This window comes from Rana temporaria, chromosome 2 (assembly GCF_905171775.1).
Source record: "Rana temporaria chromosome 2, aRanTem1.1, whole genome shotgun sequence".
NCBI classification, from domain to species: Eukaryota; Metazoa; Chordata; class Amphibia; order Anura; family Ranidae; genus Rana; species Rana temporaria.
The window spans coordinates 494632831-494704919 of NC_053490.1; positions in this window are offsets into that span (position 1 = coordinate 494632831).

Sequence of the window (72089 nt, forward strand, 5' to 3'; positions counted from 1 at the left end):
GACCTAAGGATCTAAGAAGTATGGTTGCCCCAAGCAGGGTGAAGAAAAACATCAACAAAAACAAAGGATTGGAAAGTCCCTGGACCACAATCTTTGATCAAAAAGGAAGCTACAAATGTGGCGTAAACACCTGTGGCAATTGCACACATATGCAACACAGGAAAAAAGATGTCATCGGGGTGGATGGAAGACGCCACATGATTAAACAGTTCATCAATTGCGGAATTGCCTTTGTGATATACGGCATTATATGCCCATGTGGCCTACTATATGTGGGACGTACATCACGTCAATTAAGAACTAGGATGAACGAGCACAGGAGTAGTATTCTAACTAAAAAAGACAAAGGCTCTATACCAAAACACTTTAAAGAAGCCCATGGTAGTGAAGTGGAGGGCCTAAAAGTGTTTGGCATAGAAGCCATCCAAAACGGTTTGGACAGTGGGAAGAAATACCAGATCCTCTGTAAAAGAGAGGCCTACTGGATCTTCACCCTGGGCAGCATGGTCCCGAATGGGTTAAATGAAGAGATCGAACTGCACACTGTGACATGAGTATCTGTACACCAGTGGGACAATAATGAAAGAGGTCGACCTGATTCAAGTCCACCTATTATCACACTACATCCTTCCTGCCTTTTTTGTCCCCCACCACTAGGGCTTCTTCCCCCTCTCGTTTCTGATGCATATGATTATACATCATAAACTTAATTAAACATTAATATATTAGTATGAGTAGATAGATACATTAAGTTTTCTAACACCATATTATATTAAATAATTTCAATTATAGTAGCTATAGATACAAAACAGTAAATACCATGTTGGGCACTAATGTAACATCATTGAGGGATTTTTTGTCACTATTTATTTGTATGTTGCATCTTGTTAATATGTAGATGTCTTGATGGTCTGCAGTCCCCCCTATGTTAGCCATTTTGTGAGATGTGGGTGTCTATGCATGGGCACAGATATGCACATCACTATCGATACAGTGCTTCAATTGTATTTCCCTTTGTACGCAGCCCCATCTTAGCTTCTGTGGAGTTCGGCTAAAAGCACCTATCTGGAAAATGTATGGGTTTCTAATGTTACCTTTCCACCCTCCAACCACTAGAGGGTGGACATCAAGGTAATTTCCCCTCAGGATCTCACTATTATGGAGTACAAGTGTCCTCTGCACCCTCCACCACTAGAGGGCAGACATCGAGGTCCACCACCCATAGTACTATGCCACCATAGAGTCGCAGTGACGTCACAGGCCCTATGCTGCAGAGCCTGGAGCAGTATGTCTCCCCTCTGCGCATAGGGAGACGATTCACCGACATAGTGCGCGGCGCGCGGTACGTCGCGAATGCGTCGCGCGCGGCGCGGCACGCGTAGTACGGCGCGCGCGCGCCGCGAACAGTACGGCGCGCGCACGCGCACCAATCGCTGGAACGCACTGCTGTCCTATATGGCTGGCGTGCGTTCCAACGGACTCACATGGAGCTTTAACATCGATCCAGTGGAGATAAGCGCAAAGGGGCAGTCAGGTAAGCCCCTATTGTTTCTCCACACGGGGATAAAGCATATGAGCACTCCTCCACACACTCGGCCTATAATTATTCAACTAACCAAACAAATAAATATGCATTGTTAGCCAAAGATGGGAGCCAGTGTACATTTGCAATGACAGTTCCAAAAAACACAACATATACTGCATTACTGCTTTGAGACCACCCTCATGTAAGGGATTGGAGCTCTGAGGATGTAGAGGTGTGGTCCCTGAAAAAACGCCCCCCTCCTACCTGGGAGGAGTACACCCTGACATTGACCTATCAACATAGGTCTGCCTGCCCACTTGTGTGGGCGTGTGGTTATGTGCATGTGTGTGTGTGTGTATGTATATATAGTCCCATAATCACCACGGCGAGGGAGCACTGCAGACCACGTTAGCTCTGAGGAAAGGGGTACGCCCCCGAAACGCGTCAGCTTTTACATCTACTGATTGGTTCAAACGATTATTCGTGTTCCACTGACGATGCTGGACATCTGCTGTACTCATTTTTAAAGCCTGTTTTTAACTCCAATTTTGTGAGTATAACCATTGATTTTACTATTGGAATAAATATTTTTTATCAGTATCACACGAGGTCGGTGCGCCCTCCGCTCTCTTTCTTCTCTTTTAGAGGACGGAAGAAGACATGGAGGACGTGCAGGAGACCGCCGCTGACCCGCTGCGAGACAGGTCTGGCAGCATCTGATGGGGCACAGTAGCGGCAATTGATCGGCACACTGGCAGCATCTGATGGGGCACAGTAGCGGCAATTGATCGGCACACTGGCAGCGTCTGACGGGGCACAGTAGCGGCAATTGATCAGCACACTGGCAGCATCTGATGGGGCACAGTAGCGGCAATTGATCGGCACACTGGCAGTATATGATGGGGCACAGTAGTGGCAATTGTTCGGCACACTGGCAGCGTCTGATAGGGCACAGTAGCGGCAATTGATCGTCACACTGGCAGTATCTGATGGGGCACAGTAGCGGCAATTGATCGGCACACTGGCAGCATCTGATGGGGCACAGTAGCGGATATTGATCAGCACACTGGCAGCGTCTGATGGGGCACAGTAACGGCAATTGATCGGCACACTGACACCGTCTAATGGGGCACAGTAGCAGCAATTGATTGGCACACTGGCAGTATCTGATCTGGCACAGTAGCGGCAATTGATTGGCACACTGGCAGTGTCTGATGGGGCACAGTAGCAGCAATTGATCGGCACACTGGCAGCATCTGATGGGGCACAGTAGCGGCAATTGATTGGCACACTGGCAGCGTCTGATGGGGCACAGTAGCAGAAATTGATCGGCACACTGGCAGCATCTGATGGGGCACAGTAGCGACAATCGATCGGCACACTGGCAGCATCTGATGGGGCACAGTAGTGGCAATTGTTCGGCACACTGGCTACTTCTGATGGGGCACAGTAGCGGCAATTGATGGTCACGCTGGCAGCATCTGATGGGGCACAGTAGCGGAAATTGATGGGCTCACTGGCAGCATCTGATGGGGCACAGTAGCGGCGATTGATGGGCACACTGCCAGCATTTGATGGGTCACAGTAGTGGCAATTGATGGGCACACTGGCAGTATTTGATGGGTACAGTGGCTGCATTTGATGGCACAGTGGCGGCAATTTATGGGTACAGTGCCTGCGTTTGATGGCACAGTGGGGGCAATTTATGGGTACAGTAGCTGCGTTTGATGGCACAGTGGCGGCAATTTATGGGTACAGTGGCTGCGTTTGATGACACAGTGGCGGCAATTTATGGGTACAGTGACTGCGTTTGGTGGCACAGTAGCTGCGTTTGGTACAGTAGCTGCGTTTGATGGGAACAGTGGCTGCAACTGATGTTTTTTTTATTTCAGTTTGGTTGCGCCCCCCCAAAAATTTTGAGCACCAGCCGCCACTGGAAGGGGACATGACGGTGCAGGAGACAGCTGGTCCGTCTTAAGACGGAGGGACATACGATTTCAGTGTTTTGGCTTTCTGTAGAATGGTGCACTGAAGCACCTGGGAAATGTGAGTACTCTGGAGAAGGGCTATTGTTCAATAAACATACTTTTTTATAAAACGGTATCACACCATCTAGTCCTTTATATATTTTATATGTATGCGGAGACAGCGTCACTGGGCAGTCCAGGATCCCATCACTTTCACAGAACCCAGGGGTGGTTCATAAGCGTGCATTGACTGAACATAATTGTGAGATCACACGCTCTAAGGTGAGTGTATTCACATGGGGGGGGGGGGGGGGTGGAGCAGAAGTGTGAACATGTGAACACGTTTGAATCACCGTTACAAGATTTTACTATGTTTTGGAATGGACTTTATCATTTAATTATGTTGTTTTAATTCACAAGAACAGTTGTAATTGTATCTGGTAAACTAACACCGTACACCGTCCCCCCAGTTTATCGAGACAACGCATCTTTAGTTAGGCGTAGCGCATCTCATATGCGCTACGCCGACGTAACATTGAGAGGCAAGTACAGTATTCACAAAGCACTTGCTCCCATATGTACGCCGGCGTAACGTAAATGGGCCGGCGTAAGCCCGCGTAATTCAAAGTAGGCTGGTAGTTGGCGTGTTGTATAATTTATAATGAATCGTGACCCCATGTGAATGCATGGCCGAACGAACGGCGCATGCACACGCATGCTCAGAATCACGTCGCAAATACTCCCTACGATACAACGGCTCAATGCGTACGACGTGAACCTAACTTACGCCCAGCCCCATTCACGTATGACTTACGTAAACGACGTAAAATCCGACGGCACTTCCGACGTCCATACCCTAAACGACTTAGACCAGCTTTTTGGTGGTTTAACTTTACGCCGGAAAAACACCTTATGTAAACGACGTAGATTACAGCGATGCGCGCAAGTACGTTTGTGAATCGGCGTATCTAGCTCAGTTACATATTCGATGCGAAAATCAACGGAAGCGCCCCTTGCGGCCAGCGTTAATATGTACCCAAGATACGACGGCGTAGGAGACTTACGTCGGTCGTATCTTGGCAAAATTCAGGCGTATCTCATTTTAAGAATGAGCGCATAGATACGACGGCGCACATTCGGACTTACGACGGTGTATCTACTGATACGTCGGCGTAAGTCTCTCTGAATCTGGCTAATATTGTCTATGCACAGGCTTATGGGACGTGATCAATTCTAGCAGCTATCCAGATAGGAGTTCAAATATATTAGTGGTAGTTCACAAGCTTTTTTAATTTTAGACTGTGTTTAATGAATATCCTGCTGTAGGCAGAACAGTAAATCTATATGAAACTGAACAAGAAAATTGTATAACGTATGGCCAGCTTAAGGCCTTATGCAAACCGGAAATCTTTTTGCTCCCCTGAGAGCTGTGGTATTGGGGGGATTATACTCATTTGGCCGATGCAACATTACTGTATCAAATTATTTCACATTCCTTTTGTCCCTAGTGGTCTGTCCAGTGTCCTGCATGCAGTTTTATATTATAAATACTGTTCTTTCTGCGTGGAAACTTGAGATTGTCCATAGCAACCAAAAAGTGTCCCTTTACGTTAAAAGTGGTTTTAGAGCAGTTAGAAAAAAAACGATAGTAAATTGGAATCACTTGCAGAATTGGGTGATAGTGATTTGTGGGGAAATTCGGCATCAAACATTGAAAGTAATGACAGCAACAATTCTGCAACTGAGTACATTTCAGTGTTTTTTCACGTATACGCCGTAGGGAACCGGGCAGTGAAGCCGCAATGCTTCACTTCCTGGTTTCCTCACCGTGGATTGCTTGCCTTCTGCTGCCGACGTCGCTGGACTCCAGGACAGGTAAGTGTCCTAATATTAAAAGTCGGCAGCTGCAGTATTTGTAGCTGCTGGCTTTTAATATATTTTTTTAAGTCTGAGCTGTAGTTTAGCTCAGAATGATTATGCCAAATTATTGGTTTCTGTTCCAGTTCAGCTGCATTGCATATTTTACACTTGACTGTGTGTGTCGCTGTCACCACAGGTAAAGGTTGGAAACGCAGCGGGTTGGGTGCGTTGAGTATTCTTTCCCAGAAGCAGCTCAGCAGACATGTTCGGTCGTGTGTATGGCCGACCGGACAATTGTCCGGCGGATCGGACAGGTTTCCAGCGGACAAATGTTTCTTAGCATGCTCACCGGACATGTCCGCTTGGCCGAAAGCCCTCGCATGCGTCGTAGTGATTCGACGCATGCGTGGAAGCATTGACCTTCCAGGGTCGCGCACGTCGCCGCGTCATCGTCGCGGCGACGGCGCGGCCATGTCACCGCGTATCCTGTCCGCACAAATTTCTGTTTGATGGTGTGTACAACCATCAGACAGAAATCTCCGAGCGGACATGTCCGATTAAAAACCGGTCCGCGGACCGTTTTCATCAGACAGATCCGCTCGTGTGTCCAAGGCCTTAAGTAAAAGTTTGGTGAGAGACGATTCGCGCTTTTCAGTCTGTTACAGCGTGACGAATGTGCTATCTCCATTACAAACCCTACTTTTACCGAAGGCACGCTCCCATCTCATACTTTATTCTGAGCATGCGCGGGTTTCTAAGCATACACACAAACGTGTTTCTCATCGTAAACCAGCTCGACGAGAAAATTGATATAAGGAAAGACGGGATGGACAGCCGCACTCCGAAAAAAACATAAGGTTGTCTTTATTGTAAAAAATGGATGAACAATGCACTACAAAACAAGCAGAAGACAGGGAAAACAGCCTACACGTTCCACACTCCAATTAGTGCTTAGCTCGACGAAAAACACGACAAGGAAATTGAGACTCCCGATGAGGAAAAAGAGAACTTGTTCTCTTTTTTTCTCGTCGAGTTCCACGACAGTTTTCTAGACTTAAAACATACACATGACCGTTTTCCTCGGCAAAAAAGCTCTGCCACCAAGTTTCTTGATGGATTCTGTCGAGAAAAACGGTTGTGTGTACGAGGCCTGAGTTTGTTTAATAAAACCTTGAAGAAAAAGAGACTTATGCCGCGTACACACGATCATTTTTCGGGTTGTAAAAAACAAAGTTTTTCAGCCTCTAGAAAAAACAACGTTTTTTTCAACTTCATCATTAAAACGACATTGCCTACACACAATAGTGAAAAAAAAATGCTCTAGCAAAGCGCGGTGACGTACAACACGTACAACGGCACTTTAAAGGGGAAGTTCCATGCGGATGACGCCACTCTTGGGAATGCTTTTGCTGATTTCGTGTTTGTAAAAGACGATTCGCTCTTTTCTGTCTGTTACAGCGTGATGAATGTGCTTACTCCACTACGAACGAGTGCTCCCGTCTCATAACTTGCTTCTGAGCATGCGCGGGTTTTTCACGTTGTTAAAGCCCACACACGATCATTTTTTACAACCCGAAAAATGACATTGTTTAAAACGTTGTTAAAAAATAGAGCATGTTCGAATTTTTTTCTTGTCGTTTTTCAGAACCCGAAAAATGCTCTGAAGCCCACAAACGATCGTTTTAAATTACATTTTTAAAAAACTTTGTTTTTTACAAGCCGAAAAATGATCGTGTGTACGTGGCATAAGTGTTGGTGTGAACATTTGTGAATAACTCTTAAAGGAGGTCCTCTAAGGCCGCGTACACACGGTCGAACATGTCCGCTGAAACTGGTCCGCGGACCAGTTTCCACGGACATGTCCGACCGTGTGTACAGGCTAGCGGACAGGTTTGCAGCGGACAAAAGTTTCTTAGCAAGCTAAGAAACTTGTCCGCTGGAAACATTTCCGTCGGACATATCCGATGGTTAGTACACCTAATCAGACATATCCGCTGGTTATGACGTGTAACCAGCGTCCCGAAATCCCGCGCATGCGTCGAATTGATTGGACGCATGTGTGGAAGCATTGCACTTCCGTGTTTGAGAACGTCGGTGTCTTCTACGTCACCGCGTTCTCTGTCCGCGGGGATTTTGGTCTGATGGTGTTTACACACATCAGACCAAAAGCTCCCAGGAGACATGTCACCTCGTGTGTACGGGGCCTAAGACGAACGAGGTGAAGTAACGGCAGGCCCAAATTTAAACATCAGGTCCTTCAGGGGTAGTGCTACATATATAACCAGCTTTGGGATACATTCAAATCCATGATGCACATCATCAATGCACATCATCATCATGCTCATCTTCAATGCATACTGTGATACACTTTGTATTGAATTTCAACACACATCATAACATGCATCTGCGTGCGTTGATGCCCATCGTGACGTTCTTTGATGCACATCATAATGCATGCATTGAGATGCATTTTAACACAATTCCATTGATTTCACTGTAAAATACATCAAGGAAAAACACCAAGGTATGAATCCATTCATAATGCCACATTTTTATGCTGTACCAGATTGTACCTTTCACACAACGCCTACGGAAACTAGTACTTCACTGACAAAAGGAAGTAAAACAGACACAATAACACTTTTCAGATGATTTTAATATCAAGTAGCACAGCTGTGTAGGTTTTAAGTAATAATCTCCCATTTTCCTACAGAACACCAAGAGCTGAACATATACAGAATGTCCCTTAGGATTAGCTGATGTGAAAAACTGCTGTCACAAGTCAGACTAAAGAATCTATTTATATGATGGGAAGTGTGATACTCGCTAATTAAATGTTATCTGCATTTTTGGGTAAAGAGTATGATAGGAAACGCGGCGTGGCACACCTACACAATACACAGCATTTAGGAACATTGAAAAGATCCCTGGCACTCAGCCCTATTGGTATTAGAAAAATAAACCTCCTGTTTCTATCATAGATGGCTAACTCACTCTACAATATCTATCCAGATCCTTCTTTGGGGTTCCCCCATACAAATGTCTTTATTATACCTTTATCATGAATTAATATGAGTCATGTAAAAACAAGAGGTACTCCCGCGCTGTCAGAAGATCCAAATAAGTGAAATAAATATAAAGTGAAACTCAGACAGTGTTTAAATAAAGGGGACACTGCTGCAGACACCTGGTGATCTATCCTAAATAGAAAAATGTGTCAAATGAAAAAGGTAATGGTGTCTGCGCTGTGTAACAAAAAAGGGGGGGGGGGGAAGATAGATAATGGGCCGGATTCAAATACAATGGCGTGCGCATGCTCGAAAAGCCGCCGCAAAACGTCATTGCTTTCGACGTAAAAGTAAATTACGTCCAGCCCTATTCGCGAACGACTTACGCAAACGACGTAAAATTTCAAAACTCGGCGCGGGAACGACGGCCATACTTAACATTAGCTACGCCTCATATAGCAGGGGTAACTATACGCCGGAAAAAGCCGAACGCAAACAACGTAAAAAAAAAGCGCCGGGCGGTCGTTCGTTTCTGAATCGACGTAAATAGTAATTTGCATATTCCTTGCGTAAACAAACGGAAGTGCCTTTAGACCCCTTTCACACTGAGGCACTTTGCAGGCGCTATAACACCAAAAATAGCACCTGCAAAGTGCCCTGAAAAAAACGCTTTTTTGACTCCAGTGTGAAAGCCCGAGGGCAGGGCGTTAAAAAATGTCCTGCAAGCAGCATCTTTAGAGCAGTAAAGGAGTGGTGTGTATACCGTTCCTCCACCGCTCTTGCCCATTGAAATTAATGGGCACCGCAGCAAGACCGTGGCAAAGCGCTGCAGTGGCGCTTTGCGGGTGGTTTTATCCCTCTTTCGGCCACTAGCGGGAGTTAAAAGTGCCCCGCTTGCAGCTGAATACCTCCGCAAACATGCCAGTAAACATGCAGCGTTGGCTTTACCGCCAACGCTGCCCATGCCCCCAACACCCCAGTGTGAAAGACCTTAGTTATACTTTAAGGCTAGTAAGTTTAGTCCTAGCTAGAACCTCCCCACTTCTTCCATTTTCTCATTCAGTGCTAGTACTTTACAGAGACAGGACTTACTGTGTTTCCCCGAAAATAAGCCCTACGCCGAATATAAGACCTATCGTGATTATTGGGGAAGGCTGCAATATAAGCCCTACCCCGAAAATAAGCCCTAGTAAAGTACATGAAAAAACGGTGGTCTGTTTTGTAGGACGATCGTACTGGTATGGAGTGCAGTGTGTCTCCCCTTTTGACTGTATTATAAAATACTTTATTAGCAGCCGCCGCTGTCCCGCCTGAGGTTTTCTTCTCTCCTCCTCGCTGACATCTGCGGCTCCTCCCTCTTCAGTGCATGGAGCGGGCTGACGTCAGTGGGGATCTCGGGTCTTCCCCCTTCTCTTCTCCTCCCAGCTGATGTCTGTGGCCCCTCCCTCTTCAGTGCACGGAGCGGGCTGACATCAGCAGGGATCTCAGCACGGAGAAGAGCAGATCAAGTAAACAACCAGGGGAGCTGTAAAAAGGTATTCTCTATGAGACATTTGCAATGGGAGACACACTGCACCTTATACCAGTGTGATCCTTTTTATAAAACGGATTACATCAATTTTAAAAGGACTTTAACCAAGATGTTTTTAAAACGATGTTGAAAATTTACTCCTGACCTGACAGGGGGAGGTGGGGAGAGAGAGAACACATGAACTTTTAAAAAAATGTTTTATTGTTTTATTCCAGGATTTTTAGAACATACTGTAGAGAGGGGTAAATAACAGCACAAGCACTGTGCTTTAAAGGAACAGGATTTTTTTTTTTTTATGGTTACATCTAAGATTGTCATTGTACATACCGTATATAATTAAGCCCTACCCCGAAAATAAGCCCTAGTGTGTTTTTTGTAGACAAAATCAATATAAGACCCGGTCTTATTTTTGGGGAAACACGGTAGGAAATTCATTGTCTTCTTCTATTTTAAAAGTCTGGAAAACATCCTCTGTACTGCAATTAGCTGAAGTAAAATTGTTTTGGATTCAACTTATGTGTCTTATTGAAGAGTTAAGCTGCTGGTGGATGGTGTAAAGTCAGCAGGTGAACATACTGTCTGGACAAACTAGTTCTCATGCCCCGTACACACGCTTGGGATTTCCGTCAGGAAAAAAGAGAGCTGGTTCTTATGCCACGTACACACGATCATTTTTCGGCATGAAAAAAACTATGTTTTTCGGCATGTAGAAAAAACATAGATTTTTCCAACTTCATCATTAAAACGACGTTGCCCACACACCATTGTTTTAAAAAAAATGCTCTAGCGAAGCGTGGTGACGTACAACACGTACGACAGCACTATAAAGGGGAAGTTCCATGCGGATGACGCCACCCTTGGGGCTGCTTTAGATGATTCCGTGTTAGTAAAAGACGATTCGCGCTTTTCAGTCTGTTACAGCGTGATGAATGTGCTTACTCCATTATGAACGGTAGTTTTACCAGAACGAGCGCTCCCATCTCATAACTTGCTTCTGAGCATGCGCAGGTTTTTAACGTCGTTTTAGCCCACACACGATCATTTTTTACTACCCGAAAAACGACATTGTTTAAAACGTCGTTAAAAAATGCAGCATGTTCGAAAAATTTTGGGTCGTTTTTCAGAACCCGAAAAATTATATGAAGCCCACACACGATCGTTTTAAATGACATTTTTTTAAAACGTTGTTTTTTACATGCCAAAAAATGATCGTGTGTACGCAGCATTAGAGCTTAGTCCCGTCGGAAAAACTGCGAGGGAGCACACACACGGCTGGGTTTCCCGGCCAAAAGCTCTCCTCTCAGTTTTCCCGTCGGAAAACCTGGTCGTGTGTACGGGGCATAAAGGAGGCATTTGAAACAGAACATTTACAGCATCACAGAAAAAAACATCACAGGAAGCTGCATTAGGACTTCACTGCCAGCATCAACAGGTATTTATTATATTTATGTATCACATTAAAAAAAAAACCTTAGAAGAAGAAAGATACCATGTTTTTTGCTAGGAATTTTCTTTAGTGCATTTACTAGTTGGCACTTTTCTATTTGTGAAAACAATCATCATAAATCTTAAAAATGTGACCGCAGCGCAGCAGTGCAGTGAAGACTTTTTTTCAATGCATGAAGTGTCAGATTGAAAAATTATGACTTTAAGAGTCAGTGGGATTTCAAATTACACCCTGTGGGTCTTTAAATTACACTTGCATACCTAGTGAACAGAGGATGGATCCATCATATTGAAAATGCCCAGTGATGATTACTGGGGTAAGGCAAAGAACAAAAGAAACATGTTCAGACACTACAAGATACTTGCTATTGCCTTTGCTGGCCAGGACCCTTTTTTATTTTGTGCCTCCCCGATGCTAGACTCACTTTATTGCCAAGAGATCGTCCTGCCGGACTATGATTAAATATTGGCAAATGCCATTCATTGATAGCGCTCTTATGGATCGCTGATTCCCAGAGTAGTGTTAGGGCTAGTTTACACTGGCTTCAAAACATGGCTTCGGACACTCTTTGTTAAAGCTCTCTGAACGCCAGTCAAAAGCCCCTGTCACTAAACAAAATGGTTAGCTTACAGTCCTGTTTATAACTTGCTTTTGCTTGGTGCTTTGGTGAGGCTTCGATGGGGCTTTGGTGGAGCTTCGATGAGCCTTTGGTGGGGCTTCGGTGGAGCTTCGATGAGCCTTCGGTGGGGCTTCGGTGGAGCTTCGCTGGGGCTTTGATGAGCCATTAGTGTGGCTTCGATGAGGCTTCAGTGGGGCTTTAATGAGCCTTTGGCGGGGCTACAATGAGGCTTTAGTGAGGCTTCAGTGGGGCTTGAAGCAGGGCTGTCTTAATGAGAGGGCACACCTGGGCACTGCCCAGGGGCCCCAGCTGCATGGGGGGCCCTGCACTTTCCCCAAAGAAGATGGTCCTTGAACCCACGCTGCCTTGAAATTGGGGGCCCAATGATGGCACTGAGAGTGAAAGGGGAGGAAGTCTGCCCCCTACCTTCTTAACCCCCCTGGCGGTATTCCAGAGTCTGACTCGGGGTTACATTTTTGTGCTGCGATCGGTAACCCCGAGTCAGACTCTGGCTCGCCTTGCTGAATCCACAGGCAGTGTTTACTTACCTTGTCCCTGGATCCAGCGATGCCACTGCGCTGTGTGAGCGAGCGGGACCTCGCTCGATTCACACAGTGCCTCTGTGTGCCGCCGATCTCCGTTCCCTGCGACGTTACGACACACGGGGGCGGAGAACGGCACCAAATTCAAAAAGGTAAACAAACACAATACATACAGTATACTGTAATCTTATAGATTACAGTACTGTATGTAAAAAAATACACACCCCCCTTGTCCCTAGTGGTCTGCCCAGTGCCCTACATGTACTTTTATATAATAAAAACTGTTCTTTCTGCCTGCAAACTGTAGATTGTCCATAGCAACCAAAAGTGTCCCTTTATGTCAAAAATGGTTTTAGAGCAGCTAGAAAACAGTGATAATAAATTATAATCACTTGCAGAATTGTGCGATAGCGATTTGTGGGGAAATTCGTCATAAAAAAATAAAAGTAATGACAGCGACAATTCTGCAACTGAGCACATTTTAGTGATTTTGAGTTGATTACATTATTGAATAATTTTTATTATAATTATATTATTATTTGTTATAATTATTTATTATATTATAATTTATCATTTTGTTTTTTTTTAAAAATCATACCCGGGATGCCTACTAGACTCTTGTTTGGTCAGATTTAAGTGAGTTATTCCTAAGAATTACAGGCCTACAGTATAAAACGCCAAATTTCCTTGCAAATAATGGTACCGCTTTCAGCACCTTTTTTCTGACATAATCATACCGCTAGGGAGGTTAATGTCTGTTTACCTGCACTGTCATTATTGTAGGAGTCCCAGAGCATTACTTTGCCCAGGGGCCCATGATGCTGAGGGGTAGATCAGAAATGAGGGGAAGCTCTGCTGATTTTATTATCCAATCATGTGCAAGCTAAAATGCTGTTTTTTATTTTCCTTGCATGTCACCCTCAGATCTACAGCGACTGCACTTCTAAGTGCACTTTAAGTGCAATTTCAAGTGCACTTTGCACTTGTAGTTTGCACTTGTAGTGCAAAGTGGATTTGCCTTTAGTAAATAACCCCCACTGATTGGTTACCTGGAAGTAGGTGCCTCTCTTTAATGCTAATAAATAAGTTATACCAGGACATAGAGTCACAGACAATGAACAGAATTTTCCCCGCCATAGTAGGACGCATCTATTATTTAAGGTTGACCGGGTGCCTGGTGATGTCATCGCTCACAGATGAACAGCGAGGACTGTTAGTCAATCTGTGCTTTTGATAATGAAAAATTGAAGCACACCTTGTACATAAGAAAAAGAGAGAGGTGGAAAAAGATGATATTCTTGCAGAATCCTAGCAACAGGGTCCCCGCAGGGAGAGGACGGGGATGATGTCAGCCTCGGAGAGATCTCTGACCCCAGCTTGTTGGTGCTGTTTTCAGACTCCTTAGACTTGGCAGAAAAATTCCCCATGGATTGTGGAAGGCAAGGACAATACAGCTGGTGACATGTTTGTTTTCCATCGCTTCTTCTTCCTAGACTGCTTTGTAATAAATAAATGATATAAGGTTTTTTTTGTTTTTTTTTGTCCTTTTGTTATTTGTTTTTGTTGAATTTTTGTAATTACTTAGGTTTTAGAGATCTGTGTGTATTGGAGAATGGGCATGTACAGTATATAATATATCAGATATTATTAGTATTAGTGTGATTAATGTTTTTGCTACTGTTGTTTAATTGGTGTCAGGTCTTGACTATAAAATATGCTTTGTTCTCCTACTGCTGGACCACCACTCCACCACTAATCCTTTCCTAAGAAAAAACTCACGAAACCCAAGATGAAGTTTAATGGACAAAGCAGCTTTTTATTAACAAAATAAAAAATAATATATCAACATATGAACCTATAAACATATGCAGCTAACGAACATCCAGAACAGTTAGACAAATAGGAGTCACAAGGTCCTTGTGGGCATCTACTTCTAGTACCTGCGTAACCATTACAAACTCAGAGACAAATAACTACTCGCAGATACAACCAACCATAATATTGGGAGCTGTACCAAGGACGGTCCCAACCATAATAATGGGAGCCGTACCGAAGACGGTCCCAACCATAATAATGGGAGCCGTACCGAAGACGGGTCCCAACCATAATAATTGGAGCCGTCCCGAAGACGGGTCCCAACCATATAAGGGGGAGCCGTACCGAAGATGGGTCCCAACCATAATAATGGGAGCCATACTGAAGACGGGACCCAACCATAATAATGGGAGCCGTACCGAGGACGGGCCCCAACCATAATAGTGGGAGCTGTACCGAAGACGGGTCCCAACCATAATAGTGGGAGCTGTACCGAAGGCGGATCCCAACCATAATAATGGGAGCCATACCGAAGACGGGACCCAACCATAATAATGGGAGCCGTACCGAGGATGGGCCCCAACCATAATAGTGGGAGCTTTACCGAAGACGGGTCCCAACCATAATAGTGGGAGCTGTACCGAAGACGGTCCCAACCATAATAATGGGAGCCGTACCAAATATGGTCCCAACCATAATAATGGGAGCCGTACCGAAGACGGTCCCAACCATAATAATGGGAGCCGTACTGAAGATGGGTCCCAACCATAATAATGGGAGCCATACCGAAGACGGGTCCCAACCATAATAATGGGGGCCGTAACGAAGACAGGTCCCAACTATAATAATAGGAGCTGTAACGAAGACGGCTCCCAACCATAATAATAGGAGCCGTACAAAAGACAGGTCCCAACCATAATAATGGGAGCTGTAACGAAGACGGGTCCCAACCATAATAATGGGAGCCGTACCGAAGACAGTCCCAACCATAATAATGGGAGCCGTAACGAAGACGGGTCCCAACCATAATAATGGGAGCCGTACCGAAGACGGGTCCCAACCATAATAATGGGAGCCATACCGAAGACGGGTCCCAACCATAATAATGGGAGCCGTACCGAAGACGGGTCCCAACCGTATAAATGGGAGCCGTACCAAAGACGGGTCCCAACCATAATAATGGGAGCCATACTGAAGACGGGTCCCAACCATAATAATGGGAGCCGTACCGAGGACGGGCCCCAACCATAATAGTGGGAGCTGTACCGAAGGTGGATCCCAACCATAATTATGAGCGTTGTACCGAAGACGGGTCCCAACCATAATAATGGGAGCTGTAACGAAGACGGCTCCCAACCATAATAATAGGAGCGGTACCAAAGACGGGTGCCAACCATAATAATGGGAGCTGTAACGAAGACGGGTCCCAACCATAGTAATGGGAGCCGTACCAAAGACGGTCCCAACCATAATAATGGGAGCCTTTCTGAAGACGGGTCCCAACCATAATAATGGGGGGCCGTACCGAAGACGTGTCCCAACTATAATAATGGGAGCTGTAACGAAGACGGCTCCCAACCATAATAATAGGAGCGGTACCAAAGACGGGTACCGACCATAATAATGGGAGCCATACCAAAGACGGGTCCCAACCATAATAATGGGAGTCGGCCGAGGTTGGATCCCTAGAAATGTACATATTTTTCCATAATTAAACCCATAGGGCCAGATTCAGATAGGTCAGCGGATCTTTAGATCCGCGTAACCTATCTGATTTACGTTACGCCGCCGCAAGTTTTTGAGGCAAGTGCTTCATTCAAAAAAAAATAAATACGTGGCAAAACTACTAAAACACAGATTCCCCAACAAAAAAAAATTGCCAAAATTTTATTCCACAAGAATAGCTAACCTGTTTTTTTTTTCACATGAAAATAAGAATACATTTTGTACATTTTTAAACTCTGTCCTTAAAATACAAATATAAAATAATGAGGTCTATTTATAAAAAAATCAGTTGTCCCAACGATTTGCATGTATATGCGTTCTGTGTGAGTTTGGAAAAAATGAATGTTCTTTAGGTTATTTTCTCTTCTAAACGAATGTTCTTTTGCTATAAGCGGTAGTAAAAGTACCATAATTTGGTTTACACTTTTTAAGTGAATTACCTGGCCGCTTAAAATGGGATTCCAAGAAAAAACAGCTTTGTACTAAATAATTGGATAAACCATGAATATAATAGAACATAATAGAAAAGAGCACTTGCTTCCAGCATCTGTCAATTTATACTACCGTAATATCCAGTGTTTCTATTTCAGATTTTACCTCTGGTGACACCTGCTGGTGATATTTAGTATTACAGCCTTTTTATTCAGGTACAATGGTCAATACAATGGTTGATGAGACTTCACCCATTGAGCTATATCGATCATTGTAAGGGCTTGTTTACACTTTCTGACAGCCAAATACCACACCACAACCACAAAGCGATCATTTGGTTGCTGTGTGGCCCCATTCATCTGAATAGGTCACATTTTGCCTGCCAAACATGACTGCAACATACTGTATGCATAACTATAGGACTGCCTTTGCTGCTCAAGAGCAGCAGTTGTGGAGGTCAAAATTCTGCTCAACTAACTATTTTACTGTCCCCCCCCCAACACAAGTGTAAACTAAGCCTAAATTGATAATGCTGCAAACAGTTCCAATTGTGTGACCTTTATGATATATAACCATAAAGAGTGGTGTAGCGCTACCCCGGAGGAGCTGCTGATTAGATTTGGGATTGGCGTGTTTAAGTTACCTCTATACTGTGTCTAGGGGTGAGTGATGGTAGTGCTGAGATCAATAACAGAATGTCCAGGACCGTTGGTTGACGTTTTTCAAATGCTTTATTTTCCTGGTCAAACACGACCAACATGTAAACTTGAGGTAGACAGGATAGGTTGGTGAAGGAAGAGCAACTTCACAGTATCAGGCTATGGATAGTAAAGGCAGTCCTGCCCCTTTTTGTAGTTGTAGTCGGTGGCAGAGACTTGCTACTCCCAGAAATTCTAAGTGGCGCCCTGGCTGCCAGGCCTGTGAGAGGGGTCTGTCCAGGGGCACTTTTACCCACTCCGGCTGGAGTGGCGACGCAGACGAGTCTGCGTCGCCACTCCAGCCGGAGTGGGTAAAAGTGCCCCTGGACAGACCCCTCTCACAGGCCTGGCAGCCAGGGCGCCACTTAGAATTTCTGGGAGTAGCAAGTCTCTGCCACCGACTTGGCTCTAATTAAATTGAGATGTTAGATGAGGCCTCTGCCACAGGCCTAGTGCTGAAATTGTGAACGGTAGAGCGAATCCTCCCAGTATGTCTCTTGGGGTCACCGACTGACAGTTTAAATGTAACCTGTCAGTGTCCGGTCACCCAGATCCCCGATGGTTCGTTACAGCCCTGTTGGATCACATGCCTCCGGGTTCTCCTCAGACCGATCCCCCACCGAACAGCACCCAGCTTGGGATCTTCTCAATAGAAGTGGGGACCCAGTAAGTCACAGGGGCCCCGCTGTAGTATTAGTTGCTCCGGACTATGAGAGCCCAGAGTCAGGAACTCTGCGTAGCACGCGACCACGGCCAGGTAGGCCATATCGCCGGGGCCCGTGATGTGCGCACACCCTAAAGGTGGGTGCCGCACCTGGAACCAGGAACCCGCGAAGAACCCCGAACAACGGCCTCCGCCACAGAAATACCCCTCCCCAGCATGCTCCACAAGGGAAAACTCCTCTAATTGGCTGCTGGGAAGAAGCGGCTCCGCCTGGACCCCTCTGGTGCCACCTGCCGCTAAGAGATGAGACTGCATCCCTGGAGTACAGACTGACCCACAGGATAATCCAGATTTGGCAATGTGGTTGATTTACTAAAGTCAAAAGGCTGTTCACAGTGCAAGGAAATTTCCCCAGAGCTCAGTGAAAGTGGCTATTTTACACTTTGCAAAGAATACCCAATCAGGTGCAAGGAAAGTAAAAAAAAAACTAGTTCTGATTGAACATGATTTAATGGTGGAAGTGAGCAGGACTTCGCCTAATATACAGTGTATAAGCCAGCCCTCAAAATTTAATTTGCCTGCTCGCATTTTGCGAGTAAATTTTGAGGGCTGGCGAGTGTGGGCTGCTTGGGAGTCGCGGTGTTCAAACCGCAGGGAACATTACAGCTTTCAATTCAATAGCTGTGTTCCCGCAGCCCCTCCCCTCTTGTCCGGGAAACTTTGATAGACAGAACACTTATCCCAGGATTGGATGGGTGATCTGTCTATCAAAGTTTCCCGGACAAGAGGGGAGGGGCTGTATAAGATGTGCGCTGCGGGGAACACAGCTATTGAATTGAAAGCTGTAATGTTCCCCGCAGTTTGAACCATTCGGCGGCAGCTCCTCCTCTCCTACCCAGCACAGGTAGGAAGCAGGGGGGGGAGAAACTCTGGCTGCAATGTGTGTGGGGGGGGAGGAACTCTGGCTGCAATGTGTGTGGGGGGGGAGGAACTCTGGCTGCAATGTGTGGGGGGGGAGGAACTCTGGCTGCAATGTGTGTGTGTGTGTGGGGGGGGAATTCTGGCTGCAATGTGTGGGTGGGGGGGAGGAACTCTGGCTGCAATGTGTGGGTGGGGGGAGGAACTCTGGCTGCAATGTGTGGGGGGAGGAACTATGGCTGCAATGTGTGGGGGGAGACTCTGGCTGCAATGTGTGGGGACGACGACTCTGGCTGCAATGTTGGTGAAGGGACTCTGGCTGCAATGTGGGTGAGGGGACTCTGGCTGCAATTTGGGTGAGGGGACTCTGGCTGCAATGTGGGTAAGGGGACTCTGGCTGCAGTGTGGGTGAGGGGACTCTGGCTGCAATGTGGGTGAGGGGACTCTGGCTGCAATGTGGGTGAGGGGACTCTGGCTGCAATGTGGGTGAGGGGACTCTGGCTGCAATGTGGGTGAGGGGACTCTGGCTGCAATGTGGGTGAGGGGACTCTGGCTGCAATGTGGGTGAGGGGACTCTGGCTGCAATGTGGGTGAGGGGACTCTGGCTGCAATGTGGGTGAGGGGGCTCTGGTTGCAATGTGGGTGAGGGGACTCTGGCTGCAATGTGGGTGAGGGGACTCTGGCTGCAATGTGGGTGAGGGTACTCTGGCTGCAATTGTGAGGGGACTCTGGCTATAATTGTGAGGGGACTCTGGCTATAATTGTGAGGGGACTCTGGCTACAATTGTGAGGGGACTCTGGCTGGAAAATGGGGACATTTTGCTGTATTGGTAGACATGGGCAGGCTGCATTTTTGGGCATGGATAAAGTTGTTGTTAATATTTATTTTTATAACTTAATTCTACATAAAACATTTAAGTGTAATTTCATGAGATTTATGAGGGCGTGTCTAGGGGCGGGATTAGGGGCGGGACATGGTAGGGGTTGGGCGGGGCAACTGGTGGTGAGTATGCCTTGAGGCCTGGCTAGTAGCTCAGGACTTGAAATTTTGAGCCCTGGTATAAGCTATAGGGAAAATTCCCTTGCAAAGTGCAACTACCATTGCAAAGTGAAACGTCTATTTATCTTTAGTAAATTACCCCTACTGGAGAAGGAAGGGGCAATCATTTGGCTAACAATCAACACATCTGGTTGGAACTGTTGAGGATCGCTCTCTTCCAGACTCACCAAGAAATAAAAAAGTCCGAAATGAGATTGAACTTGCTAGTAAAAGCAAAAATATCAGTTTTGGGTGTTGATGGCCTTTTTTTTAGAGAAAGAAAACAATAAAGCGTTCTTTTCTTTACAGAATATTCCATATAATTGCTTTATGTTAGACTTTGATTTAACTGAAGGAACCCCCAAGCTGAGCTTAGCTTGCAGCAGCACAGTCATGGAGAAGCTCTAATTATAATTATGTTGAGCTTAGGTTTTGTTGATATTGTTCTTAGCTGGAAGATCAGTAGATGAAAGTGCTTTTTCAGCACACATGATGTCAGCACGATGCACCCAGCTGAGCATTATATTCCTGTAATAACGGACTGGAAGACAGAACCTCATTAAGAAGCAGTGGTGTGTTTTTCTGCTTTGGGACCCTACAACATGGAAATTCTTCTATTTTATCCACACTATATCCCCAGGCAGGAGAAAAACATGCTAGTAAGCTTATATTGCATAGATTCATTTGCACTTTGTATTTCTCTTTTTGGGCCTTCAGGTTGACAATTTGGCATTTCCAGCTTTCTGTGTGAATATTGGGAAGAAATACAGTTATAATGCATTGCATCTTGTGTAGTGGCTGGCTTCTTGTCCTAGTGACAAAAAAACGGTTCCTAATAAAAGTCTAAAACTTCATGGAGCAATTTATTTTCTACTTTTCTCTTTACTTATTTTACTAATTTGTTTAAGAAGGTTTCCACTTTCACAGAAAAAAAATCACTGAGTGGTAGAACTTACAACACCCTATCTCTGAACCTAGATAAAGCTTTGGGTTCCTGCTCAGGCCTCTGTAGTTCTGTCTGGTAGATTCCGCTGTGCGTGAAGGACGGGTGAGAGTCGACTCCCCATCAAGAGAATGCCTTGATTGCCTCGCACCATACAAAGCTGTTATATAAGTGATTGTAGTATCACACAGCTCTGTCTAAACCACATCCCCAACATGTTTTGCTCTGCCCCAGGGGCTTATTCATGGAGGTTCATGAGTAAGCCCCGGGGGTGGGACGAAACCTGTCAGGGGAATGGCTTAGGCAGAGCTTGCTGGGGCTGCTATCAATTGATGGTTGTGTATGGTGTGTGGCGATCAGGGCATTCTTTTGATCTCAACACCCCATCTCTGTTTCGCTGGCATAACCAATCAGCTCCGAGGATACAAGCACTCAGCTAGGCTTACTAAAACCAAGAAATCTTGTGAGCTACCCAAAATCTGTAAATATTTAACACCTCCTATCAGGGCAGCTGCTAGCACTGATGACATTCCATACGACCGTGCAAATGCAATATTTATAGGAGAAATGCTGCGCTATCTGGATGTTAGCATAAGTGCCTTGATGTAATGACACTAAATAAAAAATGTGTTGACGTGCAAAGTTTTTTTTTACCATAGAGTGTGTGATCACACCATCACAAACCTTATAATCCACATATGTGTTGAAATGTATAAAGTGCCTCCATGCTGGTAAAATAAATCTATAAAGTGCTTTTGTGCAAACTCCAAAAAGTTCATACATGTCGATACAGGGATAAATCGTATCTTCCTCAGGGGGATAAATCATATCTTCCCAATCCCCCTGAGGAAGATACGATTTATCCCCGTATCGACACATGTTGTGGAGGGGACAGGACAAAGCAGGAGACAGCTGATCTGTTTCAGAACTGAGAGACAGACTATTTGGGCTTTTTGGCATTTTGTTTTCTATAGAGTGGTCCACTGAAGCAGGGCTGGACTGGGACAAAAATTTGGCCCTGGACTTCATCCAGACTGGCCCACTTTGACAGGTCTCTCCCACAGCGGCCGGTCAACTCCCGCCCCCCCCCCCCCGGCCACCCAAGCCCCCTCTCCCCCTTCACTAGCCACTAGCCGTTTTACTTTATTACAGTAGAACGGCTGGTACTGGTACTCTTATAGGCAGTACCAGTGGGGAAGCTAGACATTATTTCTCCCGGGGCAAAGAATCAGTTTGGTGCCACCCCCTTATGGGACAAGATTAGTCAGAAGTGAGAAACTCCCAGGCTGCTGTCAATGAAGCCGGCCCACTGAGCCATCGGCCCACCGGGAAACTCCCTGTAGTCCCAATGGCCAGTCCATCGCTGCACTGAAGCACCCAGCAAATGTGAGGTTGTGGTTATGGTTTATTAATATATATATTTTTTTTAAATGGTATCACACTATCAAGTCCTTTTATGTTTTGCACGAGTGTGGAATCAGCAGGACTGAGCAACTCAGGACTCCATTACTGACACTGAACTCAGAGGTGGTTCACAAGCGTGTTCTGACTGAAATTAATTGTAAGGTCACACGCTCTAGAGTGAGCGTACACTAGTGGGAGCACCTGAGTGAACACAAGTTTTATCACCAGTACAAGCTGTGAATAATTTTGGAATGGACTTCAATATTTAATGATGTTACTATTTATATTAAATTTTGACACTTATTGTGTGTGCACTCAGCACTTTTGATCACTGGATTACTTTAAACATATTTTGTTTTGCATGTATTTGGATCATTATATTTTATACATATTGGCCCGGATTCACAAAGCACTTACGTCGACGTATCTCGAGATACGCCGCGTAAGTGTAAATATGCGCCGTCGTATCTATGCGCCGTGCCCACAAAACTAGATACGCCTGAAAATAGGCTTCATCCGACCGACGTAACTTTCCTACGCCGGCGTATCGTGGGCGAATATTTATGCTGGCCGCAAGGGGCGCTCCCATTGATTTTGTATGCACATATGCAAATGAAGGAGATACGCCCATTCACGAACGTACTTGCGCCCGGCGCATAATATACGCGGTTTGCGTAAGTCGTACGTCCGGCGTAAAGTTATTCCCCATATAGGAGGCGCAACTCATGCAAAGGTATGGACCAGGGAACAGAGCCGTCGTATTTTATGTCGTTTACATAGTATGTGAATATGGCTAGGTGTAGGTTACGTTCACGTCGTAGGCGTCGTATTCGTATCTTAGGGAGTAGTTCCGAAGTGATTGTGAGCATGCGCACTGGGACACGTCCACGGGAAGGCGCATGCGCCGTTCGTTTTAAGTACTTGTATGGCACTCGGCCCATCATTTGCATGGGGTCACGCCTCATTAGCATGGCTCTTCCTTGGATGTCATGTCCTACCTTCTCAATCCCTGTGATTGGTCATTGCAGGTTATGTTGCACAGTCATGATCTGGATTTAGAGGCCCATGGAAAGGCTTGTTTTTTAGGTGTTGTCCCTGTTAATGTCTATTATTTCCAAAAATAGCCCAAAACGCATTAAAATACCTTTGTGTTTATATGCCAAAATTAGCTTGTGTCATGAACAGTGCCAATGCTTTAATGGCATTTTGTGCACCCTAATGCACATTTAGACTTTCTTAAATGGATTGCCTATGTGCAGAAACACTTCCCTGTAAAAGGAAGAACCATCATTCCCACAGCTCATCCTGTAGATTGGCTGCATTAAACTCAACAGGACAAAAAAGTGGCACCTAAATGACCACAGAAGGAGGCAGGGCTTGTGCTGGGCCATTATTCCTTATGGCCGCCTTCACAGAAAGGACAGTAGAGGGGTGGTGAAAACAGGCCCCCTGACTGTTCACTGGAAAGTTAACATTGCTGATGGACATGTTTATATCAACTGGCACCTTTAGCAGGCCACACAACTCACCCCAGTCAGGTCAACTGTGGTCCGGGTTGCTGTTAGAAATCAAATGCATTGTACAGCCTACCTAACAGGGCCTCCTTTGACTCCGCCCTCAACCTCACCCCTGGCCCTGCCTAGAAACAAAATGCAGCTTTGTCTTCAAGTGATATATAATAATATAGTATACATATTTAAATACCAATGTCCTCAAATGTGAAAAATATTTCAGGCCAAAATGTATTTGAAGAGATTCAGTATATACATGAAAGTCCTATATTGATACCAACGAGTATGATTTAAAAACCCATAGAACCAAAGTCAACAAAGTATGAATATTAATATTTTATTAATATTTGATATTCATACTTTGTTGCTAAGCTGGCCATAGATGATAGAGAAATCCATTTGTTTTCCCTATCTGTCAAACAGGGACTGCCACACATGAATCGAAATTTGACTGGTTTCTGCTGAATTGGCCTATGTGTCCATGTACCCATAGGCCCGGATTCACATACCTTGGCGCATAGTTATGCCGGCGTAGCGTATCGAATATACGCTACGCCGACGTAGCGCAGAGCAGCGAGCACAGTATTCACAAAGCACTTGCTCCCTAATCTATGCTGGGTTCCCTCGGCGTTACACGTCGTAAGTGGCAGTGTGCGTGAGCTATGCTAATGAGGCGTGACCCCATGTAAATGATGGGCCGAGCGCCATCAAGATACGAATAACAAACGGCGCGTGCGCCGTCCCATGGACGCTTCCCAGTGCGCATGCTCAGAATCACGTCGAAACAACAACGTTGAATCACTGCCTACGACTTGAACGTAACCTACGACTAGCCCTATTCACGTACTACGTAAACGATGTAAAAAACGACGGATGTGTTCCCTGGTGCAGCCATTTGCATTGATGCTGCTGACTTACACCTGCTTTATGAGGCTTAACTTTACGCCGGACGTACGACTTACATAAACCGCGTATATTAATACGTTCGTGAATCGGCGTATCTCACTCATTTGCATATTTGAATCGTAAATCAATGGGAGCGCCCCTTGCGGCCAGCGTAAATATGCGCCCACGATACGACGGCGTAGGAAACTTACGTCGGTCGGATGAAGCTTATTTTCAGGCGTATCTTGCTTTCAGAGTCAGGCGCATAGATACGACGGCGCATATGTGCACTTACGTGGCGTATCTCGAGATACGTCGGCGTAAGTGCTACGTGAATCCGGGCCATAGACTTTAAGCAGAGTTTAGTATTTGCCGTGTTTAGGTGAGGTTAAACCTCCCTCTCCTGAACACAGAAGAATCACATTCAGGATAGGAACACTTTGGCCGCCGGCCGTGGGAAAACTCAAAACATGGCAAAAACTAGGCGCTTTTTTGACGCATTTTCTGTTTTCAGGGTAGGCTAGTATACATGTAGTAATGTGGTATAGCTTAGCAGGTCTGAGCCAGGAGCATCTGACAATGCAGTAGAGGCTCCTAGTACATGCTATTGATTACTATTAAAAAGAAAAAAACAGTGCAGCGCTAGTGAGTGATATTGTGCTCATATAAATTAATAATAAACAAAAAAAGTCATTCTGGAATAAACTGAAAATTTAGCCAGAATAGGAAAAAACATAAAAATGCAGATGGATATATGAAGAAAAAGTCTTAAAAAGCCACGAAACAAAGTTCATATGACTCTATCCAGTAATTTTCCTTGTGAAAGAGAAGTGGATTGTGCAGACAATGTGAAAGACTCTTGATTGATGTGAGGTAAGCTGTCACCAATACACCCGTGAGGAAGGATAAGATTGCCTGCTTACCAGATGAAAAGACTGTTTTGCATCAGTCTAATAGGGCCTGTGGGAAGTCTGGTCTCCCAATACCTTAGCCGTCAAGATATAGGGGTTAAATTTCTCCAGTTTCTTCTAGATAAGAAACAAGATAAAATAAAATCCCTGAATGAAGAAATTGGGGGAATAAAAACTAAACTCAATCTATTCAAGGATCAGGATTTATATATATCCAAATCTGATCAACTGAGAGAAATTATAGAGAAGGAAGGTTTGGACCAAAAAAATAAGAAAAAGAAGAAATTTAACCGCGATCTGTCAGATTATTCTAACAAGGTGGTCTTTAAATGGCAGACCAATTTGGAGAATGCAGAAATCAATAAAGTTGAAAGTGGAGCCTCTTCCCGGCAACCTGCTTCCTCTATTGATAACCGACCCCCTCCCCGTGGACCAACACAGGGCCCAATAAATAACAAAAATCAGACGACTGGTAATGCTCCTTTTTCATCCAAACCTCCTAAACTAACCAAAAAGGGTTATCCACAGGGCCCTCCTCAAGGGGCTCGCCCTAAGGGACCTCCTACAGGGAGAGATCCTAACTTTAGAGACAATGTTCATAATGGCTACTATGTCCCTAGAGAATCTCAGCCACATCTGAATTCTTCAGAACAGAGGGGAGAAGTTAGAGGCACCTGGCATTTTAGACCTCATCCCTATAATTCCACCAATTCAGTTAATGATTCCAGAGACTATCATACAGATCCACGGGATCGCTGGAACCTCAAACCAGCAATACAGGGATATAGGGATCAAAGAGCTGAAGGAAGCCCGCTTTGCTGCGCTCTCCAACCATCAATTGGATACATATGAAGATAATTATGTTATTACTCAGCATCCGGAATATCAAAATAGCCTCCCAGTTCAGAGAGACTACTATATTGAATCTCCACGGGAGTATGGGATTACTAGTCCTCCTCGTTTTTTTCCCATGACACGGAGTCAGAGCAAAAAGGAGTACGACGACAGAGAGGCATCAGAGGGGGGAGGCGAATTCGGGCCAAAGAGAGGAAAACCACGGACCTAGCTGGTATTTTCAATCTTAGCTCAGCCTCATTAACAGTCGGCGAGCAAAATGTTTTGAGTCACGGTCTTAAATATGCCCCCCCACATCAACTCAATAAATTTGAGACCTTTATTGATGTTAACAAATTCATCCGCAAGATGAATATTAAAAGACATTTCATTTTAAATCCAATTGGAAATGGCACTCAGGTTATCCATAGGATTCCCCCATCTTCTATTCGACGATCTGGAGTCAATTCAGACGACGTTCCACCTACCATTTGTGCTCCTATTCAACATAGCAATCTGAGGAATGCATCACTATTCAATCCACCAGGCTTTGTTGCTCCTGCGATACAAGTATTTAAAGAACTGGTTACAAAAGATCTTCTGTCTCTTAAAATTACTAAACCTAGAGGTGTTTTCCCTATTCAGACTAACATCAAGAAGATCTGTCAGCGGAATGAGATAGTAATTAGACCTGCAGACAAAGGGGGGGGGGATTGTCATTTTAGACAAGTCCCAGTATGTTGAAGAAATGAATCGACAATTGTCTGATAGTTCAACATACACCCCCCTACCTTCGAATCCTACAGTAAAATATAGGAAGTTGTTATCCAATCTTGTGGATCAAGGCCTACATAAGGGGATTCTTAACAAAAAAGAACATGCCCATCTCATACCCATCACACCGCGAGTACCGGTGATATACTATTTACCTAAACTTCATAAAAGTTTAGTTAAACCCCCTGGCCGTCCAATTATAAGCGGAATAGATTCCGTCACGGCCAGGATAGGTAAATATGTAGATAGTTTTTTACAACCCTTAGTGAAATCGACTCCTGCTTTCCTTAGAGACACCACTGAAGTCTTGAATCTATTAAAAGAGGTCCAATGGAAGGATGGCTATATCCTTGCCACTGCTGATGTGGCTTCTTTATACACGGTTATCTCACATCAACATGGTCTGCAGGCAGTGGACTTTTACCTCCAGCAAGAATCTGATATACCACCCTTACAGAAGGAGTTTATTTTGGAGTTGTTAAGATTTGCAACTACACATAACTATTTTTGGTTCGGTGGTACCTTTTTTCTTCAGATCTGTGGCGTGGCGATGGGGGCTAAATTCGCCCCCAGCCTAGCCAATTTATTTATGGCTCATTGGGAACGAGAAGCTATTGATGATCAACCACCCTCACAATTACGACTTTGGAAACGCTATATAGATGACGTGTTAGTCATATGGGAGGGAGACACAACATCACTTGAGGAATTCTTTTTTAAATTAAATTCCAATACGAGGGGTATTTCTCTTCAATATGATATTAGCACCTCCCACATCCATTTTTTGGATCTAAACATTTATGTAAAAGAAGATAAACTGATTACCAACACGTTCTTCAAAGAGACAGATAGGAACGCTTTTATTCCTGTCACAAGCTGTCATCATAGCTCATGGTTAGCCGCAGTACCTAAAGGTCAATTTCAACGCATAAGGAGGAACTGCACTGATATTTATTAATTTTTTTATTCCAATTTTAATTATCATAATCATTATCAAAATTTAAATTAATTTATAGATCTTCTCTAATTAAATATAGATGATTTTTATGATATAGATCTTTTCTAATTAAATATAGATTGATTTTTATGATTATGCAAATTTATGATACAATCTTTTTGCATATATTGTTAACCTCCGATCTTATTTTCATTATTCGATGCTCCGCTACCAGTTATTAAACACCCCCGCGTTCTGTACTAATATAATACGTTATGTACAACATGATTAGAACACTTTTCCATTTCTCGCTACTCAATTATTTTGCCCTCAGTCACTATGAGGACTCTCCCCGAGTTTTCCAGTATCAAACATGGAACCCGTGGGTATTTAAACACCTAGCGCGCTGACGTCAACATCCGGCTTACTCCCCCGTTGAAGTCCATTAGCGACGAAACGATCGTAGGGTGCCGTGACGTCATCGCGTTCCGTCCTGAACGCCGGCTGTGTTTTCCTGACCGAGTAGCGAGAAGCATCGGAACAAGAGATCGGAGACGTTTTGCTATCCATGCTGTATTTATATTGCCTAATTGTAAGTGCAATTTTTATTAAACCCTCTTCTATTTTTAAACGTTATACGCTATGAGAGGTCCTTCTTCTCTTTTTTTTGGTTTATGACTCTTCGGATTGTATGCTGAGCTATACCGTGGTTATCTTGACGGCTAAGGTATTGGGAGACCAGACTTCCCACAGGCCCTATTAGACTGATGCAAAACAGTCTTTTCATCTGGTAAGCAGGCAATCTTATCCTTCCTCACGGGTGTATTGGTGACAGCTTACCTCACATCAATCAAGAGTCTTTCACATTGTCTGCACAATCCACTTCTCTTTCACAAGGAAAATTACTGGATAGAGTCATATGAACTTTGTTTCGTGGCTTTTTAAGACTTTTTCTTCATATATCCATCTGCATTTTTATGTTTTTTCCTATTCTGGCTAAATTTTCAGTTTATTCCAGAATGACTTTTTTTGTTTATTATTAATTTATATGAGCACAATATCACTCACTAGCGCTGCACTGTTTTTTTCTTTTTTATGTTACCAAGTTGTTGTACACAATTTAGTGCTAGCAGCTATTTACATTTATAATTCAATATTTAATTTAGCGCAGCGTCAACCTTTTGGTTTTTGTTTATTTCTATTGATTACTATTAGGTAGATTCAGGTACAAGAGCCTACAGTTACTGCGGCGTAGCTTAGCGTGTTTAGGCTACGCCGCCGTAAGTTAGCGAGGCAAGTACATGATTCACAATGTACTTGCCTGCTAAGTTCCGACGGCGTAGCCTAAATCGGCGGGCGTAAGGGCGCCTAATTCAAATGTGTTGGAGGGGGGCGTGTTTTATGTTAATGAGGCTTGACCTCACGGTTTTTACGTTTTTCTTTTACTGCGCATGCGCCGGGCGCCTACATTTCCCAGTGTGCATTGCGGCTAAGTACGCCGCACGGGCCTATTGATTTAGACGTGGACGTAAATCCCGATTCGCGGACGACTTACGCAAACTACGTACAAAATTCGAATCTTGCGGCGGGAACGGCGGCCATACGTTAACATTGTTATTCCACTAGGGCCTAGCTCTAACTTTACGCGGCCTATCTCTTACGTAAACGGCGTAAAAGTACTGCGCCGGCCGGGCGTACGTTCGTGAATCAGCGTATCAACTCATTTACATATTCTATGCCGACCGCAATGGAAGCGGCCATCCGAAATATTGTAATCTAAGATAGGACGGCGCAAGCCGTTCTATCTTAGATATGTTTAAGCGTATCTCTGTTTGAGCATACGCTTAAACATAAGTCGGCGTAGATTCTGAGTTAGGTCAGCTTATCTACTGAACAGGATCAGCCACAGGCATCTTACTTACCAGGCTACAGGTAATATCGCTCCTATATAAGCAGGTAGAAAGGTTAATTTTTTATATTTAGAGATATCAACAGTTCAGTATTCCTGAATTATATATATATATATATATATATATATATATATATATATATATATATATGCCAGGTACCTTCTCCAGGCAAAGGGTGAATGTTCTGCTGGTTTTCTTTGCTCAGTGCAGCTGTGTTTGCTTTGCCCTTCCTAATCCTGGTAAGTTAATTAGCTTCCACCCAAACCTAGACCAGCTGTATATGCGTGCTCATATATGACCATGCATGGCAGAGATATTAAATTGTGCTTTCCACTGGGGTGAGAGGCTTGACTGAACTATATCTGGTTGTACCAGAGTACTCTACAGTTAATTCAGTTCAGCATTTAAAGAATGCTTAATACGTTTTATGTCTGAAATATGGTGAGACTTGTACACAGAACCCGCTGGGTTGAACGAAAAAAGAATGGCAGATCAGGTCAAAGCCGCTGTACTAACAATCCAATGCTAGTACAGCGATCTCCCTTGCTGAGATATTGTGTTCTGACAGGGGACGGCCCCTGCCAGAACATTTCGGTCAATGGCTGAGAGCGCTGATCAGAAGCAGGTCGGCAGACCTTTTTCAGTCATGCTCCTTCTACACAAGCCGGCCGAACAGCTGGCTTCTGTTGGACTGGCTACAGCACACACGGGTCAAATGTCGGCCGATTTCTATTGAACCGGCCATTGCTGCCACAACATTCGGCCTATGTGTACTAGGCTTTAAAGGAGAAGTATACATATTCCATGCTTCAGCATCTGTCCCACATTGGCTCTAAAAGCGAGAACATGACCGCTGATCACCCAATTTTCTGCATGGCTACTTGAACAAAAGTCACTTGAAAAATGTTGTTGAGCCTGGTGGTACAGAGCCCCCCATGGAACATATTTCAGTCTGCGTTTGGCCAGCTTTAGGGAAGACACAAAAACAAAAAAGGCTTTTCTTTTATTGCCATTTTGATATTTAACCACTTCCATACCGGGCCTATTTTAGCACTTCTCTCCAACATGCAAAAATCATATTTTTTTTGCTAAAAAAATGACTCAGAACCCCCAAACACTATATATGTTTTTTTAGTAGATACCCTAAGAAATAAAATGGCGGTCATTGCAACTTTTTATCTCGCACGGTATTTGCGCAAACATTTTTTGGGGAAAAAAAACGGTTTCATGAATTAAAAAATAAAAAAACAGTAAAGTTAGACCAATTTTTTTGTATAATGTGAAAGATGAAGTTACGCCGAGTAAATAGATACCTAACATGTCACACTTTAAAATTGCGCACGCTCATGGAATGGCGCCAAACTTTAGTACTTAAAAATCTCCATAGGCATCGCTTATTTTTTTTTACAGGTTACCAGTTTAGAGTTATAGTGCTTGCTGGCGCTTTAACGCACGCGGCGATACCTCACATGTGTGGTTTGAACGGTGTTTACATATGTGGGCGGGACGTAAGTGTGTGTTCTCTTCTGAGCGTGAGCTACTGGGGATAGGGGCGTATACATCTTTTTTTTATTATTTTGTTTTTTATTTTACTTAATTTATTTTATTTTTACACTTTTTTTTTATTTATTTATTTTGATCACTTTTATTCCTATTACAAGGAATGTAAACATCCCTTGTAATAGGAATGGTTCGTGACAGGTACTCTTTATGGAGAGATGCAGGGTCAATAAGACCCCACATCTCTCCTCCAGGCTGGAAAGCATGAGATTGTGAAAAAAAAATCACGGATCTCATGCTTTCAGCCGCGATTGCGGCTTTGTTTACATTCCGGTACCCGGCTGTGACGTCATAACATCGCGCCCGGGCCTCCAACGATCATAGAGATGACTGGTGACCATCTGGTCATCTCTATGCCTCCCATCCGGCGCTGGCATATCGTTTCTCCAGGTCTCTGATGGCACTGGAGAGCCCGGAGAAACACCAGATGGTGGCGGGAGGGGGGGGGACGTCCCCTCCCGTCGCCTATAAGAATGATCAAGCGGCGGAACCGCTGCTATGATCAGTCTTATGGTGCACAGAATCGCCGGCTGAAGAGATGGATATCTGAATAATGCCGGTAGCTGCAGGCATCTTTCAGATATCCCCACTGAAAGTCCAGGACGTCATATGACGTCCTTGGGCGGGAAGTGGTTAAATATTGCATCTTCGTACTACATAGCGAAGAGAGCATGTTTTGAGGCACACAAAGACACTATGAAAAGGTAATATGAAATTAGCCTCTTGCCAACCATCTCCTTTGTGGTCACCGATTTTGGCTGTTTTCAGCGATCATGGGCTCCCTGGAGGAACTTCAAAGCCTAGGAACTACCACAGGTGGTGGCAAGATGAGAAGAGTATCCCTTGGCAGCAATGTAAAAGTGGTCAGGTGGCTGTAGAGCCGCTCTGATCACTTTTAGTAAACAGCTGATTGTTAGCTGTAAAAAAAAAACAGTTCAGCTATGCAGCTACAGCAATGCTCCCGGTATGACCACTTGACGATTGGATGTTTTATATGTATGGTGATCAGCAAGTGTTTACCGTAATTAGCGATAGTAGATTGGAAGAGGATCCAAAGAGGAAGAGGAATCTGCTGATCATGTGGGTGACCTAAAGACATCTGAAGAAGGAAAGTGTAAAAAAAACACAGGTAGGTCTCCATGAGAACAGGAGCACAGAGTTGGGTTTTAATGACGAGTAGAGGTCAAATAATTCTATAAAATCATCTAAGATAACTTTTTATTTCTGTGTCCACCAGATTTTATCTTCTCAGTGATCTTTGTTTTGGTATGTTGGTATTTGAATAAAATACATTAATATCGTGGTATTTGCATTTTGAATGAAATACAGCAAGAAAAACAATCCTGCGCAATTAGAACAACCCATAAAATTGTGAAATTTTGTGGAAAATTGCAGCAGGATAAATGTCAGGTAGCTTGTGTGGCATTTGCAATCAAAGCATTTCCAATGAGTAATATTTCAGACATGGAGCTCTGTGTAACTTCTTCACAATAATAAAGGAGCGTATGCATCTCTCGAAATATCCATTGTTCTACATAGAATACTTAAAGCAAAGGTCAATATGGTGTATAAAATCTTCTTCATTTACATAACTACCGTACTTTTCCAGACTTACATGATGAAACTCGTATTAAAAGTGTAATTTCACCACTGAGTACTTTTTCGGGAATAAATTGCAATCATCACCCATAGAACTGTTTATCTTGTTTGGACTTTTTCTTTTTTCCATCTAAAATTACTGTCATTTGGGATTCTAACTGCAGTCTTGAAGTATAACTGAAGGCAAAACCTTTTTTTAAACTTTTAGATAGAGTAGAGAGGGATGAAAACACTAGTCTAGTTGATCTTTATCACCAAAAATGAAAGTTAACCACTTAAGACCTGGACCATTACGCAGGTAAAGGACCTGGCCAGTTTTTGCGAATCGGCACTGCGTCGCTTTAACTGACAATTGCGCGGTCGTGCGATGTGGCTCCCAAACAAAATTGACGTCCTTTTCTTCCCACAAATAGAGCTTTCTTTTGGTGGTATTTGATCACCTCTGCGGTTTTTATTTTTTGCGCTATAAACAAAAATAGAGCGACAATTTTGAAAAAAAATACAATATTTTTTACTTTTTGCTATAATAAATACCCCCCAAAAAAGATATAAAAAAACGTTTTTTTTTCTCCATTTAGGCCGATACGTATTCTTGTACATATTTTTGGTAAAAAAAATCAAATTGCAATAAGCGTTTATGGTTTGTGCAAAATTTATAGCTTTAACAAATAGGGGATAGTTTTATTGCATTTTTATTAATATTTTTTTTTACTACTAATGGCAGCGATCAGCATTTTTTTTCATGACTGCGGCATTATGGCGGACACATCGGACAATTTTGACACATTTTTGGGACCATTGTCATTTTCACAGCAAAAAATGCTATAAAAATGCATTGTTTACTGTGAAAATGACAATTGCAGTTTGGGAGTTAAGCACTAGGGGGCGCTGAAGGGGTTAAGTGTGACCTCTTATGTGTTTCTAACTGTAGGGGGGCGGGGCTGGACGTGTGACGTCATTGATCGCCTTTCCCTATATCAGGGAACAGACGATCAATGACAGCGCCACAGTGAAGAACGAGGAAGCTTTGTTTACACACAGCTCTCCCCGTTCTTCAGCTCCGGGGACCGATCGCGGGACTCCGACGGCGATCGGGTCCGCGGGTTCCGCGGTCACAGAGCTTCAGACCGGGTCGCGACCCACAGCTGGGCACTTAAAGAGGAAGTACAGGTACGTGCTTGTGCCCAGCCGTGCCATTCTGCCGACGTATATGTACAGGAGGCGGTCCTTAAGTGGTTAAAGAAAAACACAATTTCGTGTGGTCACCAAAACATGAGTAGAAAGGAAATCTTCCAACGGGGACACTAGGGCCTCTTTCACTTTGGAGGGATTTCCCCTCACTTACTGTTTTGGATATGGGGCAGGAAGTGAAGGGAAAGGGGAATCCCAATGGGACACAGAAGGCAAAAAAACTGCCAGAGGTTATAATACATAAAAACAATAAAAAACAAAACAAAAAAGATTTGTCACCACTCTTGAACTCCTTACTTCTCTATCCAAAACCCCAAACAAGTAATAGCTTGTATATTCTTATAAGTACTGTATATCTTATGTAGCACTACCCCCAAAGGAGCTGCTGGATATTTTCGGGGGCATGTTACCTCTATTTCCTCGCCGTCCAGGGTGGTGGATGAAAGTTGAAAAAGTTCAATGTCCACACTTTACACTTCTTTTTCTAAGATTTATTTGTAGAACTTGGTAAGGAAAGAAGAAGACGAAGTGATTGAAGAGGTGGAAGGGTAACAGATAAATAGGTTCAGGTGCATTATTTCAATCGGTAAACACTCCTGCTTCCAGCAACACAGTTCTCTTTGCCACTCTAGCCGCAGTGGGCATTGCTCACCCGGATAGGTTTCTCTCACTAGCCTAGCAGCCAGAATGGCGCACGGAATATGGTACAGTATCTGCCACAGACCTTCCCACAGATGGAGACACTTTCGGTCCAAAATCCTCGTAGCACATGATTCAGCACCCGGATCTCTCCAGATTAACTTCTTGCAGAATTCAGAACTGACAGGCGATCACCATAAAGCCTTTCAGTAATTGTGCGTCTTTTGATGAAGTTCAAGGCCTTTCCTGAGATACCAGCCTTGTGCTTGGTCCTCTCCGAGATAGGTCCTTCATCAAATGGCTTCCTCCCTCCAGGACGGACAGCACAGGATCACCCTTAAAAGCGTAGACCCAATCTGACTCCTGGGCCTACTTAGACCGGTCACAACCCCGGACCAACGTGATATGGGGCCAGGATTACAGGAACACGCACCCCCGGCCAGGAGGGCCACACACGGGGTGGTGGGACGACAGACCAGCGACTGACGACCCTGGCCCAATGACGTCTATCCCTTAAGTACCCCTCCACAGCATGCACAGCGTGACGATCAACCCCTACTGATTGGCTGCCAAGGGGAGACACTCAAATCACCTTGACCTATCTGCAGCTGCCACCCTTGGCCTGGGGTGGTAACGACACCCCAGGCGAACAATAGTGGTCACTCACAGCACAGCCATGGCTGGAACAGAGGCCAAATTTGCTCAAAATTATACATGTCTGAGTCAACTAACTCTCAGACTTCCCCCTAAATCTAAAGCAAGCCCAACAGGAGCAAGCCGCTACACTTATTTAGGTACATTTTTACAAAATATATTTCTATGAATATATTGTTTGCAATTCCATTTCTACGTGACGGCTACCATATTTGCTCATTATTTGCCATGCTCTGCTTCCTGCTTGCTGGTGCTACAAACTTGGTGGCCTATAAATCATGTGAAAAATCTGAATGACTGAAAATATTACATTTGACACTATGTGGCTGAGATTTCATCTCAACAGTTGCTAAGCAGACAGGCTGATATCCTTCCAGGGAGATATGTCAACAATCAATGAGTAGCTGGTTGGGACCTGCCATAAAACTTGACCTACAATGACAGTTATTTGCGGTACTTGGATTCTTGCTTTTCTCGCCACAGAAGACATTTGACCATGTATGTAGTATAAATTAGGATTATTCTTGTAGGGACCCTGTCATAAACTAGAGATTTAGTGTTGGCAGCTAGGCCGTAGCCTGCTTGAGCTCTGATTGTTTATAATATCTGGGTTCTTTGGATTTCCTCTAAGTTTAGAAAAACAGAATGGTGGCTACTCAGATGGAGCATCCATCTGAGTAGCCACCATTCTGTTTTTTTAGAGGAGTCAGCTATGGCAAAGAGTGTCCTGAAGAAGTTAGGAGAAGCTGCTGCCAAGTGGACATTGCTTGGGAATCTAATCTTTTCATCATCTTAACGTATCCTACTTATTTCATTGCTGTGCCCTACTTATAAAGGTCCTCAACATGGCTGTGAGTGGGGCTGAATATACTTAAAGGTAGATATGCAAATAAGCCTGCAGAGGTTTAAATTGAAGCTTGTGGGCCCTGCCGCTTCCACCACATGCTTGCCCCATCACCCTATGTAGGTAAAAACAGAAGCTCAGAGGGCCTGGGGTGGGCCTATGTTGGCTCCTGCTGGCTGTCCTGGGCCCTCTGAGTTTACTAAATTACCTATGGAGGGTGATGAGGCAAATGCTTTTCCCCATTGATACAATGTATAACAGGGCATGCAACTTTTGAGAGGTGGAGATCTACCTGAACACCATTAAAAGAGATCAAAGATCATGGTGGTTTGATGCCCTTTATAAAAAAAAAAAAGAAAGAAAAAATTAACTAGCAAGGCCTCACTAAATAAAAAGGAAATCTTGGAAACATATTCACTGCGAAAATATAAACTCAGGCCCCGTACACACGTCCGAGGAACTCGACGGGCAAAACTCATCGTTTTGCTCGTCGAGTTTTGTGTGAAGCCGCCGAGGATCTCGGCGAGCCAACTTTCCTCATTGAACAACGAGGAAATAGAGAACATGTTCTCTATTTGGCTCGATGAGGAACTCGTCGGCTTCCTCGGCCGAAAGTGTACACACGGCCGGGTTTCTCGGCAGAATTCAGCTCCGATCGAGTTTCTGGCTGAATTCTGCCGAGAAACTCGGTCGTGTGTACGGGGCCTCAGCCTAACTTAAAAGTGGACAGTGTCAGTCAGTAGAGCAGTGGACAGTTTTAGTAGGGCAGTGGACAGAGTGTGAACAGTGGGCTAGATTAAGAGAGAATTTACGCCGGCGTATCTATATATACGCCGCGTAAATTCAAATCTGCGCCGGCGTATCTTCTTTTTGTATTCAGAAAGCAAGATACGCCGACATTAGCCTAAGATCCGACTGGCGTAAGTCTCTTACGCCGTTGTATCTTAGGGTGCATTCTCACGCTGGCCGCTAGGTGGCGCTTCCGTCGTTTTCGGTGTAGAGTATGCAAATGACCTAGATACGCCGATTCAAAAATGTACATGCGCCCGGCGGTAGTTTTTTACGTTGTTTGCGTAAGGGTTTTTCCGGCGTAACGTTGCTCCTGCTTCTATGAGGTGCACGCAATGTTAAGTATGGACGTCGTTCCCGCCTCGATTTTTGAATTTTTTACGTCATTTGCGTAAGTCGTTCGCGAATAGGGCTGGACGGAATTTACGTTCACGTCGAAACCAATACGTTGTTGCGGCGTACTTGGGAGCAATGCACACTGGGATATGTACACGGACGGCGTCAATCACTTCAGGTCATCACACATTAACATAAAACACGCCCCCCCTTCCACATTTGAATTACGTGGGGTTACGCCGGCCCAAGATCAAGCGCAGGTACCTGAATCTAGCCCAGTGTCAGTAGGGCAGTGGATGTGTCAGTAGAGTAGAGATATAGAACAACAATGTCACCAGCGCTAAAACTGTGGACATATATAGATAAAAACAAAAAGTACAATAGGGCGGAAGCAACAGTCAGTGAAGAGGGATGTGAGCCCAGTGCTGCTGGATAAGAAAACCGTAACTGAGGACTACGGGTACAAATAACCAAAACACTATAATCCAGCGCTCATGGGGTACAAAGAGCAAACAGTTTCTTGGCGGTTGCAAAAAATTGATGATTTATTCAACCAAAGTGAAACTAAAATGCAGTCCTGAATACATATAAAAAGGAAAGCTTGCAATATCACCCGAGGTCCTCAGAGTAATGAGGGGTCAACAGTTCCCAGCAGAGGTCAATGGTAAACAGCATGTGGTGTGTGATGGAACTCCTTTCCACTGTTCCATCACACACCCCATGCTGTTTACCATTGACCTCTGCTGGGAACTGTTGACCCCTCGTTACTCTGAGGACCTCGGGTGATATTGCAAGCTTTTCCTTTTATATGTATTCAGAACTGCATTTTAGTTGTACTTTGGTTGAATAAAGCATCTACCTTTTGCAACCACCAAGAGACTGTTTGCTCTTTGTACCCCATAAGCGCTGGATTATAGTGTTTTGGTCAGTAGAGTAGAGGTTGGTGTCAGTAGGGCAGTGGATCATGTCAGCAGGGCAGTGGATGGTGTTAGTAGGGCAGTGGATCATGTCAGCAGGGCAGTGGATGGTGTTAGTAGGGCAGTGGATCATGTCAGCAGGGCAGTGGATGGTGTTAATAGGGCAGTAGATATTTTTAGTAGGGCAATGGACAGTGTCACTATATGTAAAATCACACAGGATGGTTGAGAGGGGAGGACTGGGCCAGCAGGGAACAGTGTAGTACAAGAGGACTCATCACAGCCACTTTCCTCTGCCCCATTGTGCCCATTAATGTGTCCTCTTGCCCCCATGTAATATGCCCTGTTGTGCCCCATATAATGTAACTTCCTGCCTCTATGTAATATGGTCTGCTGTGCCCCATAATGTGCCCTGCTGCCCCCCCTGTAATCTGTTCTGCTGTACTCCATAATGTTCCCCCTCTCCTGCCCCATATAATATGCCCTCCTGTCCCCATGTAATATGCCTTGGTTTTCTCCAATAAAGTGCCCTGCTGTGCCCCATTAAGTGCCCTCCTGCACCCATGTTATATGCCCTAAAGTACCCTATGATGTGCGCTGCTGTGCCCCATAATGTACCCTCCTTCATCCATGAAATATGCCCTGTTGTTCCTCATAGTATGCCCTGCTGTGCCCCATAAGATGTCCTGCTGTGCTCTATAATGTGCACTCCACTCCTACCACATGTAATATGCCCTGTTGTTCCCCATAGTATTGCCTGCTGTGCCCTGCTGCTCCCCCTAAATGTGCCCTGCCCCCCCTCTCTATTTAATGTCCCTAATGTGCCCCCCCAACGTAATGTGTCCCGTTGTTCCTGTTGTGAAACCATGCCATAGAGAGTCGGTATCTGTTGGTGGGTAGGTAAGTGTGTCTGGGTGCAGCTACAGGGCAAATCATCTGTAGAAAGCCTAGGAGGGCACATAAAAAAAAATCAGCAGCTGATTAAGGTGTAAGTTCTACATCTAAACTAGATTTAAAGTGATTGTAAACTATCACCTTGTAAAACAACCCATTCAGTTTAAAATAGAAATGAAATGCAAAACATTTTTGTATGCATTAAAAAAAACATTATAAATACCTTTTTTTAACACTTTTTTTTAGAAGTGATCACATCCCCTCTGTTCTCAGCTGCATAAAAGCTGGGGGAGGAGAAGCAGCAGCACATTGAGCTTCCCAGTGAATGTCTGTGCAGGGGGGGCGTGTCAGGACAAGTCTGATCATTGGAGGAGAGTGCCCTGAGTTACCAGCACAGCTAGAAAACTGACCAAGGTGTGCTCTCCTGCTTAGTGTGGTCAGTTATTAATAGGAAAGCAAGGGGACTGGCAGGATCACCGGGGATTTCACATAAATGAAGCAATACAAAGAGAACAGGAGACTTTCTCAGACAAGTAAATGGTACAGCAGACATATATCAGAAATATGAAATGTTGGGGTAACACACGCTTTAATATAAATATATATATAAAAAAAAAGGAATTAATGCAGCTCTGTATCTATTATTACATCAATAAATGTATTTTTTTAAATGTATGCAGTGTAAGTACCAGAATTTCACCTGTTATCAGCCTCTTGCAATTCCCAGTACAGCAGAGCTCAGACTTATAGAGAAGGATGAACAGCACACAAAGCTAGTCGGGTGTGCTAAGATGCTCGTGTGCTAACAGGGAACATGGTGATAGGATAGTAGAATGACAGAGAGGTGAGCTCATCTGTCTGCTGCTTCTCCTCCATTGTGAGCACAGAATGTGAGGAATGAGACCTGTAAGGCCTCGTACATACAATAGGATAGCCAGAGGACAACGGTCTGAAGGACTGTTGTCTTAGGTTAACCGATGAAGCTGACTGATGGTCCTTCGCGCCTACACACCATCAGTTAAATAACCGATCGTGTCAGAACGCAGTGACGTAAAACACAACGACGTGCTGAAAAAAATTACGTTCAATGCTTCCAAGCATGCGTCGACTTGATTCTGAGCATGTGCGGGTTTTTAACCGATGCTTTTGCATACTAACGGGTTTTTAACCTGAAGGTTATGTAGCGCCCCCCCTTTTAGTTAGTGGGGCGTTACGCTAAAGTTAGTGGGGAGTGGGAGATTTAAGTTGCTCCCACTCACAAATTGTTTAGTTTGTGCTGTTGCCAGTTTGGTACTGCCTCATGGGTCAGTCTGCGTGCCAGGGGTGTGTTATCACCCCTGGGCGACAGTTGGCGCTAGAGGGGTTCTGACGGACCTATCTTTCCCCAGCAGCCAATCAGAGGGTTTTTCCCTCTTCGGGCATGCTGGCGGGGGGTATATCTGTGGCGACCGCCAGGAGCTGTTCTATTCTATGCGGGGCCCGAGTCCCAGGTGCGGCATCCACCTTCAGGGTGCACACATCCATGGGCCCCGCCATCGAGGCCTGCTTGGCCGAAGCTACGCACCAAGCAAAATCTCACCTTGATGCTGAGAGGGACCCCAGCGGCTCGCTGGGTCCCAGATCTTAAGCTGTGAGCTGTACGATGGGAGGTCTGCTCGGGAGAACCTAGATACAGAGGTTGTCTGCGAGGTCTGGACGTGCCATTGGGGATCCGGTCACCACGCCACATGACAGGTGCATTTCAGCTGTCTATTGGTGACCCTGAATTGGACTTACTGGGAGGATTCGCTAGTTCTACCATTTAACCATATTTGAATATATACCAGGCCTGTGCAGGGGCCCCTGATTTCCTCCCAGTGACTTTATTTGCAAGTGACCTTCTGGCTGCCAGGCTCAAGTTAATTACCTGTCCAGGGGGCACTTTACCCACTCCGGCGGGAGTGGCGACGTTTGAACTGTCTATGCTGAGAGCAGGCTTGCTCTCCATGTTCTTGATATCCAAGGCCTGATACTGCAGTTTCTCTCTCTGCTCATCAACCCTTTTCCTTCTGTGTGCCATGTTGATGTTGGCTATGTTGGCCTTGGAATAAAGCATTGGAAACTCACACTGTTGTCTGAACATTTGCTCCCTATCCACACTCACAAGTTGTACCCCTAGACAAGAGAACTTGGTAACTTAATACGCCGATCCCCAAATTATCCAGAGGCTCCTTCGGGGGTGAGCGATACAGTTAAATAACCTATGGGGCCCACACACGATCGGTTTTGACCGATGAAAACGGTCCTTCAGACAGTTGTCCTCTGGCTATCCTATCGTGTGTATGAGGCCTTAGTGTTACTTGACAACAACAGAGAAAAAACAGGTCTTCTGGTCTACTAGACAGTGCTGTGCTGTGTGGCAGAGCTATGTAAATCTCAGAACTGGTTTGACAGAAATACAAATTCGGTGGCTGATAAAACAGTGTATTTCTTTTACAATGTATTTCAGTTTTGAACAAGAAAATATAATCCAATAGAGACTGGAAAGTGCAATAAGTCATCCGTAACAAGACAAAGAATAGAAAAGCAGACAGTGTTCATACTGATGATTAAGAAATCACAATAGAAGTTTCCAAATGTTGACATCACTGGCAAACTGGTCTCAAGAATCGATCAACTCTATGAGGATGAGGACTTGGAAGTAGATGCAAGTGGTAGAGGGGATTGCTCCTACAATGTCCATACTAAATAAGGTTGGTAAAACAAGTGTTATCAAACAAAAGAAAATATGGAAAGACCAGATGTACAGCAATGCCGGGCAACACAAGAAGAAGAGAAAGAAGATATGTGAAGCACCCTGGTCCCAATGAGTAGGTGTTATATGTTCAAAATATAGTTTTCTGAGCAATAGCTTCAGTTCAGCTGGGTTGCACGTTTTTCCACTTGACAGTAGGTGTCACTGTCACACTGGTCAAGGTTGGAAATGCAACAGGTTGAATGTATTGGGTACTCCTTTTTTTAAGTGGCTCAGAGGATGTGGTCAACCCGCTGTGCATTCTGGGAGAGGGTACTTAAGGGGCATACACCATTTTGTGGGGTCGGTTTTGCCTGATCCAGACATGAGGGCCCTCCTGGCCTCAGGGATGTGTTGGCGGTTCCTGCCTCAGGGCCACGTTGTCCTGAGGCTCTGTTGCTGAGATGTAGGCCCAGGAGCTTCTGGGGCCTACTGATCAAGAGATGATCCTGTGTTGCCTTGTCTGCTGGAAGGGATCGAGCAATTGAGGACTCGATTGGAGGATGCATCCGGATCAACAGTTACCTTACAGTGCTGCCGGAACGCCTGAGAGATCCTGGCACTGTGAGCGGTGTTCTTTTTCTTCAGAAGTTAACCCATAACGCGGTTACACTGGTCTGTGGCAGAGACCATTAAAACAATTCTATTTTCACCAAGTCTGTGGTAGAGACCATTGAAAGAATTCTATTTTCACCAGGTCTGTGGCAGAGACTATCTTTTGATCGAGCTTCAGTTGGTTGCTAGGCCAGTAAGAGTGGACCTATCCGGTGGTCGCGGAGTCCAGCGTGGAGACAGTTGTTCCTCTGGACCTAGGAGAATATCCGCGATTCGCAAGCAAGATGCCTGAATCTCCCCTAAACCTCCATCCCTCATTTCTGAAGTTTGCTTTAATAAAAACCCTCTCTACAAGAGGGAGAAAAATAGACTGGTGGTTGGGCTCAGACATTTCTTTCTTTAACCACCTCCTCAAGGAGAACCCCTGAGACGAGTTCAAGGAACAGTAAGGTAACGGCAGGCCCAAATCTAAACCAGCAGCTCCTTCGGGGGTAGTGCTACATATGGAAGGAGTGGAAGGGAATAGAAGAAGGAGAAAGTAGGGGGAGGAAAAGGGGAGAGTTAATGAGGACCCAACCAGGTACAGCTACTTACATAATTCACTTATTTGTTCAAAGATAGAGCAGTGATGGGGCAAGTGCAAGGTCGCTGTTATATTCCAACCAGGAGGACCAAATTATGAATGCATATTGTTTAATATAGAAGTAAGATTTTCATGAATTGTAGTTCCCGTAATCTGCTGCTTCACCAATGGGAAATTCAGGATTGGCTGCTGCCACACTCTAGCAATAGCTTGAAGATAGCAGTTCCTATGGGTGTATTATGTAGCGCTACCCCCAAAGGAGTCACTGTTTGATTTGGGATCAGCCTATTAAGTTACCCTGGCGTTGTCTAGGGGTGTAATTGTAAAGACAAACAGTGAGCGAAGGTCCAGACAGTGAATAAAGGGTTTTTCAAATGCTTTATTTTTCAGGCCAACACGGCCAACATCTACATCAATTGGGAAGGATAAAGTTGATGAATAGAGAGAGAGGAAGAACCTTGCAGTATCAGGCCTGGATATTAGATAGAGCAGTCAGTACTGCCCTGCATAGTACCAATTTGTAACTCGTCGCCACTCCAACTGAGTGGGTAAAGTGCCCCCGGACAGACCCCTTTTTTACAGGCCTGGCAGCCGAGATGTCACTTAGGATTTTCTGGGAGGAACAGGCCTGTCTCACAGGCCAATTACAGTAACTGAGCTAGATAGATAGATGGAGCGAATCCTCCCAGTAGATTTCTGCATCGGTCACCAGATGACAGCAAACATACCTGTCAGTACTCTGGTCACCGGATCCCCAATTGGTTTGTTCAGGCTCTGTTGGACGACCTGCCTCCGGGCCCCCCTCAAATCGACTCCCCAATCGAATGGCACCCAGCCTGGGATCCTTTCAGTGGAATCGGGAACCCAGCAAGTTGCTGGGGTCCCCTGGTACCTCCGGGTGAGGTCCCAAGTAGTCTGCAATTATGGCCAGGTGGGCCACGCCGGCGGGGTCCATGGATGTGCGCACCCTGAAGGTGGATGCCACATCTGGAACCGGGACCCCGCAAAGATTTTAGAACACATGACACCTGTCACATATACTCCTCTCCAGCACGCCCCTTGAGGGAAAAAATCCTCTGATTGGCTGCTGGAGAAACTTACTCCGCCAGAACCCCTCTGGCGCAAACTGCTGGCCAGGGATGATATTGCATCCCTGGACCACAGACTGACCAAGTGGACATTTCTGGAATGACAGAAGTCCCACAATTTGAACAAATAGTGAATGGGAGCAAGGTAACTCTCCCATTCCCCACTAACTTTAGCGTAGTGCCCATACTGAAAGTAAGGGGGCGCTACAATTACAAGAATTGAGCTTCCTAGATTTCATAAGAAACTTATGAATCAATAGCATTGTGAGTATGGTGACTGGTTACTAGGCTGGTGGAGTCTAGGACAGCAGTACCGGCTCATAAATGCTACACAATCAAAGTGAGAGAGGAGTTATAAAGTGTATTGAAGAGTTCTTAACCGGAGTGCATGAGTGTGATAAGGATATGATATTTAGGCCTCATGCACACTGGACGTGAAATTAACATTCGAAAAATGCCAGTAGCTTTGCAGTGAGTTTTTCAAGTTTTTTCCACGTTTTTGCAAAAGCATTTTTTAACGTTTATTAGCTTTTTTTCTTTTTTTTTAAGAATTTTTAAGAATCATTAACAAAACGATGTTAAGCAAAGTTTTTGAGCGTTTATCTGCGTTTATCAGCGTTAGAGCATTTTTACAGCTGAAAAACGTCTCTCAGAACCCACTAATTTTGGATTTTTTTTACTGCTCAAAAACGCCACTGCCCAAAACTGCTGATAACAGCCTATGTGTGCATGGATACATAGGATAACATGATGGAGAGTTTAATGACTGTAGAAAAAACGTCTACTGCCAAAAACAGCTGCTGTAAAAACGTCAAAAAACGTCCAGTGTGCATGAGGCCTTATGCCGTTTTTCGGGCTCTAAAAAATTGCGTTTTTTTTATGTCATTAAAAACGAACGTGTGTGGGCTTCAGAGCATTTTTCGGGTTCTAAAAAATGGCCAATTTTTTTTCCGAACATGCTCTATTTTTTCACAACGTTTTTAACGTTGTAATTTTTAAGGTTGTAAAAAATGGTCGTGTGTGGGCTTTAACGACGTGAAAAATCCGCGCATGCTCAGAAGCAAGTTATGAGACGGGAGCGCTCGTTCTGGTAAAACTACCGTTCGTAATGGAGTAAGCACATTCATCACGCTGTAACAGACAGAAAAGCGTGCATCGTCTTTTACTAACACAAAATCAGCTAAAGCAGCCCAAAGGGTGGCGCCATCAGAATGGAACTTCCCCTTTATAGTGCTGTCGTACGTGTTGTACGTAACCACGCTTTGCTAGAGCATTTTTTTTTCACGATCGTGTGTAGGCAAGGCCGTTTTAATGATCGGGTTGAAAAAAACTTCGTTTTTTCTAGACCCTTAGAAACACCGTTTTTTAGAACCCGAAAAACGGTCGTGTGTACGCGGCATTAGAGTGAACCTTTTAAAGAGTACAGAAGTTGGGCCACTAATTACAAGGAGTCAATTGTGTATACTTGTAGCGAAGCATCGCTTTTAAGATGGAGTGCTGCCTTAAATGCCAGCCTTGTGTTGTTCGGCAGTCTCGGCCTGCGCTCTCTCTGGGTCCCCACTTGGGTGCTGTAAACCCCACCCACACGTGTGAAGGGGCTTCCAGTGCTCCTTCCATGCTAAGTGGTCATGTATGTTACCTTTAGTAAACCACCAAGAAAAGGCAAGAGGGTTTTCTAACACCAGAAGGAACATTGAATTATGAAGAATACCCAGAAGCAGAAGGTGAGATCAATTTGCTAGAATAATCTAACGGAATCTCAAAGCTTTAAAGGGACACTAAGGCCCCGTACACACGGGAGGATTTATCCGCGGATACGGTCCAGCGGACCGTTTCCACGGATAAATTCTCTCGAGGATTTGCGCGGATTTTGATGCGATGGAGTGTACTCACCATCGAATCGAAATCCGCGCAGAAATCCTCTGGCGATGACGTGTCGCGCCGTCGCCGCGATGATGACGCGGCGACGTGCGCGACGCAGTCATATAAGGAATTCCACGCATGCGTCGAATCATTACGACGCATGCGGGGGATCCCTTTGGACGGATTGATCCGGTGAGTCTGTACAGACCAGCGGATCAATCCGTTGGGATGGACTTCAGCAGATAGATTTGAAGACATGTCTTCAAATATTTATCTGCTGGAAATCCATCGCATGGGAGAAAAATCCGCGGAAACAGATCCGCTGGATTGTACACACCATAGAATCTATCCGCTGAAACCCATTCGCTGGGATTTTTCAGCGGATGGATTCTATTGTGTGTATGGGGCCTTAGGCTCCATGCACACTGAAGCTGATAAAAGCTATAAAAAAACGCCAGTAGCTTTGCAGGGAGCCTTTCAACGTTTTTTAGCGTTTTTGCAATAGCTTTAATCAGCGTTTTTGAGTGTAGCTTTTTTTTTTTTCAATGGATAAAAAAAACGCTGGCACTGAGCGTTTTTAAGCGTTTTTGGGCGTTTTTCCCCGCTGAAAAACGGCACTTTGAACGCAAATTTCGGGCGTTCAGAAAAAAGCCACTAAACTCCAAAGCTCATTAACACAAAAAAACGCCCAGGTGTGCATGGGCACATAGGCTAACATAGAGTTCAGTTTATGGGCTTTAAAAAAAAAAGGCCAAAACGCCAATAAACTGCAGTTTATCAGCTTCAGTGTGCATGGAGCGTAAAGGTTCCCTTTTAAAAATAAATAAATAACAAACATGTTATATTTACCTCCACTGTGCAGCTCGTTTTGCACACAGTGGCCCCGATCCTGGTCTTCGGCCAAGATTAAGCACTAACCAATAGTGTGAAAAGCGTAGGATGTACCCCAATTTTTTTGCTGTCATTTGTAGTGCTATTTTTATCCTTTTTACTAATAAAGACAACCATCAAGGTTTTTTTGGAATGCAGCTGTCCATTTATCTCTTCTAATACTTGCTTTGTGCATTGCCGGCACCCTTGATCTCCTGAGAGTGAGTGAGTGAGTGAAAAACGTATATAGCGCAACACATGCAAACTGAATCGCCTCTGATTGTATAAGCATATTCACCTGGAGCGGTAACTCCCTTTCCTCCCTCGGCGGCTGTCTCGGCTCCTCCTCGCAAGAACTAACCCCCTTCATGGGAGCTCTCTCACATGGGGGTTAGTTCTTGCGGGCACGCTCCCGTGATACAGCCGACGCCTATAGCTGCCGACTGTATAACTCTGCCCCGCCCCCGGCGCGTTACTTCATTGGATGTGATTGAAAGCAGCGCGAGCCAATGGCTGTGCTGCTATCAATCCATCGAATCTAGTCAATCAACGGCCAGACTGAGTGGAGAAGAGGACGTCGGGGGAGAGCGCAGCAGATGAACGGGCTCAGGTAAGTAAAACGGGGCGGCTGGGGGGGGGGGGGGGGGGGGGGGGGGGGGGGGGGCGTCATTGCCAGTTTTTTTTTTTACCTTAATCCATAGGATGCATTAAGGTGAAAAAAACGAACCTTTACAACCACTTTAATGCTCTGGGGTCAATGCTGTAATGTGGGCTTAATGATAGGGGGTTGATGAGTGGGAGGAATCCATACTAAGTTAAAGATCAGAGTAGGGGAGCAAAACACCTTTCATCTGTGTACTTAGTAGTTTGTTTGGAGTTCAGATTTATTAGATCAATAAGTGTTTGTGATTTCACAGTACTGAGATTAAGAAAAATGAAGTGAACTTTCTGACTCTAGCACAGGTGCAGCATTTGCCAAACACAGTATTAATAACTCATAGACTAAGTTCACATTTGTTCCTGGAATTGCTCTATAAAATATGAAACAACAAGCATGTAAAATGTGAAATAAAAAAATGACAGTCTGGTAAACATTACAGTTGTAACTCAAAATGTCTACTCATAAAATATACTATTGTTCCCTAGAAAAGAAAAGAACATATATTTAGTGGTTGACTTGTGATTGAAGTTAGCTAAAAACATTTTCTAAATTCCGCTGCAACATCATGTATAGAATTTTAATCTGAATAAAACAACAGCCTCATTTGTTTTCAGTATTTACAATACTTGAGTGTTGCAAGCTAGGGTCTAACTACTGGGGGCAACTCTTTATGAGACCATGCGGTCTGGAGGCCCGCTCTCCTCTCTCCCCAGCCAGGGGCGGACTGACCATTGAGTCACTCGGGCACTGCCCGAGGGCCCCATGCCACTAGGGGGCCCCATCCGGGTTGCCAGGCTCAGTAAAACCAGGGACAGTATGTAAAAATCTGTGTTTTTTTTAGATCTGTCCCTGATATGTCCGAAACTGACATGCTTTTAATGTGAATATCCCGAGATTTTAGCTGCCCGCCTCTGCACTACCTCCTGGCGTGGTGGCCATCTGTAAGCCAGAGGGGCCCCATACTCTTCTATTGCCCGGGGGCCCCATGAGTTGTCAGTCCGCCCCTGTCCCCAGCTATCTACCAACATTACAATTTGAACACATACCCATTTTCCTTTAAAGTATTTTTAAAACCCAAACTTATTTTATTATTTTTGATAGAGTAGGAAAGAGTTAGACCTTCTGTCTGTTTTTTTTTGCCTTTACGGCAGTAGAGTACTGAGACCTTTGAATATCAATAGAAGATCATGGTTTCATCCAATACAAAGGGATTTGTACAGCTCTCTGGAGGACGGGTGCAAAAAAAAAAACCCATATTCCAATCACAGGTGAAAGCCCAAATCCAGGAAATCATAAAATTCTTCACATTGCAGGGCTTAGATTCTCATGTAGGTCTAGGGGGAAGTAAATGCACTTTCACTTACCCAACCCTCTGCTTTCATGGTTGACAGCCTTTCCCCCATTGTATTGGTCTTGATGACGTCCGAACCTTAGACCGGTAGAACATAGGGGAGAGGATGCTGCAGGGACCAGTCCAACAGCATAGAAGAATAGAGGATTGGATAAGTACCGTATTTTCTGGCGTATAAGACGACTGGGCGTATAAGACGACCCCCTAATTTTCCTGGAAAAATTTTGGTTTTGGGATATACTCACCATATAAGACTACCCCCTTCCTTCTAGTCTTTTTGGAAGCTGACAGAAACAGGCTTTTTCAAATCTCACTGTGCCATTACATTACATTACATGCCTCACTGTGCCATTACATTACATGCCCCCACTGTGCCATCACTTGCCCTCACTGTGCCTGAACTTGCCCCTCACTGTGCCATTACATTACATGCCCCCACTGTGCCATCACTTGCCCTCGCTGTGCCATCACTTGCCCCTCACTGTGCCATTACATTACATGCAGGGCCATCTTTTCCATTGGGCACGCTGGGAAGTTGCCCGGGGGCCCGCTTGCCTGGGGGGCCCCACCGGCTGCCCAGCAACCCCAGTAAAAAATTGTGGAGAGTGACGGGTTAGAACTGCCCATGCCCAGTTTGCGGAAATCACAGAGAAGATCCGGTCCTCCACAAGTGCGGGGGGGTTGCTGATGTAAAAAAATGTAAGGGGGCACTGATATAAAGGTTCCCCCTCCTATATTAGTGACCCCCCTTACCTTAGTGTATTTACTCACCAGAGTGCCCCCCACATCAGAGTTCCCCTTTACATCAGAGTCTGCAGGATTCCCCCTTACAATGCAAGGGGGAACTCAGTCTGCGGACCCTGATGTAAGTGGGAAAGAGAAAGCAGTGGACTCTGATATAAGGTGGTCTCTGGTCACCCCTCCACATCAGAGTTCCCTCCTTAGATCATGATCTGCAGCGTTCCCCTTTACATAAGAGTTCCTTTTCACTGTAAGGGGGAATTCTGCAGACTCTGATGTAAGAGGAAACTCTGTGCTGGCTGGGTTATAGTAACCTGACCTTCATGTCAATGAAGACATTTTTTTTTTACTTTTGTTTAACTTAAACACATTGCTAATAGCACTAGCTACTGTATATGTTTATAGTTTAAATACTGACATTTGCATTGTTCGGCACTGAAAACTGTAATTTTAGGTACTTTTTTTGCAGTGGCAGTAAAAAATGTGGTTCTGCCAGTACATTTTATGATTTTTGTCAGTAAATTCTCGTGCGTGATTGTCTAGACAGGGCCCCTGTGCACTGTATTGCCCGGGGGCCTATGATGCTCTTAAGATGACACTGATTACATGCCCCCACTGTGCCATCACTTGCCCTCACTGTGCCTGAACTTGCCCCTCACTGTGCCATCACTTGCCCCTCACTGTGCTTGAACTTGCCCCCCACTGTGCGAACAGTGCAATTACTCACGTTTTTTTTAATCGACTACCAGGCCGTGACAGTCTCCGTGCTGTGAGCGTCAATGATTTGAAAGCCGCGCCTTCTCCTCAGACTGTCCTGTGATTGGCGGAACACAAATTTTCCCAGCAGCGCCTCTGTTCTGTGTTCCGCCTATCACGGACGTCTTCTCATCTCGTCCGAGGATGAGAAGGCATCTGTGATAGGAGGAACACAGAACAGAGGCGCTGCTGGGAAGATTTGTGTTCCGCCTATCACAGGGCACTCTGAGGAGAAGGAGCGTCTTTTAAATCATTGACGCTCGCAACACGGAGACCGTACCCGGCGTATAAGACGACCCCCGACTTTGGATGCATTTTTTTGCATCCAGAAAGTCGTCGTATACATCGGAAAATACGGTATATCTACCGTACTTTTCCATGCCCTCTAGAACTAAACATACTGCTAAAGGTAACGTTTTTGAGTTTCCTGGAGTTGGGCTTAAAAGAATGTCTAAACTCAAAAACAAAAATTGTATATACTGTAGCACACCAGTTCTTAGATGTGGTTGCTATATTATTTTTCATTTTCAAGCTTTTTTCCCTTTATTCTCACCTTGTGTTCTAGGGTGACAACACTGTATCTATGGAGGCAGGGCCGATCCGCCCTGTAGGCTCACTATGCAAGCCGCTTAGGGCCCTGCAAAGCTGCGGAGGGCCCCCCAAATTACTAGAATCCCCACCTGGTGAGAAGTCATTTTCAGCCCCTCACCCCGCTTCTCAACTCGCTGGCTGCATGGGAGAAGAGGTAAGAAGTCAGCACCCCCCGCTTCACTTTAATGTAAGATGTCATTTCCGACAGCAGAAAACACCCCCTTCCCCCGCTTCTCAACTTTAATCTTTAATGTGACATGTCACTATCGGCAGCGCCCCCCCGCCTCTCAACTTTGATGTGACATGTCATTTTGCTTAGGGCCCCAGGGAGGTCAGGATCGGCACTGTATGGAGGAACAAGGTTGTCACCCTAAACTGCACTCCTGATTTGGACTACAAATTCTTCTCCTTCTCTCCAGTACATACGTAAGAGGAGCTATGTATATTACAGAAGATAACATTTTATTTCAGTTTTTAGTGTGGTGCAAGGGTAGTCACAAAGATACTGCATGAGAAATAAGCCACCCTGCATCAGGAAAACTCAGGGAATGGTCATAAGACCAACTTAAACTGGAACATAGGCAAAAGATAAAGAAGCAGGGCACGGGAAATTAATATTTCTTTCCTCTATACTTTATCTCTTTTATCATATTTTATATACCTCTGTAACTTTTTATATCAGTGGAATAAAACAGATTTTAAAGGCATAAGCCTTTAACCAGTCCTGATCTCTATAGTTTCTATGCTTTTGTACAATGAAAATATTATTTATCATAGAATAACATTCCCCCTATCCCCGGGAATGACATTTCTAAATTGTATTCCTACTGCCGCAAATCAATGTGAATTCCTTATCATCACAAGAGCAGTATATTCCTTCTCTAATGTTAATGACATTTAAAATGCCGTTAGCCTCCTACTGAAGAGAGCCATGCAGCATTAAAACAGGCCCTGAAAATATAAGACATAAAAAGCTTCTCGCCGTATGATAATCCAGCAACAGGCATTATCTGCTTTACCCAACTCAATTTTTTTAAACTTATATTATATCTAGTATAAGCATCAGACCATAAAAACACTATAAGAATAGAAAACCAAGGACCATATTTGACAATATGTATTTCTTTACTGGTTCTCTCCATCCAAACCAAGGTGAGCAAATTGCCCAACAGTTTCATAGTTTGTTACATTATGTTAATCCTTGTTTTTTGTAAAATGTAAAGTTCTGTGGACTATATTGACACTTTAGAAAGAAAGAATAAAAGCTCTCATAAACTGTTAGAATTTTGTTAGAAAACAATAGTTTGTGGTGGAAAAGTTATTACCGTATACAGGTGGTTCTCAAAAAATTAGCATATTGTGATAAAGTTCATTATTTTCTGTAATTTACTGATAAACATTAGACTTTCATATATTTTAGATTCATTACACACAACTGAAGTAGTTCAAGCCTTTTTATTGTTTTAATATTGATGATTTTGGCATAAAGCTCATGAAAACCCAAAATTCCTATCTCAAAAAATTAGCATATCATGAAAAGGTTCTCTAAACGAGCTCTTAACCTAATCATCTGAATCAACTAATTAACTCTAAACACCTGCAAAAGATTCCTGAGGCTTTTAAAAACTCCCAGCCTGGTTCATTACTCCAAACCGCAATCATGGGTAAGACTGCCAACCTGACTGCTGTCCAGAAGGCCATCATTGACACCCTCAAGCAAGAGGGTAAGACACAGAAAGAAATTTCTGAACGAATAGGCTGTTCCCAGAGTGCTGTATCAAGGCACCTCAGTGGGAAGTCTGTGGGAAGGAAAAAGTGTGGCAGAAAACGCTGCACAACGAGAAGAGGTAACCGGACCCTGAGGAAGATTGTGGAGAAGGACCGATTCCAGACCTTGGGGGACCTGCGGAAGCAGTGGACTGAGTCTGGAGTAGAAACATCCAGAGCCACCGTGTACATGCGTGTGCAGGAAATGGGCTACAGGTGCCGCATTCCCCAGGTCAAGCCACTTTTGAACCAGAAACAGCGGCAGAAGCGCCTGACCTGGGCTACAGAGAAGCAACACTGGACTGTTGCTCAGTGGTCCAAAGTACTTTTTTCGGATGAAAGCAAATTTTGCATGTCGTTCGGTAATCAAGGTGCCAGAGTCTGGAGGAAGACTGGGGAGAGGGAAATGCCAAAATGCCTGAAGTCCAGTGTCAAGTACCCACAGTCAGTGATAGTCTGGGGTGCCATGTCAGCTGCTGGTGTTGGTCCACTGTGTTTTATCAAGGGCAGGGTGAATGCAGCTAGCTATCAGGAGATTTTGGAGCACTTCATGCTTCCATCTGCTGAAAAGCTTTATGGAGATGAAGATTTCATTTTTCAGCACGACCTGGCACCTGCTCACAGTGCCAAAACCACTGGTAAATGGTTTACTGACCATGGTATTACTGTGCTCAATTGGCCTGCCAACACTCCTTACCTTAACCTCATAGAGAATCTGTGGGATATTGGGAAGAGAAAGATGAGAGACGCAAGACTTAGCACTCTGGATGAGCTTAAGGCCGCTACCGAAGCATCCTGGGCCTCCATAACACCTCAGCAGTGCCACAGGCTGATTGCCTCCATGCCACGTCGCATTGAAGCAGTCATTTCTGCAAAAGGATTCCCGACCAAGTATTGAGTGCATAACTGAACATAATTATTTGAAGGTTGACTTTTTTTTTATTAAAAACACTTTTCTTTTATTAGTCGGATGAAATATGCTAATTTTTTGAGATAGGAATTTTGGGTTTTCATGAGCTGTATGCCAAAATCATCAGTATTAAAACAATAAAAAGGCTTGAACTACTTCAGTTGTGTGTAATGAATCTAAAATATATGAAAGTCTAATGTTTTTCAGTACATTACAGAAAATAATGAACTTTATCACAATATGCTAATTTTTTGAGAACCACCTGTATACCCGAGTATAAGCTTTTTTGTGCTGAAAATGCCCCTCGGCTTAGTCACCTTTTTGCACCTAATTTCTCGGACTTTGGGGACCCGGTACGGGGATAAACTTGGCACACATGTAGCCCCACTCTTCCTCTACAAGTGTGCAAAGTTTGTTGTCCGGGGAGCACCAATTTTTCAAAGCCAGGCACCCCTTCCATAGCCTCTTATGTTAAATGGTAATTTCTCCGGTGATTTTGGGGACCCGGTACTGGGCGGTCGTAGGTCCCCTGGACCCGAATCTTGGCATACATGTAGCCCCATTTCTCCTCTACAAGTGTGCAAAGCTTGTTGTCAGTGGGACCTACGGCTGGGTAGCAGTGATTTTTCAAACCCGGGGAACCTTTTTCATAGACTCCCATGTTAAACGTCAGTCTAGTCATGGACACAGTGAGGCATGGGCACAGTGAGGCATGGGCACAGTGAGGCATAGGCACAGTGGAGGCATGGACGCAGTGAGGCATGGGCACAGTGAGGCATGGGCACAGTGAGGCATGGAAATAGTGAGGCATGGACACAGTGAGGCATGCAGATGGACACCCTAGGCTTATACTCGAGTCAATACATTTTCCAATTTTTTTGTGGTAAAATTAGGTGCCTCGGCTTATATTCGGGTCGGTATATACAGTGATGAAAATAAGTATTTGAACACCCTGCTATTTTGCAAGTTCTCCCACTTGGAAATCATGGAGGGCTCTGAAATTGTTATCGTAGGTGCATGTCCACTGTGAGAGACATAATCAAAAAAAAAATCCAGAAATCACAATGTATTAAAAATGTATAAAAACTATTTATTTGTATGATACAGCTGCAAATAAGTATTTGAACACCTGAGAAAATCAATGTTAATATTTGGTACAGTAGCCTTTGTTTGCAATTACAGAGGTCAAACGTTTCTTGTAGTTTTTCACCAGGTTTGCACACACTGGAGGAGGGATTTTGGCCCACTCCTCCACACAGATCTTCTCTAGATCAGTCAGGTTTCTGGGCTGTCGCTGAGAAACACGGAGTTTGAGCTCCCTCCAAAGATTCTCTATTGGGTTTAGGTCTGGAGACTGGCTAGGCCACGCCAGAACCTTGATATGCTTCTTACAGAGCCACTCCTTGGTTATCCTGGCTGTGTGCTTCGGGTCATTGTCATGTTGGAAGACCCAGCCTCGACCCATCTTCAAAGCTCTAACTGAGGGAAGGAGGTTGTTGCCCAAAATCTCGCAATACATGGCCCCGGTCATCCTCTCCTTAATACAGTGCAGTCGCCCTGTCCCATGTGCAGAAAAACACCCCCAAAGCATGATGCTACCACCCCCATGCTTCACAGTAGGGATGGTGTTCTTTGGATGGTACTCATCATTCTTCTTCCTCCAAACACGGTTGGTGGAATTATGACCAAAAAGTTCTATTTTGGTCTCATCTGACCACATGACTTTCTCCCATGACTCCTCTGGATCATCCAAATGGTCATTGGCAAACTTAAGACGGGCCTTGACATGTGCTGGTTTAAGCAGGGGAACCTTCCGTGCCATGCATGATTTCAAACCATGACGTCTTAGTGTATTACCAACAGTAACCTTGGAAACGGTGGTCCCAGCTCTTTTCAGGTCATTGACTAGCTCCTCCCGTGTAGTCCTGGGCTGATTTCTCACCTTTCTTAGGATCATTGAGACCCCACGAGGTGAGATTTTTCATGGAGCCCCAGTCCGAGGGAGATTGACAGTCATGTTTAGCTTCTTCCATTTTCTAATGATTGCTCCAACAGTGGACCTTTTTTCACCAAGCTGCTTGGCAATTTCCCCGTAGCCCTTTCCAGCCTTGTGGAGGTGTACAATTTTGTCTCTAGTGTCTTTGGACAGCTCTTTGGTCTTGGCCATGTTAGTAGTTGGATTCTTACTGATTGTATGGGGTGGACAGGTGTCTTTATGCAGCTAATGACCTCAAACAGGTGCATCTAATTTAGGATAATAAATGGAGTGGAGGTGAACATTTTAAAGGCAGACTAACAGGTCTTTGAGGGTCAGAATTCTAGCTGATAGACAGGTGTTTAAATACTTATTTGCAGCTGTATCATACAAATAAATAGTTAAAAAATCATAAATTGTGATTTCTGGAATTTTTTTTTTTTGATTATGTCTCTCACAGTGGACATGCACCTACGATGACAATTTCAGACCCCTCCATGATTTCCAAGTGGGAGAACTTGCAAAATAGCAGGGTGTTCAAATACTTATTTTCCTCACTGTAGGGTACATTTTCTGTTCATAGAGATAAATCGACAAGTGAGGAGAGTCAAAAGGTCGAAGAAGAAAGGTGGAAAACTGTTCTTTTTTCTTCTCTAATTAATGAAATTCTAACGTTATCCATGGTCCCCGGTCTTGAAAAATCATTGTTTTTATACGTAATTCGCATGTGCAAAAAAAAAACTTTATTCCAAAAGTAGAATTTTTGGGTTATGATTTTTGTTTGTTTCAACAAATACAAGGTTTGTCTAAAAAGTTTGGTGAATGGTCCAAAATCTCGACAGCAACATGGGCCAGGTGCGCGCCCATGCACATGGCTATCCAGAGACACGTCGAGAAGCACCACCTATCGTGGATTACATGTGACCATTAAGGTAAAGTCACTGCGGGAAGTCTAATGTTGTCAGTGTGAGAGGTGGGATCACAGTGCAATGGAGCAACAAGTAAACATCAAGTTCTTCTACAAATTGTTGAAAAACGGCGACAGTTTGTGACGCACAAGCTGACAGACGAACAGAAAGCAAAACAGATGGAAACCTCTTGAGATTTCATTACCATGTGTGACCAGGATCTATCCTTTCTGCCAACCATTGCCACAGGGGATTAGACCTGGTGCTACCAGTTCTATTTGGAATCCAAGTGGCAAGTGATGGAATGGCGCCTGCGGACTTCTTACTGTTTCCCTGCCTGAAGAGCGTCATGAAAGGCGCACATTTTGTGGACGTATCGGCAATCCAAGAATGTGTGACAACAGTTCTATTATCGCTTTCTAAAGAGGCCTTTGCTGACAGTTTCCAGAAGCTTTATGAACATTGCGAAAGTGTGTTGTGAAGGATGGCGATTATTTTGAAGGCCAATGAACAGTGGCGGGCGATCCATGCGCCCGGCCCCTAATCTTCATGCAGAGCACCAGACGCATGATTTTCAATGAGGGTTTTTTTTTTGAGGCTCTAATTGGCTTAAAAATGGTTGGCTCGGGGGCGCAGTGCCCGCCCACTTGTGTGACAATTGCAAATTAATATTCACTATTGTCTTCTCTCCTCCCAGCCAATCAGGAAGCGGGTCTTAAGGCCCATTTGGCCGAGAGGAGAAGCGATCGCATTGGCCGGCCGGGAGCAGAAGCAGGGGGCAAACCGTCAAGGAGGAGATGCAGGGGGAAGCTTCCGAAGCTGGCCAGGACTTAGATGGGGTAAGTGCGGGGCTGGTGGGCATACGGGCAAACGGCAGGGAGGGGTTCGTTCACAAGCGACAGGGGGGTTGGGGTTTTGAACGATCGACTGACCGAACTGGGGGGGGGGGGGGTCATGTGTGTTTGCCGCTCCCCTCCCAAAAATGGAGCACCAGCTGCCACAACGAAGGTAATTTATTTGTATCTTCTGTTTTGTTTGTTTTCTGATACCATTAGCCAAGGTTGATTTGCTTAAACTGGAAAGTGCAAAATATGGGGCAGGTCTGCACAGAAACCAACCAGCTTTCAGTTTTTTTTGACAAGTAAGTATCTAAGTATGCAGGCATTCGGGGTAAAGCTGTCCACATAGACAGTCCTCTGCAGCACTATTGATGTCGTCCCTTCCACGAGCGGTTCAAGCCTCGCTTTCAGATCGGTCAACTGCAGGGTAGTCTTCATGGTCACAATTGCAGACTGACAGCGGTAAGAGCCGGTGGTGAGGAGGATGGTCTATGTGGATCGCTTTACCTCAGATCCCTACATACTTAGATGTGCCTCTTTTAAATGTTAAATGTTGTACCTACATTAAATGTAACCATATTGCTACAGTTAAAGGGGCCTCTTTTCTCTTTTATACTCTGTAGCTCCTGCTGGATATTTCTTCTAATCCCCTTGGGGAGGCTTCCATTTGTGGATGGACATTTTATGGTTACACAACTTATCACATTACTATAATCTTTTTATATGGACTATAAACTGAAGGACTTATGAATACAGTAACTGGTTGTGGAACAAATTATTTGAGTTTCCATCATTTCTTATGGGAAAATTTGCTTTGATATACAAGTGCTCTGGATTACAAGCATGCTTCCGGAATGATTTATGCTCACAATCCAAGGTTTTACTGTATTTCAAATAAAATGCGTCTAGACAATGGTGATATCATTCAATGCTCTTGGAATTTGTATGAAGCTTTGATAAAAAAAAAATCCAACTGTGTATGGGGTCCTTAAAGGAACACTAAAGGTTTGTTTTTATTAGATCAATTGATTGCTGTAAGCTAGAGCATTTAAATATCACTTACCTCGTTTTTCCTTTTGACCTCCAAAACACAGTAATCCAGGTTTGAAAATGCCATTTCCTGTCTCTCCTCTTCTTGCTTTCCACCAGCATCTGAGCCGTTTTGCATGGTGGAAAGCAGAATGTGCTCACCCCCTCCCTATGACTACAGCCCTGCATGAAGATGCTCTCTTATCCCTCACAGGCATGGAGGCTAAGCCTAATGGGAACTGTAGTTCCCATTAGGTCGTGATGTAGCAAGAATGAATGCGCACCGCAAACCAGGAAGTCAGTGAGAATAATGATTCAGGAGTGACGGAGGTGAATAAAACAGCTCGATGTCAACAGGTATCAAACTAGTTATAATGCAAAACATTACTTTTTACTTTATCAGCTACTGTCAGACTTTAATTTAAGAGGAAAATATTTTTGTCTTTACAACCCCTTTAAGTGAGGGAAAATCTCTTTATTGGCACACCAGATTACAGTAAAAACCCAGCTTAAACTGATTACAGGGCATACACATTACCAGGTTTAAAAATTGATTATCCTAAAATTGGTGCAATGACTCTCGGTATCTTTAGCCCACCAACCAATTGCTTAAGAGAAGGATGTGTGATTGAAACAAGAAAAGCTGCTGCAGGTAAGTGAGTCTCTGGTTAATCCCCACCAGGGCCAATCCGCCCTATAGGCTCACTATGCAAGCCGGTTAGGGCCCCGCAAAGCTGCGAAGGGCCCCCCCAAATTACAAGAGGCCCCGCCTGGTGAGAAGTAATTTTCGCCCCCTCACTCCGCTTCTCAACTCACTGGCTGCATGGGAGAAGAGGTAAGAAGTCAGCACCCCCTGCTTCTCAATTTAATGTAAGATGTCATTTCCGACAGCAGAACACTCCCTACCCCCGCTTCTCAACTTTCTTTAATGTGACATTTCACTGTCGTCAGTGCCCCCCGCTTCTCACTTTTAATGTGCCATGTCATTTTGCTTAGGCCCCCAGGGAGGGAAGGATCGGCACTGATCCCCACACACACTAGTCAGGTGCTAGCCCAGCTTGCATGCTGTGTAACGTGAATAAATAATTCCGGACGGCTGCACTTCCAAAAATCCTTTTATTAAAGCTTCATATGACAAGTGGTTGACAGATGGAGCAGGGGACAAAGAGTTAGGCGTGTTTCGCGCAAATATCAGCACTTAGTCATTGACAGATGGAACAGGGGACAAAGAGGTAGATGCGTTTCGCGCAAATATCAGTGCTTAGTCATTATGACTAAGCTCTGATATTTGCGCGAAACGTGTCTACCTCTTTGTCCCCTGCTCCATCTGTCAACCACTTGTCATATGAAGCTTCAATAAAAGGATTTTTGGAAGTGCAGGCGTTCAGGACTATTTCTTCACAGGATGTGTGATTGCTCAGTGTCACCGTATAGCACAAAGTATGTAGACCAAGGACACATCTCTGCCACACCACGAGTTACATAGATCAAAAAAAATTATTGCATTAAAAATTATAGTTACATAGGTAGATTCACAAAGAGTTAGGCTGCCTTATCAGTAGATAAGCCGACCTAACTCAGAATCTACGCCGACTTATGTTTAAGTGTATTCTCAATCAGAGATACGCTTAAACATATCTAAGATAGGACGGCTTGCGCCGTCCTATCTTAGGTTGCAATATTTCGGATGGCCGCTAGGTGGCGCTTCCATTGCGGTCGGCGTAGAATATGCTAATTAGTAGATACGCCGATTCACAAACGTACGCCCGACCGACGCAGTACTTTTACGCCGTTTACGTAAGAGATAGGCCGCGTAAAGTTAGAGCTAGGCCCTAGTTGGAATAGTAACTTCTTAGCCGCAATGCACACTGTTTTTTTCCACCATTACTAGTGTAGTATTGCACTTTTGATTGAATAGTTTAATGGAACATTTCGACATATCTGATAACATCCTTGGACTACAACACACGCATTGTCCCTCTTTCCTGCAGAAAACTGTCACATGGAATTAAGATTAAACTAGCCTACGGCCACCTGCCATATGCTTTACGTTTATTTCAATCTAATTGCTCCAGTGGACACGGCTGGGCGAAGAACAGTAGGGCAAATCTTCCCTCTCATTAAGTAATGTGTCAGAGCGGGATTGATGATGATTTTTCTACATAAAATGTTTTTCATAGCTGGGTTGCTCCTGTTAGAATAAATAAACCAACCAAGTAAAATCTTGGTAACTATTAGTATTGACTTATGCCGCGTACACACGATCGGAAATTCCGACAAGAAAACCGTGGATTTTTTTCCAACTGAATTCTGGCTCAAACTTGTGTTGCATACACACGGTCACACAAATGTTGACTGAAATTCCGACCGTCAAGAACGCGGTGACGTACAACACTACAACGAGCCGAGAAAAATGAAGTTCAATGATTCCGAGCATGCGTCGAATTGATTCAGAGCATGCGCAGTCTGACAATGGGTCCAAGGATTTCATCCCGATACCTAATGGCAGTCGGGGGGGGGGGGGGCATTTTCTAGCCTGTAGAGGTCTGTGCATCCCTCTATGGATATGCCTTCCCAGACCATTACTGACCCACCACCAAACCGGTCAGGCTGAACGATGTCACAGGCAGCATAAAGTTCTCCACGGCTTCTTCAAACCCTTTCATTTCTGTGACATGTGCGCAGGGTGAACCTGCTCTCACCTGTGAAAAGCACAGGGTGTCAGTGGCGGACCTGCCAATTCTGGTGTTCAATGGCAAATGCCAATAGAGCTCCACGGTACCAGTTAGTGAACACAGGGCCCACTAGAGAACATCAGGCCCTCAAGCCACACTCATGAAGTCTGTTTCTGATTGTTTGGTCGGAGACATTCACACCAGTGGCCTGCTGGAGGTCATATTGTAGGGCTCTGACAGTGCTCATCCTGTTCCTCCTTGCACAAAGGAGCAGATACCGGTCCTGCTGATGAGTTAAGGACCTTCTACGGCTCTGTCCAGCTCTTTTAGAGTAACTGCCTGTCTCCTGGAATCTCCTCCATGCTCTTGATATTGTTCTGGGAGACATACAGGGGCGGACTGACCATTGAGTCACTCGGGCACTGCCTGAGGGCCCCATGCCACTAGGGGGCCCATCAGGGTTGCCAGGCTCAGTAAAACCAGGGACAGTATGTAAAAATCTGTGTTTTTTTTACATCTGTCCCTGATATGTCCGAAACTGACATGCTTTTGATGTGAAAATCCAGAGATTTTAGCTGCCCCGCCTCTGCACTGCCTCCTGGCGTGGTGGCCATCTGTAAGCCCGGGGGCCCCATAATCTTCTATTGCCCGGGGGCCCCATGAGTTGTCAGTCCGCCACTGGAGACATAGCAAACTTTCTGGCAATGGCACGTATTGATGTGCCATCCTGGAGGAGTTGGACTGCCTGTGCAACCTTTATAGGGTCCAAGTATCGCCTAGTGCTATCAGTAGTGACACTGACCCTAGCCAAATGCAAAACTAGTGAAAAACAGTCAGAAAAGATGAGTAGGGAAAAAAAATGTCAGTGGCCTCCACCTATAAAACCATTCCTGTTTTGGAGGTCATCTCATTGTTGCCCATCTAGTGCACATGTTGTTAAAGGATCACTAAAGGAATTTTTTTTTTTTAGCTAAATAGCTTCCTTTACCTTACTGCAGTACTGGTTTCATGTCCTTATTGTTCGTTTTTGCTTTGAAGTGGCTGTAATTCTGCTCTGATCTCCACACTTCCTGGTTGTCTTTTTCCTTATAACCATCGTACTGGGAGCTTTTCACTGTAGGTCTAAGCTGTCATTACTGTGTGTCTAAAACTTAACAGAACCAATCAGATTCATTTTAAAAACAAAACACTGCCCTGGATTTGTTTGTTTTTGTTCTGTGTCTCTCTAGTTCACAGGAACATGAAAACAGTTTAAAAGTGAAACTAACCTACAGGCACATTATATGATTGATTTTTTATCTATTTGTAATCATTTTTAAAAGGAATCAGTTATCTTTTATGTCTCTATACCCTGTAAACAGTCATTTCAGCAAAAAAATGTTTTTCCTTTAGTGACCCTTTAATTTCATTAACAACAAAGCAGCTGAAACTGATTACCAACCCCCTCTGTATACACCCCCCCCCCTCTGCTACTTAACTGACCAGATCAATATCCCAACAGTTTAATTGACTTGATGCTATACTCTGATTAAAAAGTGTTCCTTTAATTTTTTTCAGCAGTGTACATAGTTGCATTGGTCCTGCTTGGACCAATGTTACTATGTATATACCATATCTGGCCGATGTCCCTTGAAGTTAGAAATCACTTAAGCAGACACTACGCCAGTAATCTCCACTTGCTTCTGGGTCCCGTTCTGAGTGGCTGGTCTAATGCACTGTGAACACATTAGGTGACGGAACCACCCCTCCTTTCCACCTCGTCCAATCAGAGAATGCTTTGCATTCATTCAGAAAATGCAAAGCATTCTCTGAACGGCACCCATGCCATGTTGCCAATCTCCTGTCTTAACAATGCATTAGGTCGGCTGCTCAGTACAGGCCTCGAAAGCAATAGAATAGAATGGAATATCGGTGTCTACTTTAGCGATTTCCATCTTCTAGCTTATTGGCCAAGTATAGTAAAGTATATACATTTTTCTTATGGGGAAATTTGCTTTGATATACAAGTGCTTTGGATTACAAGCATGTTTGCGGAACGAATTATGCTCGCAAGGCAGTTACCTTGCGAGCATAATTTGTTCCGCAAACATGCTTGTAATCCAAAGCACTTGTATATCAAAGCAAATTTCCCCATAAGAAAAAATGGAAACTCAGATGATTCGTTCCGCAATCATTTATTCATAAGTCCTTCAGTCGATAGTCCATATAAAAAGATTATAGCAATGTGATAAAATATCCATCCACAAATTGAAGCCTCCCCAAGGGGATTAGAAGCAAAAATCCAGCAGGAGCTACAGAGTATACAAGAGAAGAGAGGCGCCTCTAAGTGTAGCAATACGTTTCTAAATGTTGTACCTTCATTAAATGTAACCATATTGCTACACTTAGAGGCGCCTCTTCTCTTTTATACACAGTTGTGACATGACGCTACTCTTATATGAAGACATCGCTTGTATATCAAGTCAAAATGTAATAAGAAAATTTGCTTGTCTTGCAAAACGCTCTTAAACCAAGTTACTCTCAAACCAAGGTTTTACTGTACACAGTTACATTGGTCCAAGCTGGAACAATGTAACTATGTAAGACACACCAATGTCTGGAATTATTCTTTAAAGTGGTTGTAAACCTCAGACATGAACAAAGCATATCCCTCTATAGTGTGTACTTATCTCAGTCCAGAGCCCGAAGTGTCATTTCTGTCTGCTGTTTCGTTCCTCGGCTATCAGTATGAGTCACTTCTGACAAGTTTTCCTGACACCAAGAGAAGAAAGGTGATGCCAGCAGAGTGACAGCCTTATCTCTGTTCCTGTGAGCTTTGTGGAGGGGGGTGTGTCTTTTCCCCTTCAATCAGCTCTCATAACTCTCCTCACTGAGCTCTGCAGAGTGTAATCTTGGCTCTTCCCCCCTTTTTTTATAACTCTCAGACAAGCTTTAGAAACTGGACTTTGAATGGATGTAGAGAAAAGAAGATGGCAGATATACAGGTATAACTTATGTAGGAGGATTTGTTTCATTTCCGTGTATCACCAGAGGCCAGTCATTTCACTGGGTATATGTAAGGGTTTACAACCACTTTTAGACTATACTGCTACTTTAGTGGAATATATATATATATATATATATATATATATATATATATATATATATATATATATATATACAGTAATTTAAAGAATTTTGGGGATTTTTTGGTTTTTGTTATGTGGATTAGAGGTGTGTGTTAACACACAAGGCTTCTATGTGTACCCTTTCAGGATGTTGCCACTTGCTGATCCATAACTCACCCATAAACTCATTCTCCCAAAGACAACCTTTTGTTCAGGTTTGTCCCTAGAAAACTGGGACAGGTGGCAATTGCAGTAAGATGAGCTGATAATTATGACATTTTTGTAAGCCCCCCCCCCCCCCCCAAATCACATATTTGAAAACCTCATTGTAAAATTGCGTGCTTAATCCACCCTTTGTTTTGTGTCTCTATCATCCTGATACACAGCATGGGTTTTTTCCTTTTGTGTTTATGAAGTAATTAATTTTAAACCAGAATGTGTATAATACAGCGATGACAAGTCTTGTGTGCGCATTGACATTCCAGGAAAAGAGGACTGTGAAATGAACAGGCCCCGTGACAATTTTCTGCTGCATTGTTTGCTGTGAAATAGACATCAATTCAATGGATTTCCTGCACACTGTACAATAATATACTTAGCCAGATTGAAAGTAGGTTAAAATTATTCTATTATCCATTGCCTGTGGCGCATTATCACAGCTCAGACATACGGATCACCTGCCTCTAATTTATGTACTCCGCTAGAAAGAAAACATCGCTATTTTCGGAACAGTCTCTGCTTAATGCTAAATAGGAGACTTCACGAAAAGATATATCCTTGGAGATATATATATTAGTGCTGTCAAACGATTAAAATTTTTAATCGCGATTAATCGCATTAATGTCATAGTTAACTCACGATTAATCGCTCTAATTTATGACGAATTTCCCCACAAATATCGCACAATTCTGCAAGTGATTATAATTTATTATCGCTGTTTTCTAGCTGATCTAAAACCATTTCTGACATAAAGGGACACTTTTGGACAATCTACAGTTTTTTCAGGCAGAAAGAATAGTTTTTATTTTATAAAAGAACATGTAGGACACTGGGCAGACCACTAGGGACAAGGGGGGTGTGTATTTTTTACATACAGTACTGTAATCTATAAGATTACAGTATACTGTGTGTATTGTGTTTGTTTACTTTTTTAAATTTGGCGCCGTTCTCCGCTCCCGTGCGTCGTAACGTCGCAGGGAACGGAGCTCGGCGGCACACAGGCACTGTGAATCGAGCGAGGAGGACCCGCCGAGCGAGGAGGACCCGCCAAGCGAGGAGGACCCGCCAAGCAAGGAGGACCCGCCAAGCAAGGAGGCCCCGCACGATCACACAGCGGGGTGGCATCGCTGGATCCAGGGACAAGGTGAGTAACTTGCCTGTGAATCCAGCGAGAAGGTAAGCCGCGCCGCGCCGCTGCACACTCTGCATGTCCACCCCGAGGGCTCCTGCGTTAATCGCGCGATAAAAATATTGACGGCGTTAACATGGGTTTGCGTTAACGCCGTTAATATCGCGTTTAACGCACAGCCCTAATATATATATATATATATATACGAACAATATATTGTCGTCAAAAGTATTGGGACACCTGCCTTTACACACACATGAACTTTAATGGCATCCCAGTCTTACTCCATAGGGCCCTTTCACACGTACGGACCGTATGTCCGCATTTTCATCCGTCTGCTTGCGGATGAAAACGGGACATACATGGGTCCCTATGTGATTACGGGTGTCAGCGGATGAACATCCGCTGACACCCGTAATTTGTCCGCCTCCGCAAAGATCCGCATTTGCAGACGGAAGAAATCCTATTTTTCTTCCGTCTGCCGGATCGGATGAACACGGACATACGGTCCCTGTTCGTCAGATTCCCCATAGGGGAGAGCGGAGGAAACACACGGCGGTCCCTGCACAGTATGCGGGGACCGCCCTGTCAGCTGCCAGCTCAGCGGGGATTTTACGGAGGATCCCCGCTGAGCTTTGCGCACACACGGAGCGGATCATTACTGATCCGCTCCGTGTGAAAGGGCCCTTAGGGTTCAATATTGTGTTGGCCCACCCTTTGCAGATATAACAGCTTCAACTCTTCTGGGAAGGCCATTCACAATGTTTAGGAGTGTGTCTATGAGAATGTTTGACCATTCTTCCGGAAGCGCATTTGTGAGGTCAGGCACTGATGTGGAAGAGAAGGCCTGGTTCGCAGTCTCCACTCTAATTCATCCCAAAGGTGTTCTCCCGGGTTGAGGTCAGGCCAGTCAAGTTCCTCCACCCCAAAAACGCTCATCCATGTTTTTATGGACCTTGCTTTGAGCACTGGTGTGCAGTCATGTTGGAACAGGAAGGGGCCATCCCCAAAACTGTTCCCACAAAGTTTGGATCACAAAATTATCAAAAATGTCTTGGTATGTGACACCTTAAGAGTACCCTTCACTGAAACTAAGGGGCCAAGCCCAATTCCTGAGAAAAAAAAACCCACACCATACCCCCCCCCCCTCTACTAAATGATTTGGACCAGTACACAAAAGCAAGGTCCATAAAGATATGGATGAGTGAGTTTGGGGTGGAGGATATTGACAGGCCTGCACCTCAACCCGATAAATCCTTTGGGATGAATTTGGCCCCTTTCACACTGGGGCGGGAGGTGCAGTGGTGGTAAAGCATCGCTATTTTTAGCTGCGCTTTACCGCTAATTTCGCAATATTCGGCCGCTAGCAGGGCAGTGTTCCCCACCTGCTAGCGGCCTAGAAAGGGTTAAAACCGCCCGCAATGCGCCTCTGCAGCTTTCAGTTCCATCTTTCAAACATTAAAGTGGAATTCCTGCCTAACCATTACTATTCATAAGAATGTCCCCTACCCCCTCCTGCTACCTATCCTGTCTACCCTATGTAAAAAAAGAATCTGTATATCTGTAAGTAAAGGCAACTGTACCTTTTTTCAGTCTGTTCACATGATCCCTTGTGTCAGTAGGCAGCTGGCTGCAGAGGAGAAGAGGAAGTGCTCAACAATGGCAGGAAATCCTGGGAGCCGTGATGTCACTCATAGGCTCCCATAGCCCAGCTTTTGTTAGCGCTCCAGTTCAAAAAGAAAAAGGAGGATGAATAGGGCGCTTCTGCCAAGGATCTTTCAATAAGCTGTAATCAAAGGATCATCATAGGGAGGCTCCTGACAGGGGGGGGTCTGCGATGATTGTTTATCAGCACAGCCCCCCCCCCACTGGACCACCAGGGATGCCAGTAAGTGCCCAAATAATGCCAGTGCCCACACATCTTTCCAGTCAGTGCCAACTATTATTGCCTGCCAGATGTCTCCTCATCAGTAATGCCCAGCAGTGTCACCCAGTGTCCATCAGTGCCCACCTATCAGTGCCACCTATCATTACCCATCAGTGCAGCCTTTCAGTGCCACCTATGAGTTTGCCCATCAGTACCGCATACCAGTGCTATCAGTGCCCGTCATCAGTGCCACCTCATTGGTGCCCATCAGTGCCTGTCAGTAAAGGGGAAAAAAAAACCGTACTTATTTACAACATTTTATAACAGAAACAAAAAAAAATTCTCTCCATTTTTCGGTCTTTTTTTATTTGTTGCAAAAAAAAAAACCCCAGCAGTGATCAAATACCACCAAAAGTAAGCTATTTGTGGGAACAAATGTGGGTACAGTAGCATGACCGCGCAATTGTCATTCAAAATTGGCCGGGTCAGAAAGGGGGTGTAAGTGCCTGATATGGAAGTGGTTAATTATATATAATTTTGGTGTAATGACTTTTATTGCCACAATGTATAGGAATTGTGTTTACTACACACTGTATGAATTGTAGCGCTGTGGATAAGATTTTCTATTCTGCTTACGTTTTGCTTTGGGGCGATAGTCGCATTGTCAAACTAGCCTGGGATGAGGAGAATGACGTTCTATGCAGTGTAGAGAACGGCCCAGTATGTTATTAGACATTATGGGCCAGATTCAGAGACATCCGCGGCAGCGTAACGTATCGCATTTACGTTACACCGCCGCAAGTTTTATGGGCACGTGCTTGATTCACAAAGCACTTGCTGTAGCGTAAATCCCTCCGGCGCAAGCCCGCCTAATTCAAATGGGGTGTGGATCATTTAAATTAGGCGCGTTCCCACGCCGAACCTACTGCGCATGCTCCGTTTTGAAATTACCCGCCGTGATTTGCGCAAAATTACGTCACACCGATGTGATTTTTTGAACGTTGACGTGAGTTACGTCCTTTCCTATTCACGGACGACTTACGTAAAAAAAAAAATGTAAAATTCGACGCGGGAACGACGGCCATACTTTAAAATGGCAAGTCTAAAGATAGGCCAAGAAATAGCAGCTTTAACTATACGCCGGGAAAAGCCGACTAGCGACGACGTAAGAGAATGCGACGGACGCGCGTACCTTCGTGAATCGCCGGAAAAAGCTAATTAGCATACCCGACGCGGAAAACTACGCAAACTCCACCCAGCGGGCGCCGAAGTATTACACCTACAATCCGAAGGCGTACGCCTGTCGGATCGAAGCCAAAAGCCGTCGTATCTTGGTTTGAGGATTCAAACTAAAGATACGACGCGGCAAATTTGAAAGTACGCCGGCGTTTCAGTAGATACGCCAGCGTACTCTCACTGTGAATCTGGCCCTATGTGACCAAACCAAAACTTTTATCATGTATATTTGAAAAATCTTTTATTGACTGCATTCCCCCCTTAGGTTTGGGCAAGCCTCTAGGGAACTAAAGGAAGCTCATTAGATTTCCAAAACTGGTGAAGGGGAAGACCTGCTACAATATATATCAGGAGATTTTAACAAGTCTCCCAGCTCGCTATTCGCTTGTCATGACTGGACCAGCAGAGTAAATAGTGAAGTCTATTTTCTTGTACATTGTGGTGCCACATGTCATCAGATTCTCATTAATGGCTCGGATTCTGCTGAGACTACAACAGCATACAACAACCTAGTTTGTTTCGGTGAGCTATAGAATTTGTTATGTATACATATTTTATGTGCTTCACACAAAAAAAATCTTTCAACATGGTTGTTGAAAAGTTGTCAGATTACAAGTCTAACGTCTATGGCCTCCAGCGGCTGAACTGTCTGCTTCCCGCTATGAAGATTCGGGGTTCTGGCAGTCAAGACAAACCTCATTAGTAGGTTTATATAATAGCTGGTTCAAAGTCCAGCTTGTATTTCCTTGCTTTAATTATGAGAAAGCCGCATGTCTGAAAATTAAAAAGGAACCTGTCATGAGAAAAGTATCTTTGACCAAAAATTCTTAAGCATCTTCTAAAAATTCAAGCTGCATAGCAATAATGTTAGAGTGATAAAATGTGTACTCGCTAATATGAAGCCAAAACTATTAAAAAGATGAATAAATGATTAAAGCTGCAGCTATTCAAGAGTGTTCTGATATCACCAAAGTGCTAGATTAATAAAGTAATAATGCACTAAAATCAACCTTCCAATATTGCACAAAACTATATGAAATATATTGAGAAAGTCATGTGACGTAACGCGTCGGAAGGAGCCAGTGACATCACCCGTGGTACTCAATTGTGCTGGATGTGGAGTGAGGAGGATCCTGTTGTCTGCAACTGACTGCTCTACATGCGTTTTATCATTGAGCCAAATATGAGTGTAGCTATCCAAGCCTGTCGATTTGTTTTATGCAAGCTAAAATGCTGTTTATTATTTTCCTTGCATGTCCCCCTCAGATCTACAGCGACTGCACTTCCTAGTGCACTTTCAGTGCAATTTTAAGGGCACTTTGCACTTGTATTGCAAAGTGGATTTGCCTTTAGTACATAACCCCCCCATCTGACGCAGAGCTTACAAAGATATTTGACTCCTGGCCCTGATGGAGAAACGAAGATGCAGGGATGCTTGTAGAGGGAAAATACCAGTGGGTGGGGGTTGTTCTTTTAAGTCCTGTAATTTTTCCCCAAATGGTTAAAGTGACAATCGTTTTACGTTTAATGTTTGCATAAACCTCTGGGGGAATAAAGAATGGAAAAGGACCTGGGGGTCCTACTAGATGATAGGCTCAGCAATGACATGCAATGCCAAGCTGCTGCTAACAAAGCAAACAGAATATTGGCATGCATTAAAAAGGGGATTAACTCCAGGGATAAAGCGATAATTCTCCCGCTCTACAAGACTCTGGTCCGGCCGCACCTGGAGTATGCTGTCCAGTTCTGGGAACCAGTCCTCAGAAAGGATGTAGTGGAAATGGAGCGAGTACAAAGAAGGGCAACAAAGCTAATAAAAAGGGACTGGGAGGATCTTAGTTATGAAGAAAGGTTGCGAGCACTGAACTTCTCTCTGGTGAAGACGCTTGAGAGGGGATATGATTTCAATGTACAAATACCGTACCGATGACCCCTAAATAGGGATACAAATTTTCCATGGAAGGGAGTTTAATGAAAACATGTGGCCCCTCATTAAAATTAACTTTAACCACTTAAGGACCTTGCCTGTTTTTCAGATTTGGTGTTTACAAGATTAAAAAAACTTTTTTTTTCCTAGAAAATTACTTAAAACCCCCAAACATTATATTTTTTTATTTTCTAACACCCTAGAGAATAAAATGGCGGTCATTGCAATACTTTTTGTCACACCATATTTGCGCAGCTGTCTTACAAGCGCACTTTTTTTGGAAAAGAAAATCACTTTTTTGAATTAAAAAATAAAAAACAGTAAAGTTAGCCCAATTTTTCCTTTATAAAATTGTGAAAGATGTTACGCCGAGTAAAATTATACTCTAAATGCCACGCTTCAAAATTGCGCCCGCTCGTGGAATGGCGTCAAACTTTTACTCTTAAAAATCTCCATAGGCGATGTTTAAAAAAAAAATATATAGGTTACATCTTTTGAGTTACAGAGGAGGTCTAGGGCTAGAATCATTGCTCTCGCTCTAACGATCGCGGTGATACCTCACTTGTGTGGTTTGAACACCGTTTTCATATGCATATTTCGTATGCGTTCGCTTCTGCGCACGAGCTCGTCAGGACGGGGCGCTTAAGAAAACAAAAATGTTTTACATTTATTTATTTTTTTTGTAAAAATGTAATAAGTCACTTTTATTCCTATTACAAGGAATGTAAACATCCCTTGTCATAGAACAAAGCATGACAGGTCCTTTTAAATATGATATCTGGGGTCAAAAAGACCACAGATCTCATATTTAGACTAAAATGCAAAAAAAAAAAAAAAAATTGTCATTCGAAAAAATGACAAGGAAATATGCCTTTTTTTAAATCGCTTCCGCCCTGCTATGCTATGGGGATGGGTGGGGGCCATCTTGCCCTTGCTCGTATCCCAGCCAAGCAGGAGACAGGACCCGATCGCCTCCGCCGCTGCCCCCTCTCCCACCGCCGATAACGGTGATCTTGTGGTGAATCCGCTGCGGAGACCACCGTTATCGTTTAAAGGACCGCTCACAGGAAAGATGGATATCTCGGTTGTGGCAGCGGCTGCTGCCATTACTGAGATATCCATCTTTAAAAAAAATGACGTATATATACGTGAGCGGGTCCTTAAGTGGTTAAACTGCATAGAGGGTTCTTTACAGTAAGAGTAGAAAGGATGTGGAATTCTCTTCCGCAGGTGGTTGAGCAGGGAGCATCGATAGTTTAAAAAAAAACGATTAGATAAGCACCTGAACGACCACAACATACAGGGATATACAATGCAATACTGACATAATCACACACACATAGTTTA